This window comes from Amblyomma maculatum, chromosome 5 (genome assembly GCF_055883805.1).
Source record: "Amblyomma maculatum isolate TAMU_Amacu chromosome 5, ASM5588380v1, whole genome shotgun sequence".
Taxonomy (NCBI): domain Eukaryota; kingdom Metazoa; phylum Arthropoda; class Arachnida; order Ixodida; family Ixodidae; genus Amblyomma; species Amblyomma maculatum.
Genome location: NC_139348.1, coordinates 52,631,147 through 52,703,235, shown reverse-complemented (window position 1 = coordinate 52,703,235; position 72,089 = coordinate 52,631,147). Strand labels below are relative to the sequence as shown.

The 72,089-nt window shown below is 46.2% G+C and overlaps 1 long non-coding RNA gene across 3 annotated transcripts; it reads left to right on the top strand.

Moving 5' to 3' along the window:
- The first annotated feature begins 27,781 nt into the window (after positions 1 to 27,781).
- Positions 27,782 to 51,548, top strand: LOC146188309 (uncharacterized). Of its 3 annotated transcripts, XR_014707514.1 has the most exons (6): positions 27,782 to 28,595; positions 28,944 to 29,044; positions 37,902 to 38,013; positions 42,781 to 42,934; positions 48,857 to 49,085; positions 51,295 to 51,548. It is a non-coding gene; the product is annotated as an uncharacterized LOC146188309 (long non-coding RNA). The 3 variants fall into 3 exon arrangements; XR_014707513.1 differs by lacking the exon at positions 48,857 to 49,085; XR_014707515.1 differs by lacking the exons at positions 37,902 to 38,013; positions 48,857 to 49,085.
- The last annotated feature ends 20,541 nt before the right edge of the window (positions 51,549 to 72,089 follow it).

Sequence of the window (72,089 nt, the reverse complement as noted above, 5' to 3'; positions counted from 1 at the left end):
TCTGCAATGGCCCAAGCAAGTCAGTATCAGTTGCTGCTTCAGCAGCATCGCACGCCCCCCAGTTTCAATGGCGGTACTGGGGAAGATGACGACGACTGGATCGACCAGTTCGAGTGAGTGGCGCAATTAAATCAGTGGAGCCCTGCTCAGAAGCTGCGCAATGTATATTTCGCCCTTGAGGACTGCGCAAAAACGTGGTATGAGAATAGGGAAGCCCGTCTTCAAAGCTGAAATTCCTTTCGCTAGCAGCTGTGAGACTTTTTCGCCAGCCACGACCGCCGTGATCGGGCACGCCGCCTCCTAGAAGCTCGTGTGCAACTACCTAAAGAGAGCGTGGCCATGTTCGCTGAGGACGTGACCCGTCTCTGCCGACGGCCTGATCCCGACATGACTGAATCAGCGAAGTTGTGCCACCTGATGCAGGGTGTAAAAGAACCCCTCTTCGCTGGTCTGGTTCACAGTCCACCACAAACCGTCGCGGACTTCATCAATGAAGCTACCCTCATTGAGCGAGCCCTGCAGCAACTATACCGGCGCACGTAGTCTGCCTGTGGTCAGCCCTTCAGCAGTGTGGCCACATTGAACGGGTCCACCCAAGATCACTCGCTGCGTGAGCTGATCCGCGAGGTAGTTCGCGAGGAGCTCCTCAAGTTCAATCTAGGCTCGCCTCACCCGACTGCCGCAGCTGTCACCGAAGCCGTGCGTGAAGAAATCCGTCAAACATTTTCACCGCCTGAGTCACTATCGGAGCCAGGTTCTATGAACTACGCAGCGGCTCTTCGCCGACCAGCAGTGCCTCCTGCTCAACATCTTCGTTTCGAAGCACAGCCACCGCCCACTCTGCAGCCACCGTTGTACCAACCTTCCTGCCAGCCGCCATCCCAGCAGAGCCTCGTCATGCAGTCGTCTGCTCCTCAGCCACTATTCTACCAGCCTCCCTACCAGCCGCCATCCAAGCCGAGCCCCGTCATGCAGCAACCGGTTCGGAAGGCCGACGTCTGGCGCACTCCTCGCCAACGGCCGCAGTGCTACCACTGCGGAGAACCCGGCCACTTGTACCGCCGTTGTCCATACCGCGAACTCGGTCTTCGGGCTTTCGCTAGTGATTCCCCGCGTCCTCAAGTCGGCGAACGCCCTCCAGACATCGAGGAATACCTCGCAACCCGTGAAACCTCTTCGAGCGACCGTACACAGTCTTCTCCCGTGCGCTACTCGTCACCTAGCCGCCGTGATTTTAATGATGCGCCGAGACGCCGGTCGCAAAGCCCACACCCGGGAAAACTGAAGGCGGAGACCTCAAGGGGGGCAGGTTGCTGACGAACGGAATCGATGTCCCGAAGACCCTCCCGTGACGACTCAGCCCGATGCTGTGACTACGATGCCTCGGCCGCCACATGAACCCGAAACTCCCAATCAACTTCACGCCGATCACGTTGTTAGCGCCGACCTTTCCGTTCTCGTCAACGGACACCAATTACCTGCTTTAGTAGACACCGGAGCAGACTTCTCAATAATAAGCAAGAATTTCGCTGATCGGCTCTTGAAGGTGAAAACTGAATGGCTGGGGCCGCAAATTCGTACTGCTGGCGGTCACCTTATGACGCCGATCGGACAATGCACTGCCCGAGTAACCATCGCCGATTTGTTAGCCGTTTTTGTTATCCTCCCGCACTGCTGCAAGGACCTCATAATCGGCATGGACTTTTTACGTGAGCATGGGGCAATTATTAATGGTCCTCGCCGTACAGTAACGTTTTCGATGCCTGCAACGATGACCGCTGTCTCCGAACGACGCTACGCACCTTTACGCATCGTTGACGCGGATGTATCCATGCCGCCACGTTTGTCTGCTCTCGTCAGTCAGGTGCGATGACCAGTCCTGTGCTGCCGGCGTTGCCGAACAGAACACAGAGCTTCTGTTACATCATGGAGTCTGTGTTGCACGCGGTATAGTTCATCTGACTAATGGTATAGCTTACGTGCTGATTACGAACTTCGGGAACGAATGGCAACGCATTGCTAAAGGCACCATGGTTGCCTGCTTTGAAGGTGTCGCAGAAGCAGCCCACGAATGCTTTGTTCTTGAGACCAACACGTCTGCCAGCCAAACGCCCAACTTCGACCCTGACGTGAATCTCGCTCTATCACCAGGAGAAAAGAACAGCCTCGTCGGGCTACTCTTTCAGTTTCAAGACTGCTTCTCATCCGCCTCCGCGGTTAAACAGACGCCCTTGACCAAGCACCGCATAATAATCGACGGCCGCACCCGACCAGTCCGACAGAACCCGTACCGAGTGTCACCGCGGGAACGCGAAGTCATTGCCCGACAGGTAGACGAGATATTAATTGACGGTGTCATACAGCCATCGAGGAGCCCATGGGCTTCGCCTGTCGTCCTCGTTAAGACGAAAGACGGAAGGTTAAGGTTATGTGTGAACTACCGTAAGCTCAATCAGGTCACAAAAAAGACGTATACCCGCTGCCACGCATTGATGACTCATTAGACCGGCTGCGCCACGCGCGCTACTTTTCATCGCGTGATCTTAAGAGCGGTTACTGGCAGATCGAAGTCGATGAACGTGATTGCGAGAAGACAGCGTTTGTCACGCCCGACGGACTTTATGAATTCAAAGTCCTACCTTTCGGATTGTGCTCCGCTTAGCGACATTTCAGCGAATGATGGACGCAGTTCTATCCGGTCTTAAATGGCAGATGTGTCTAGTCTACCTGGACGACGTTGTTGTGTTTTCACCAACGTTCGAGGAACACCTCCAACGTCTCTCCGCTGTGCTACGGGCTATCAGATCTGCCGGCCTCACGTTAAAACCACAAAAGTGTCACTTTGGCTATGAAGAACTCCTGATCTTGGGCCACGTCGTCAGCCATCGAGGAGTTCGTCCCGATCCCGCTAAAACAACAGCCGTCAACAAATTCCCTACTCCATGTAACAAGAAGACAGTTCGCCGTTTCTTGGGCCTCTGCGCCTATTACCGCAGGTTTATTGAAAACTTTTCACGCATTGCCGCTCCGTTGACACGTCTCACCCGGGATGATGTCACCTTCACCTGGACGGACGAACAGCAAAAGGCATTCGACGAGTTACAGCACCGCTTGCAGACAACACCTGTGCTTGCCCATTTCGATGCGAATGCCGAGACTCTGGTCCACACAGATGCCAGCAACGTGGGTCTAGGCACTGTACTCGTCCAGTGGCAAGACAGTGCCGAGCGAGTAATCGCATATGCCAGCCGGACTTTGTCCCGTGCCCAATCGAAATATTCCACCACCGAAAAAGAATACCAGGCTGTTGTATGGGCGGTGATGAAATTTCGACCCTATCTTTATGGCCGGCACTTTCGGGTTGTGAGTGACCACCATTCTCTGTGCTGGTTAACGAACTTGCGAGACCCCTCCGGACGCCTTGCACGATGGAGTTTACGGCTACAGGAGTTGGACATGACCATCGTGTATAAGTCCGGACCTCAGCACAACGACGCCGACTGCTTGTCCCGTTCACCTGTCGAGGCTGCGCGGGAAGATGAAGAACCAGACTTCCCCCTTATCGCAGCCATCGACGCGCTCACTGTTTCGCAGCAGCAACGTGACGACACGGCTCTCGCACCACTTATCGATTTTCTGGAAGCGCTCACTACAGACGTTCCCCGTCTCTTCGCCAGAACGCATTCATCGTTTTGCATGCGAAACAATATTTTACACAAGATCAACTTCGCTCCAACGGGAAGAGATTACCTCCTCGTCGTACCAGAGTCTCTTCGCGCAGACTTCTTACAGGCATGTCATGACGAGCCGACCGCGGGTCACCTGGGGTATGCTCGGACTCTGGCCCGAATTAAAAAGAAGTATTACTGGCCAAACCTTTTGGCCGCAGTACGACATTACGCGAGAACATGCCATGATTGCCAGCGACGGAAAACACCGCCTGTGAAACCGGCCGGTTTACTACATCCTGTTCAAGTGCCAAGATACTCATTCGAACAAGTTGGCATGAACCTGTTGGGTCCTTTTCCAATTTCTGATTCGGGCAACAGGTGGATAATTGTCGCTACAGATTACCTCACGTGTTACACTGAAACGAAGGCTCTCCAGCACGGTACAGCGATCGAGGCAGCGAAATTTTTCATCGAACGCATCGTCCTGAGGCACGGCGCCCCGACAGTTATAATAACGGACCGAGGCACTGCTTTCACTGCCAAACTACTGGAATCTGTCATGCAGCTAAGCGGCACTACCCATCGCAGGTCAACCCCTTACCATCCACAAACTAATGGCTTGACAGAACGTCTGAACAAAACTCTCGCCGACATGATGTCCATGTACGTGGATGTTGAACATCTGTCTTAAGATGACGTCCTCCCGTACGTCACGTTCGCGTACAACACGGCGCAGCAGGAAACAACTCAAATGACGCCGTTCTCCTTATTGTATGGCCGCGGAGTTTCGACATTGCTCGAAGCCATGTTGACCCACGACGGCCGTGACCTCGAAGTTGGCGCCGAAGAGCTCACTCAACGCGCAGAAGAAGCGCTACAGCTGGCGAGGGCACGCATCCGGAAACAGCAAGGTCGAGACGCCCAGCGTTACGATCACCGCCACCGTGTAGTGACTTTCGAACCGGGCGACAGAGTGTGGCTCTGAACTCCGATTCGACGTCGGGGGCTATCCGAAAAACTTCTGAAGCAGTACTTTGACCCCTACAAAGTGCTCCGTCAGCTGAGCGACGTCACGTACGAAGTGCTTCCGGACGGCTTTTCTTCTACTCGCCGCCAGCAGAAATCCGAGGTTGTTCATGTCGTGCGCATGAAGCCGTACTTTTCGCGAGAAAATTAGCGCACCGCCTACCGCATGTTTCTTGCTTTATTTTTTTTCTCTCGGCTTTCGAATCCATCAGTCACATTTATTTTTTTAGACAGGGGGGTAATGTAGCGTGTGCAACCGCAGCCGCTAGGCGGCTGCTCATCGAGAGTCTTGTGCGCGGAATCGAAGAAGTGGCCCCGTGGCGTTCGAGAAGAAGAAGCTGAAGTTAGCGGCGTCTCTCGGTGCTCCGGACCTGCTCTTCTGCGCCTGCTGGGTCAGCCCCCACTTAAAACCCAACCTTCTGGTTACGGGCCTAAAAGGCTACGTGACAATATTTGCTAGGGACCAGTTGTTGCCGCATATCAACACTACGAAAGGGAACTAACTAGGAGAATCAAATTGGGATGGAGGGCGCATTTAGTAAGTACATGCAGATATGCCTTGGCGTTTACCTGTACTCATCAACGGGGTGGAAATCTGGAGGATAACAAAAAGGGTGCTCCTTAAATCAATGAAAACGCAGAGTGGTATGCAACGAAAAATGGCAGCCGTAACGTTCAGAGATGGGAATTGTGCGGAATGGGTCAGATAAAAACTCAGTTTAATAACAGTCTCGTCGAATCCAAGAAGACAGAAGCATGGTGAAACCACGTATCTCGAAGAGAGTATAGTATAATCGACAATCGCGAAGCATAACAAATTGCATTCTAAAGAATAGCAAGGAGAGCATTTGGCGGCAGAACATTTGGTCGGAAGATGGTGGTAAGACATTTGCTGCATTGAGGTGGGTGTAGCACAGAGGCCTTTGCCACGCAGTAAGCATAGTTCGGCTAATGATGAATGATGGCAACACTAACAACTACTATAGATTCCATATGGGGCCGTTCAGAAGACTCGCGCGCTTTTGTTTGCAATCTGTGGCTCCTAAGCTCCGTCTGACTGCCGCCTTTAACTGCCTTATTCAGGGGGTGCATCGTGTTTTAGTGACAGTGCTCCAAGGTGGGCACGCTCACAGACGTAATATAAAAGGAACTAATGTCCTGTTCCTCTTGTTCTGGTCGCATTTTGTAATAAGATTTTCTGAAAGATTTTTCTGGAAGACTTGCGCCTAATCTAGTGCAGGTACCATCGCTTCCAAGAAAAGTACAAAGAAATCAATACGCGCACTGTGATGCCCTCTTCGTCCATATTCGGTGAAATTTTCTCCAAGTTTGCTATATGGTGCCAAATGTATGTTGGGACAAAACTTTCAAAAGAGGCGACGATAATACTATCAACATTGTAGTTCAAATTAACGTTTTTGAACAATTAATACAATTTGGAATAAAATTCAATACATCATTTGCCCAAGTTATTGGCAGGTCAACTATCTCAGTAGACAGGTTGTGCCTTAGCTTTGTGACGCAGAGTTATCAAAATTTAGTTTGCCGAAAACAACCAGAAAACCAGGGGGTGTCTACACCAAAAAATAATATTGTGAATAAAACTCACAAGTCTGAATATTTCTACCATTCAATGCTAGGTACCCACCGAACCTCAACAAGTTAATTACCATATAATAGGTTTTTACAGTTGTTTAACCAGTTACTTCGCGCTGACAGCACTTTTTGCCGTCGCGAAATATCTGTACTGGATATTTTGCAGCTCGGGGACATTATGATTCTTCTGAATATAGTGAGAATTGGACTCATCGAAAATATGGAAGAGAAAATCGCTAGCACATTATATTCTGTGCTATATAGAGGCGCTTCCTAACAACAAAACAGTGGTCGTTACTCTCTGGGGTCTCACAAATTATGCTGTAATATATACTCTTGATGTAAATAATGCCGCAAATAATCCTAATCTGTATCTCTTCTTTTTAGAAAGCCGCCGAGCGCCGGCAAGCTGCCTTATCACTATAACTGTAACACACACATATCAATTCTGTATTCTTTGTTCTTCATGCTCGCTTTCGCTAGAGCCAGCTACATCAGTTTCTTTTCGCGCAAGATCCATCGAGATCAAACATTCCGACCACTCGCGTATATTTCTGCAATTTTCTAGGTGGTTCTAGTCACCATTTGCGGCTTCATCTAGATATTTCTTTGCCGCCTCTAAATTGAACGTTTTTAGGTTTGACAGAGAAGTAGTTCGACATCCACAATTTTGGAGGTGCTAATCCCTCTCAACGCGACCATGCCGCTGAAGACCGAACCAAGCGGGCAGGCACAGCCTTTCGTTTTCGTCCAGCCCCATGAGCTACCAGCTTCTAAGGACGACCGGATTAAGACGCTGAAGACTGTCATGACAATTCCGAGCGCGTGGCATCATTCAACGTTTGGGACAACTAAGCAGAGTTGAGGCAAGTGTATTTCTCTCTCCAGGGATCTGCATGCAGCTGGTTTGAGAACAGTGAAGCTTCTTTGCAGGATTGGGAATTTCAAGATGAAGCTTTCAATGGCCTTTGCAAGTATCGTTAGAAACGAAAGAGCGCAGTACGTCCTTCAATCCAGGATTCAATTTCGAAATGAGACCATCCTTGCCTACGTTTAAGAGATGAAGCATCTCTTCCGCCGCGCCGATCCCGATATGACTGAGGAGAATAAGCTGAACGTCCTGATTCGTGATGTAAACGAGCCACGTTATGCCGGTCTAATACGTCAGCAGCCAAAGACTGAGGTGGAATTCTGCTAGGAAGCAGCAAGTATAGAGAAGACCTTGGAAGCAAGGAACCACCAGCACAATGGATGAATCCAAGTCTTCCCCACAGGCAACTATGACGCCTCAATTAGAAGCGGGGACTGCCTGCAGGACCGTATTCGCGAGGCCGTTGTAAAAGAGCTGCGCGGCTGCTTGCATCATCCCAACAACCCTATGTATAGTAATACGGAAAGTTGAGCTACTTGGTACGTGATACTCTCTCGTTGTTGTTCTCGTAATTTTCACCCAGCGCTCGTAATTTTCACCCATGTATAGACACTTGCGCACTTCGAGGGGAAGACGTTCATCAGGCACTAGGCGTTCTTCAGGCAAAGGCTTCGACTCTACAGCCCAAAGACGAACCGCGCTGCCTCTTTAAGCGATCCTGCGCTGAACGAGAACCTGCAAGCACCCCTCGATGCGGGAAGTTCCCCCTTAAAGCTGCCGCCTGCCCCCCCCCCCCCCCCCTCCCCCCAATTTACGAAAGACCCTAGGCCCCAGGAAATGCGACAACTGGAGAACGTCTAACAACCAACCGACCATTCCAGTTCCACTGCGATGAGGCTCGACACATCTTCCGTCACTGTCTTCAGAGGCGTATCGGCCTTCGTGGTTCCGTCATCGACGCTCCACGACCCCATTCCGGCGAGTGACCACAGGAAATCGACAACTTCAAGCGAAATGGAAAGCACGCCTAACGAAATCATCTAACGAAGCACGCCTAACGAAATCCCCATCATCCTTCAGGTCCCACGTAGCGTTACCACGACAACGCTACGTGCAAGGAAGGGCTCCTAGCCTAAATAGGAGAAATTAGAGAGTGCAACCTTTGGGGGTGACGTGCTTCATGCTTAAAACACAGAGCTCTTCCGCGCCGCTGACGACTGACGACGACGCAGTCATTAAAAGGCAGCTCACATGACTACAACATCGTCGAGAACACGACCAAACTTCAAATTGACCAAGCAAAAACAAAAAATGGAAGTGACAACGGTGTATCTCGGTCGCGGTTTCAGCACACGGAAAATTAGATCAAGTGACCTCGATGTTGCTGTCGACGGTACCTTGGTAACTGTTTGGTGGACTGCAGAACCGACTATTCTCTCATCATAGAGCATTCGGCCCCAGCTAACAAACGTGACGAACAATTGGGATGGCCTTGTAATCCTACCGCTGGTTGTATCATTATTACGCTATCGCAGCGATGCACCGTAATGGTTAAAGTAAATGAACGCATTTATCCAACCACCTTCGTCTTCCAACAGAAATGCTCTCGCGACGTGATTTTGAGTCAGAGTTTCTGAATGAACATCAGGCGATCATCGACCTCGATCTAAGCATATCACGCTCTCGACGGACAAAGCCACATCTGGAAAGAGAACTTCGACGCATCACGTCGCTCTCAATGTCCTCGGCGGAGAATACACCGTACCGCCCCTATCAAACATCATCGTCGCTGTGGAAGCAAATTAAGTCGAAATCGCGGAAGAAGTCTTCGAATGAAATACCCAGCTGTTACTTGACGGAGGACTGGGCATCGCAAAAAGCATCGCTCATTTCTTGAATGGACAAGCTCAGACGCTGGTAACCACAATAACCGGAGAACACCAGCATCTCACCCAGGTTACAACGATCGCCTTCCTCGAAGAATTAGCAGATATCTGCGACGTCTTTTCTCTACCCGTTGAGCCGGCGAAATACCAAACTGGCCAAGACCCCTGCGCCAGGTACGATATCAATCCAGGATTACTTCGAAGCATGCAAGGCCAGATACGGGCCATGTTTCAAAATTACAGCGAATGCTTTTCATCAGCTTCAAAAATGCGCAAACTTCTTTGGCCATCAAGCATCGCATCGCCACGGATAAACAAGACAGACCTCTGCGCCAAAGCCTGCGCCTACCCTTATCCTTCAGAAAAGACCAGGCCAACTGCGATCAATTAGAAGTAATACTTCGGGGCAACGTTATCGAGTCATCAGAGCGCCATGTAGTTTTCGTAAAGGAAAAAGACGACACACTTGTCTTATGCGTAGATTACCGGCGCTTAAGCAGCATACCGAAAAAAGGCATCTACCCCCTCCTCATCCACGACACACTGGGCCGGTTATGCAACGGTAAATATTTCACATCTATAAACTTGAAGAGCGGCTGTTGGTAAATTACAGTCGAAGAAAGAGATCGAAAGAACGCATTCATCACACCTGTGATGCCATTCGGCCTGCGCTCCGCTCCAATGACCTATCAGGGGATAATGGGCCCTGCGGTGGCGGGCTTGAAGTGGCAGATTTGTCTAGTATATTTGAATGATGTCGTTATCTTCTCCTCAAGCTTTGAAGACTACCGAAAAGGCTTCGGACAATGCTCAAAGCATTCACGTCATCAAGCTCAACGTTGAAACAAGAGAAATGGCACGTCGCCTACAAGGAACTGCGGTTCCTAGGTCACATCGGTGCCAAGGATGGTGTTCGCCCAAGGTTGACGCACCTTTTAGATGGGAAGTGTAGCAATATGATGTTTTCAAGGGACTTGAGCGCCGCTTACAGTCCCCTCCTGTATTTGGGCACTTCGACGAAAATGCGGAGACAGAAATTCTTACCGTTTAAAGCGGCGTTGACATAGGCGCCATTCTCGTTCAGAAAATTCGCGGACAGCAAAATATTATCGTGTACGCCAGCCGTTTTCTGTCGAAAGCTGAAGCCTATTCGACGACGCAGAAAGAATCCCTCGCCATCATTTGGGCCTCATCGTAATTTCGCCTTTATTTGTACGGACGACCATTCAGAAGTATAGAAAACTCGAGTTGGATTGGATTCATTAGAAAAAGGAGCTGTGTCATCCAGTCTTGCCACTCATTGCCGGGAGTGTAAAGATTGTTACCCCCATATGGACAGGACCAATATCTTGTTCTGTCACCCTGATCAGATATGCAGAGAGCTGGTCGAGGCGTTTCTGATAAGTAAAGAGTTGTAGGCGTGAGTAGTTGCACCTTCCGTTAATCTTGTAGAAAAAGAGATTCACGGTCTCGGCGAATATTTGGCAACGAGGTGTTAGCGGGTGCTTGTCATGTGGGAGGATGATAGTTTTGTTAGTTGTGTTGACGTGTGCAATCCTCACTTTGCGCACGCGTACTGTTTTTAAAAGGCATCGCGGTTGTTTCACGTGTCTCGTCTTGATTTTATCTGTTTTTGGTTCCTATATAATTATATCTTTCTATGAATAAAAATTCAGTTGTTAGAAAGCGCTTGTGTCGTCTCTTGTTCTGTGGTCCTGTGTTTCGAGCTGCTTTAAGACGACCATTCAGGTTCGTGAGCGATCACCATGCTCTGTGCTGGCAAGCCAATTTAAAAGATCCCACCGGTCGCCTTGTGCTATGGAGTCTGCTTCTTCAAAAATAATACATCACACACGTTTACAAGCCCGGCCGCAATCAATCCGATGTAGGCGGCTTGTCACGAGACCCCATTGACGCACTGCCTAAAGAAGATGAAAATGCTTCTTTGGGATCGGTAAACGCCAGCAACTTTGCAAAGCAGCAGCGCTCGGAACTTTGTGTTGCAAAGCCTAGTTGATTACATCGAAGAAATATTGCTTTTATTCCTGCTGCATTCAGGCGTCAGTTATCATCATTCGTCTTAAACAATAACGTCGTCGTGGAAAAGAACTTCGCAGCTAACAGAACACGAAGCTCTCTTTTGGGGCCAAAAACTTCAGACAGGTGATTCCGCATGGGCGTCGCGATCAGCAGACAGCAGGTCATCTCGGGTGTTCACCATGTTGCACCGGATAAAAGAGACATATTACTGGCCACGGTAAACTGTCGACGTTGCTTATTATGTGAAAAAGTTTCGTGGTTGTCCACAACGCAAGATGCCGCCAATCAGACCAGCTGGTCTTCTGATCCAAGTACCGTCTCGATTAAGCCATTTCATCTAATTGGGAATTTCCTTTTCGTACGCTTACCAACTTCACCAGTAGGGAACAAGTGGATCATTGCTGCAACCGATTACATGACCCGCTGCACCGGAGCAAAAGCCCTGCCCGATGGCAGCGTAGCAGAAGTTGCTACGTTTTTCATCGAACGAAATCTTCTGTGACATGGAGATCCTAAATTGCTCGTCACAAATAGAGGAACTGCATTTACGGTGAAGCGCACGCAGGCCATCATGCACTTGAGTCAAACGAGCTACCGGAGGACAACTGCCTACTTTCCCCAGATGAACTAACGTACAGAGAGCTTCAACAAATCGATGCTAGACTTCATCGCCATATATGTGCGTGAACTTCACGCATAAGATTTCCGTCGACCAGACATCAGAGCGACCTCGTTCCAGCTTGTTTATGGCAGGGAGCCCACAACGACGATCGACGCAGTGCTGCAGTACGTAATCGAAGAATAAAACAGGAGGAGAACGTCTCCGCCTACATTCAGCGTGCAGCGTGCAGCGGGGCTTGCCCGGATGCGCAGGACCAGCAATACACCAATGCTCGACAATACATCTCCCAACGACGCTTTGCAGAGTACAACCCTGGAGACCATGTGCTGGTTTGTACGCGGATACGGCACTGCGGACTGAGTGAAGAGGTTTTGCGACGGTACTTGGGATCATACAGAGTCCTTCCGCGCATCGGACAGCTTGACTACGATATCATCATCGACGGCGCGATCACATCTCTACGGCACTAGGCGCGACCAGAAGTCCATGTATTGTGCCTCAAAACTTATTACGCGTGGTAGTTATATTGATATGTATAGTTTTGTTTACATTTCTCTGTTTATTTTCTAAGCATCCGGTCGGTGTCATTTAGAGGGGGGAGTAATGCCGCGAATCATTCACAGCTTTATTGATTCTTTTTCCAAAGCCGCCGGCAGGCGGCCTTAATCACTCTGATTCTGGCATGCGGATCAATTCTGTATTCCTTTTTGATGCTGCTTGTCACCAAAAGCAGCTTCATCAGTTTCTTTATCGCCCAAGATTCACCTAGCTGTGCCTCGAATATTTCGGCCATTAGCGATTAGCGAAAATTTCGGCATGTTTCTGAAATGTTCCACGTTGTGCCAGTAACTGTTAGCAGCTTTATGTACATGGCTCCTTGCGCCTACAAGTTTGAGGCTCTGTCGATTTGACGGAGTGGTGATTCGAAGTAGAGCGAGCCCGTTTGCTGCTATCGCCGTCGCCCAGTTGTGCAGTTATTTTGAGGGCGCAAGGCAGCCCAATAAAGAGTTAAGTTCAGTGCTTCTACATCTGTGTGTACTTTAGTAATCACGAAACTGCCATCGCCATGTGACAAGATTATTTCGCTAAAGGTCGGCCTAGCAGCACTCTCAGTTGTGCTCTGAGATTCTGGTTTTACTTTCGAAGCAGCAGCATGACAGATACTAAATAAATAGCAAAACACGTTCGTAGGAACACTCTACCGAATGAGTTCTCAACAGTTTAAAAACTATTTGCTGACTATACTGAATGGCCATTAGGTGTTTCTGCAGGTGGGCATTCCAGAAAAGCGAATATCATGTTCAGGGTTGTCCATTTGTAGCTATAACACGGTCACGACATTGAAAACAACATTACGTCAAACCCTAATGCGTATTGAAGAAAAGTGACACACGCACAGAGGTAGCCGAGGTAGGGCTTTATATGGCCTGCAGCTTAGCTTTAGTGCGTAGTCATGTCAGGAGCGATGGCCCTTTGCAAGATAATATTGTAAGGAAAAACAGCGCAAAAGGACGAAGGACAAAGTAACAAGAGCACACAGCGTTCGTCTGTGTGCTCTGGTAACTTTGTCCTTCGGCCTTTTGCGCTGTTTTCCCGCACAAAATGATCTTCGACCAACTCACCCAACTCAGCATCCTACTGCAGTGCTCTTTGCAAGGTATAATCGTGTTAAGACTAGACGTGGACGACCCTGTAGTTAATGGAGCTTGATGATTTCACGATAGACATCAGGCGCCAAACTATTGGCCCACTGGGGCGCGGCATGAGTTGGCTGCCGAATCGCTTTGTTATCGGTAGGTGGGAGTGCCGTCAGAGTATCACCGAAAATAATTAGCGCCTTTATCGTTGACCTCTTGACGAAAGCACTATCTGCTTGCGGTATGATGTCTGCCAGCGAATAGGTTTTCGTGAGATTTTATAATTTAGGGCTGCGGTAGGTTATAACATCCCTCGGTGTTATAATGCGCCACCATTGGGGCTTAGACATGATCGAACCCGGTAACCCTGGTTCAGTATCAGCGTCATAATCACAGATGCCATGCAAGCGTTGAAAGAAATAAAGCACTGAGCGATTTTCCTTACCGCGGCTTGCCAACTAGCAGAATGGAGTGCCCATTAGCGTGACAAGCGTCGAAGCTTCGCGAGGCGAGTATGCCTGAAACACGTTGTGGAAAAGCTCACTAAAGAATATCGCTTTGTGAAACGAAACACGTTGTGTGTGGCAGGTGCGCAGGTCACGTGAGACGTGCTTAGACGTGAGATATGTCTTGCACGTATGAACATATTACTCCGTGGGCCTAAATTCCATTTCTCATGCCTCTGAGGCAAGGATTGGCTCACGGCTGCCTCTCGTTGAGACAACCTTGTTAGCCAAATACAAAAATGCATTGCGCTCTCAGCGGCTTCCGAGACCGGAAAGAAACATTGCATGGTTCTTCACTCCAAACCGGTAATGTTTTCTTTTATTCACTGCCGTATATTTTCCTGCCGGCCTACTCTGCCTGTTGGCTGGGAAGCTGTCATGCGTTGCTGGGTACACGGGCCACAGAGGACAACTACACATAATCGCATGCTTCTTATATAGCTTAGCAGTGTATTTTGTCAAAATATCCTATCGTCTATTTCTATAGTTTACTGTGCGATGGTGACGCGTAAATTACTGCATGGTTCACTCATATGGTGCTCTGTCCCGTTCTTCTTTTCTTGTGTGTGTGAGTGTTGTTTTGGCGCCATTAAGTTATAATGGTTCACTGCGTGAAAATTAGGGCTGCGCTCCAAGGCTAGAAGCAGAAATTGTTTTTTTAGAGAGGGCCTTCTGTTTCTAGTTTTGCTCCTAATGAGAATAATCGACAGCTTTTCCCGTATTAGTTTCTCCTGTTCCCTCTTCAACAACTGGGTACTTGGAGACTGAGACTGTATGACTGCTGCTTATAATTTTCTGATGACCTTCTCATCCTGCAGTTTGTCAGGGTGAGTGCACAAATGAAAAGTTTTACATTTTAAGGTTGTATTCGGACTTTTCTGCGTACAGTTCGTGTTTTTCCATTCAATAAAAAACACATCCGTAAGCTAGAAATTGCAAGCTTTGTAGGATCTAAAAACGACCCCACCTGAAATGTAGAGCCATTGCCAGTCACTCACTGCTCCATACAGCCTGTTACTTACCAGTTTTGTCATTGAATTCTCCGTGGTTTATACTCTGATTTGAATATTGTTCAGTATATTGCCTGCCCCATATGTTCATACAAGCGTTCGACTGTGTAGGAACGTAGGGCGGTACATGTTTTATAGTGTACCACACATTATTCCTTATTACGATATATAAGAAACTAGATTGGCGGACAATATAAGTGTGAGAAGGATGCAGCAGCTAGTGTTAGCGCGACAACACGAGAATTGGCATTGCTGGAGAAAGCCCGCATTGACTAGCAGAGATTTGATTGACTCACGATTAACTCAGAGATCCGATTTTTAAAGGTAGCCTACACTTCGATGTCCTGGCATTACAGGAAACGAGCATACCTGCAGAAACCTTTCGTCTTTCGGGTTACACCGTTCATTTGGGACATTCCTGCTGTGCCCTCGAGACCTACAGCAATGCTTCTGCCTGCATCCAGTAAACCACAGAACCGTGACCTCAAAACCATTTATGTGCGCAACTCCCTCCCGCACTCGGTGCTCATTATTTCGGACAGGCCTGGAGATTTCTGTCGCCGCAGTCAGAGTGAGCAATACGGACTCCTCAGTGGCCCCGGTTTACGTATCACCCTGCGTCCCCTGGGATCCTACAGATCCCATACAGATCCTTATAAAGAGACGTTTCACGACACCATAAAGCTGTCGATGAGTGTGAACGTCACCGTGGACGATTATTCACATCTACCTTTTCATATTCAAGTTAGGAATATTATTGAGCAGTCTTATATTAACTCAGTCCAAGATCCACCTTTCACTCTTGAAGAAATTTAGTCTGTAATTAATTCGATAGATATAACTTCTTCCGCTTGCTCTGATAGTATATCTGTTCGTCTTGTCGTTGCGATCTTTCATATTCATTCCTCCCTCTTTTCCTGTGTTTTTTATTCTTCTCTGTGCTTCGGTCACTTCCTTCAGATATGAAAAATTGGCAGTTATATTTATTCTTAAGCCAAATAGACCACCGGGCCTTCCGAGTTTATACCAGCATTATGCAATAATTCTTCATTTGTTAAAGTTCACGAGCGTTTGCTTTATGGTCGCCTGTGCTACTTTTGGTCACAAATAACTTACTTCGCAGGAATCAGTGTGGCTTCGCTCACGGCAGAAAGTTTGTCCAGGCCTTTTATCAATTGCAGGAATTATTGCAGGATTACAAGCAACAAAAATGCCCTGTGGCTTTAATTTCGCTGGACATTAATAAACTTCATACCGTTTGGCACTATTTAATTTTACGTTTTCTAAGACAGTATTGACCTCCAAAAATATATATATTCCCTTTTAGCTTCCTTTATATAAGATGGCATATAACATATCTATCTCCTTCATGTTCTATTTTGGTTTCTTCTCTTGGTAGTCCACAAGGTTCTCCTCTTTCCCCATTACTTTGGAACATGGTTCTTTCATCATCATCATCATCAGCAGCAGCAGCCTGATTATACCCACTGCAGGGCGAAGGCCTCTCCCATATTTCTCCACTTAACCCGGTTCTGTGCTAGCTGCATCCACTTGACCCCTGCGAACATCTTAATCTCATCCGCCCACCTAACTTTCTGCCGCCCCCTGCTACGCTTTCCTTCCCTTGGAATCCAGTTTGTTACCCTCAGCGACCATCGGTTATCCTCTCTTCGCACTACATGTCCTGCCCATGTCCATTTCTTCTTCTTAATTTCCACTAGAATGTCGTTAACTTGAGTTATTTCTCTGACCCACTCTGCACGCTTTCTATCTCTTAATGTTACCCCTACCATTTTTCGTTCCATAGCCCTCTGGGTTGTCCTCAACTTAAGTAGAACTCTCTTGGTTAGCCTCCACGTTTCAGCCCCATAGGTGAGTACAGGCAAGATGCAACTGTTATATACTTTCCTCTTGAGCGATACCGGTAAGCTGCTAGTCATAATCTGCGAGTGCTTGCCAAATGCGCTCCATCCCAATCTTATTCTTCTTGTTATTTCCTTTTCATGGTCCGGATCTGCGGTTACTACCTGTCCTAAGTAGATATATTCGCCTACTACTTCCAGTATTTCGCTACCTAATGTAAACTCCTGTTCCTTCCCGAGGCTGTTGAACATTACCTTAGTCTTCTGCATATTGATTTTCAAGCCTACCTTTCTACTTTTCCTGTCTAGGTCATCAATCATTATTTGCAGTTCATCTCCCGAGTTGCTTAGCAAGGCAATGTCATCAGCAAATCGCAGATTACTGAGGTATTCTCCATCTACCCTTATCCCTAACTGCTCCCATTCCAAGTCTCTGAATACTTCCTCTAAACAAGCTGTGAATAGTACTGGGGAGATTGTGTCTCCTTGCCTAACACCTTTCTTTATGGGAATTTTGTTGCTTTCTTTATGTAGAACTATGGTTGCTGTGCAGCCACTATATATATCTTCCAGCACTTTCACGTACGGCTCGTCTACCCCCTGATTTCGCAATGCCTGCATCACCGCCGAGGTTTCAACTGAGTCAAATGCTTTTTCGTAATCAATGAATGCTATGTGTAAGGGCTGGTTATATTCGGAGCATTTTTCTATCACCTGATTGATGGTATGGATATGATCGATAGTAGAGTACCGTTTCCGAAACCCTGCTTGATCCTTTGCTTGATTGCAGTCTAAGGTTGTCCTGATTCTATTAGCGATTACCTTAGTAAATACCTTATACGTAACAGACAGTAAGCTGATTGGTCTGTAATTTTTAAGGTCCTTATAGTCCCCTTTCTTGTGAATGAGGATAATGTTCGCATTCTTCCATGCTTCCGGTACCGTCGATGACACCAGGCACTGCGTATACAGGGTGGCCAGTTTTTCTAGCACGATATCCCCCCCGTCCTTCAGCAAATCTGTAGTTATCTGATCCTCTCCAGCTGATTTCCCCCTTTTCATAGTTTCTAGTGCTTTCTTGACCTCGTCCTTCGTCACTGGTGGAACGTCTGACTGTATTTCCCTACCGCCAATCTCATTACGGTCCTGACTACTTTGGCTACTGTAGAGATCTGTATAGAACTCCTCGGCTACTTTGACTATCTTGTCCATATTAGTGATGACGTTGCCCGCCTTGTCCCTTATTGCATACATCTGGTTTTTGCCAATGCCCAATTTCTTCTTTACCCCTTTAAGGCTTCCCCCGTTCTTTACAGCATGCTCAATTTTCTCCATGTTATACTTCCTTATATCGGCCACCTTGCGCTTATTGATTAGCTTTGATATCTCGGCCAATTCTATCTGGTCTGTTGGATTGGAAGCTTTCATACTCTGGCGTTTCTTAATCAAATCTTTCGTCTCCTTAGACAGCTTACCGGTATCCTCTCTAACTATCCTACCGCCTACTTCTACCGCGCACTCAGTAATGATATCTCTGAAATTATTGTTCCTTGCCTCTATGGTAATGTCGCCATCCTCAGTTAGAGCTGAATACCTATTCTGTAGCGAGATCCTGAACTCTTCTGCCCTCCCCCTCACCGCTAATTCGTTGATGGATTTCTTTCTTACTAATCTATTGCGTTCCTTCTTCAGATTTAGACTAATTCGGGACCTCACCATCCTGTGGTCACTACATCGAACTTTCCCGATTACCTCTACATCATGCACAATTGCGGGGGTTGAACACATTATGAAGTCGATTTCATTTTTAGTCTCTCCGTTAGGACTTTTCCATGTCCATTTTCGGTTCTTCCGTTTGCTGAAGAAGGTATTCATGATTCGTAAGTTATTGCGCTCTGCAAACTCGACTAGTAACTCCCCCCTGCTATTCTTGGTTCTTTACGACCTCATAAATATATCTATCCCTTCACCAAACCACATTCAGGCATATGCTGACGATACAATTAGGCTATTACCTGTAAAGACAAATCGCGAGTAATCTACAACGTGATCCATAGTCCTAACTTAAGCCAGCATTGGTACACCAAACATCGTGTTCTGTGAAACGTAAAAAAATATTCTTATGCTTTATTTCGTAATGGAGTCGAAGTATTGCATAAGCGTAAGCCCATCATCCGCCTTAGATCTCAGTCTTATATGCGAACCTAATATTACATTATTAGGGGTTGTTTCTGATTCGTACCTTACCTTCCTTCCCCAAGTGTATTCAGTTGCAAACTAAAACATTGGCCTCTACCAGTAAGGTGCTTAATTGGTTTCGTTCACACTTCCGCATTTCACATTCTCATTTGCGTCAAATTTATTAAGTGATTCTTCTCTTGATTGCATATGCTGGCCCAGCATGGTAGTATCACTGTCCTCTTCCTCGACTAAAAGATCGCGTCCAGTCACTGCAACGAATACCACTCCTCGCTCTTACTGACACCTACTCAACTTCGTGTACAGCTTCACTTCATGTTCTTGGAAATGTCCTTTCATTGCCTAATAATCTAGACCAGTTATGTGCTGAGTTCGAGCTTTTTACGCCCCGGCAACCTATAGCATACAATATCATTGCATGCAACCCTTCTGAAACACAGTCCGTGTTTAATCCCTGGACTTATAATCCGTCCCTGAAGTTTAAATTTAATTTTATTAACCTCACCCATAAGGAAGCAATGTTCTGCTCTTCTCAACGCGCACTGCATATCTATAGGGATGGATCGTTCAGACATCACTAAGTGAGCGCCCCTTCCGTTGTGCTTGACTCAAACCGAAATATATTATTTGTCCATCGCCTTTCTTTGCAGCCGCCTTCCAGTGCGTATAAAGTAAAACTTGTAGCCCTCCATTCTGCTGTTGCATTTGCACTTAATAACCCTCCCACTAAGCCTATTCATTTCTATACAGATTATCTGCAGTCTGCTATTTTTTCAAGTTACCGACATTCTAGTAGAAATTAAGAAGAAATGGACATGGGCAGGACATGTAGTGCGAAGAGAGGATAACCGATGGTCGCTGAGGGTAACAAACTGGATTCCAAGGGAAGGAAAGCTTAGCAGGGGGCGGCAGAAAGTTAGGTGGGCAGATGAGATTAAGAAGTTTGCAGGGGTTAAGTGGATGCAGCTAGCACAGAACCGGGTTAAGTGGAGAAATATGGGAGAGGCCTTCGCCTTGCAGTGGGTATAATCAGGCTGATAATGATGATGATGATTTTTTCAGTAAATTCGTTTAACCCGACAATTAATACCATTAGAAAGAACCCGCCGCGCTTATTATCTGTTCCTCTATTCCTGTATTTCATATCTGGGACCACTCTAGAATTTTTGGTAAGAGGTTAGCCGACCAGCTAGTAACACAGGTTAATCCGGTGGTTTACACTCTTCTACTCTTTCACAAAGCTGGTGTCCGTTCACTCTTGTACCGTTCTTCTCTTATTTTGTGGAGCACATTTTGGCGCGAAAATAATGGTGGAACACAATTATATAATTGAATACCTGATGCTCTTAATATCTTCTAGCACTATATTAAGAGTATAATGTATTCAGTTATATAATTGTGTATAATTGTCTAGTGCTGGAAGATATATATAGTGGCAGCACAGCAATCATAGTTCTGCATAAAGAAAGTAACAAAATTCCCACAAAGAAAGGTGTTAGGCAAGGAAACACTATCTCCCCAGTACTATTCACAGCTTGTTTAGAGGAAGTATTCAGAAACCTGGAGTGGGAGCAGTTAGGTATAAGGGTAGATGGAGAATACCTCAGTAATCTGCGATTTGCTAATGACATTGCCTTGCTAAGCAACTCGGGGGATGAACTGCAAATAATGATTGATGACGTAGACAGGAAAAGTAGAAAGGTAGGCTTGAAAATCAATATGCAGAAGACTAAGGTAATGTTCAACAGCCTAGGGAAGGAACAGCAGTTTACATTAGGTAGCGAAGTACTGGATGTAGTAGGCGAATATGTCTAATTAGGGCAGGTAGTAACCGCAGATCCGGACAACCAGAAGAATAAGATTGGGATGGAGCACATTCGGCAAGCACTCGCAGACTATGACTAGCAGCTTACCGGTATCGCTCAAGAGGAAAGTATACAACAGTTGCTTCTCACCTGTACTCACCTATGGGGCTGAAACGTGGAGGCTAACCAAGAGAGTTCTACTTATGTTGAGGACAACCCATAGGGCTATGGAACGAAAAATGGTAGGGGTAACATTAAAAGATAGGAAACGTGCAGAGGGGGTAAGAGAAATAACTCAAGTTACCGACATTCTAGTGGAAATTAAGAAGAAGAAATGGGCATGGGAAGGACATGTATGGCGAAGAGAGGATAACCTATGGTCGCTTAGGGTAACAAACTGGAATCCAACTGAAGGAGAGAGAGAGAGAGAAAACTTTAATTGTTTAACAGAATAGCGTGGGTGGTTTCCTCAGTCCAGGATACCATTGGCCTGGGCTGTCTCCCGGGCCCTGCTGAGCAAGCTGCGCTGCTCAGAGAGACCAGTGTGAGCCAGCTCTGGCTCCCAGTCCGCTTGGCTGAGCGCTCGAGCTTTATATTTCTCTAATTGCTCTTTGCAGTTGCATATCATGTGAAGAAAGTCTGAGACTTCACCGCATGCAGTGCATGTGTTATTTTTAAATTTTTGGGGCCAGATTTTGTGGTACTTTGCTAGGCTTGGGAATGTCCTAGCCTGTATATTACTCCAAGTTACTGCCTCCTGTCTGCTGAGATCCTTGTGCGGTTCTGCGTATCGTTTTCTTTCTAATTTGAAGTACTGTATTAGTTCCACGCATGTGAGAGGGGTTGAAGGCTCTGGGGCAGCTGATGCAGGTGCCCGGAAAGTATGCCGTAGGGCTATCCTGTCGGCAGCCTCGTTGCCGTCGATTCAATCGTGTGCCGGTATCCATATGATTGTGTGCTTCATGTTGCCCGTCTTTTTTTCCTGCTCCATTATTCGGTGTGCCTGTTTGCATACGCGCCCCAGGAGGAAGGCACGACAGGCCTTTTGGGAATCTCTCAATATTATGTGTTTTGTACCTTTGCTGCTGGCGTGTTTAACTGCAAGGGTAATTGCAACTTCCTCTGCATCTGGAAATTGCAGCAGGGGGCGGCAGAAAGTTAGGTGGGCGGATGAGGTTAAGAAGTTCGCAGGGGTCAAGTGGATGCAGCTAGCACAGATCCGGGTTAAGTGGAGAAATATGGGAGAGGCCTCCGCTCTGCAGTGGGTATAGTCAGGCTGATGATGATGACTATTAATATACCAAGAATTTGTCCGTCCCGTAATCATCTTACAACACGTATTGCAGGACATAAAACATTTCCTTTTTATTTTAAAAACAGTACGTATATCCTCCTATTTCTTCATGCGGCAGGACGTAGAATGACTTCCGTCACTACTTCGAAGACTCTTCCCGTACTGCTCCATTTGTTTCTCGCCTGAAGTCGTTTTGCTCATTTACTCATCGTATATTGTAACGTCTCATAATGCGACTCTTCTTAGGAGCCCTGCCGCTGGTGCAATTTTAATTCAAAATGATCCGACATATAACTAGCACAATATCTGACTATTCTCGATGACTTTCTTTTGGTGTGATCTAGTTCCTGTTACCTTTCCGCTATCTTTAAATTATATGAAGCCAGTTTTATTTCTCTGCATATCTCCTGTGAAAGGTTACATAGGTTTTTCTCTCTATTTCTGCCTTAATCCGTTCTATAATTTGTATTTTTACTAAGCGATCCAATTATTTTCGTAACAATTCAGTCTGATTTCTTTTTCTCTACTGTCTAAAGCTGCAGTGAGATTTTATTTAATCCAGGTATCTTTTATTTCTCTTTTTCCTGGCTGCCTTATTACCTGGGTGCTTTTCTGACCGCTTTCCTGTCGTGGCGGGCACGATGCTGCTGCGAACACTCCATCCTTGTCTTTATAATCACTAGGGGATATCCTTTCGATCTTTTACTTGAGTCTGGCTGTGGTGGGGATGAGGCATCGTCGGAGTTTCCTGCAGACCCTCTACCACTGCACGCTCTGTACAGTGGAGGAATTTTGCTGCTTAATTGAGCTTGTCCGCTTTGGGCACACCCTTCTGCTTGCATGGAGGCGCCTATGTCTGTAGCGCGCACGTCACTCATGCCTACCGGATTACGCTTCTACGTGTCCATTTGTTTGTACTCGTGGCGTGCCTATCATTCCCGCTTACTCTCCAGCTTTGTTCTTACAAGCACCAGCAGATGACTTTCTGGTCTTGTGCTTGAGCCTGATGGTGGGGGCGAGGGTCTCGTCGGAGTGTCCTGCAAACTCGCTGAGGGCTCCTTGCTTCTGTGTTGAGCAGACTGCTTTAGGTATGCCTTTCAGCTTGTCTGGAGGGTCCCGTGCCTGCAGTCACTCTTGCCTATGTTGCCGGGTCCGCAAGGGCACCATGCATATTTGTATAAAATTAGTCGTTTGTTCTACTTCTCTCTGGTATAATTATTGCGTTTTGTGCTCCTGTTGTCCGGCCAGTCCGGTATAGTGATGCAATAGTTATGTTTGACGTATTTATAGCGTTTGTTTTACCGAGCCTTTCCGGAACAGATGACAGGTGATGGAGGGGTAGAGGTTGGCTGTTGGTTGGCGGTCTGAGGCTTTCCTGAGGTGGTAGGCAACGCTAGGCGGCGGGACTCCAGGTTGAGGGTATTGCTGTCACCTCCACCACTTGTAAAAAAAGGTCTTGCACATGACGCTACGCCGTGAACAATCAAGGGAACGTTCAGCGAATAGTCGTAGAGCTTATGTTAGCACACACGCGATCGTCGGAGTGAGCGTTGTCGTCTTTGTCTTTTCTGACCGTCAGGCATTGAACATGTTTGTCGTCCTGTTTCTTCAGCATAAGGCGCTGAACATTTTAGAGCCGAATAATTGCCTTACAATAGATTGGTTTGGTGAGAGATGTATTTTGCATCAGACAAGGTTGTCCAGTTTTTTTTTTTCGTTTTTTTTTTTTTGTTTGCCAAGGCTATACCTTTCTTTCTCTCTTTCTCTCTCTCATGTCTGGTTTATCAGCACTTTTTCCTAATTTTTATTCATCCTTTTGCTTCTCACTCTTTCTGTGGATTTGCGGAACCACAATTATAATTCTGTAGGATGCTGCCAATTCCTATTTTCACTCGATTTATTTATTCTCTCACTGCAGGTTTTTGTCATTTTTTGTATATCCGTTGTTTTGGTGCTCTGGCTTTTCGCTTCTGTGTCCTGTTTCTTTTTTTTTTTTTTTCATTATTTGCATGTCTGGATGCTCTCCTCTGGAGGTTTTTCTTCTTGTTCAGTCTAGCATAGACCACTTAGCGACTCGGATCTCGTTTTGTTCTGTGATTTTTTTTATTGTTCTCATGTTAATTTTTATTACACTCTTTTAAAAAAGGCTTTTTTACTTTTCCGCTTTTACTCTTTTTTATTTATTATTAATTGGCTTTAGGCACGGCAAATCTTTAGCTGGTACGAGCTCCCTCGCCTGTTTATTGTTCTCAGTTTTAAAGAAGACCAATAAATAGGGTCCTACCGGCATCACAGCACTGTGCCGTATGGGTAATGACGCATTATAGTGTGGCGACTTTAATTCCCACGACTGGGCATGGGGCAGTCAATGTTCTACCCCAGAGGCAAGTCTCTTGGATGCCATCTCCGTCGCAGGACTGAGGCTGCTGAAGGCCACAGCCACAACCATCATTGGGCCCGGTTGTTCATTCATCAATGAACTGGCCCTGCTGACAGACGCCTTCCCCCACGCCTGAGAACGAGCAGCCGACTCCTTGCGTTCCGGTCACTTTCCCTTAGACCGATGCACCAAACAGAAGCGGCAGTACACGGCATATGGGTCACGAAGTGGTTGCAGTTCGGTGAGGTAGTTAAAGATATTCCCCATGCAGTTTATATCCTAGCCCTTCTAGGCGAGCACACCAGTTAAGCCTTCTGGAAACGTGTCCTGCCGCGTCCCCAAACAGGACGCGCTGCCGACCTATGGTTCCTGGGCCTTCGAGCAATCAGGCGGAGAGTGGAGGTTGCGGCCAAACGAATTTAGTTTTCCTAAACCTGAACCAACTTTCGCACAACTGATGATTGCTGCGGCTACCAGACCAACTTATGAGACCGGGAGGGCTGGGCGATTATCTCCAAGCCGCAAACCACCAGACAGTCACCTGCAGTCGGCCAACTGTACCGGTCCCTGCTGCAGGTAAATGTCAACCGCCATCCTATATTTGCAGCAGCCATCGCCAGAGGGGAGTCTAGTCGGAAGTGGGCCAAGGAGCTGGCCGACCATCTCTCCAAGGTCGCGCAGACTGCGCCCAGCTCCCAACTCAGTGCTTCCACTGAATCGCACCAAATCCGACGCTTCCCCTACTGCAGTGACAAGCATGTTCGATGCGCAGTGCAGCGAGCGCATCCCCTTCACGAGCTCCCCGGAGTCTCTGGGACTCCAAAAAGAAGTGTGCTTCAGGAGCGAAGAGGAAGCTTCAGACTTTTCGAAACGGGGATTCAGCTAAAAGACCCAGCTTCTGGAATTGTCCAATGCCATCATCGCTCTACCCTAGAGCTAGTCCATAGCTATCGTGGTTCCCATCCTGAAGGCCAAGAAGCCCCAAAGAAATCTCTCGCCTTTCCGACCAGCGTCTTAACTTCAGCTGCCTGCACGGCCTTGGAGGCAGTGCTCTGGAGCATCTCTCCTGGATATCTTGGTAGAACATTTTTTTTCTGAGAGACAGACAGGTATCCTTAGATACCCATGATCTGTGGGCTCCATCGCATACGCGAAGTTCTCCGTAGCAGAGGTCAAACGCCAGGCAGACGTCGCCCTCCTGGACGTCCAGTAGGCCTTTGACAGCCTACCACACCCGTCCATATATCACGCCTGGCCGACCTGGGGGTGACAGTTAAGCTGCGCCTTTGACAGCCAACCACACCATGCCATCCATCAGCCTGGCCGACCTGGTGGTGACAGGTAATCTGCGCCGCTTCATACCGACTTTTGTTTCTGGCCGCTCTATGGAAGCACGGGTTGGACACACACCAAGCTCTCCACACCTAATTAACACCGCAGTAGGTCAGGGATCCGTCCTCTGTCCATTCCTGCTTAACCTGTTCCTGGCTGTTCTCCCTAGCGCCATCAAACGCGGTTGACAACGCAGGGTCCTGAGCTTTGTGCTCGGCGATGACGCGGTCCTCTTGGTTCGGGCCCCAAAAAGGAAAATGGTGCAAGGCAGGCAGGCAGGCCGGCCCTGCAGTGGACGCTAGACTCCGTCAAACAGTTCCCCGTCTCCAAAGTCCTCATCCTTTCGTCCAAATATTCATATATCCTAATGGTGCGCCCCTTAGAAGCACGAGCATACGGTCCGGTCAACCTCCGCTAAGATCGGTGACAGCAAGCTAATCTGAAAGAGCCGGGTGAAATCGGCCTTGTCATTGACCACTGCCTCACATGGATTCTAGTGGACAAGGCCTCTCTGGTTCACTCTAACCAAGAAACTTGATCAGCACAACCCCTGCTGAGTTGGACAACCGCTGTTCCACGCCCTGGGCCATCCAACTTCTTGAGGTTGCGGCCACTTCTAGCATGTTCTCTGCCCTTCGTTCTATCTTCCTCAGGTCAACCATGTAAAATTTCTCGACCGAGCCCACATAAAATGGATCCAATGCCTGCTGCGAGGTACGCAGCATTCTGTGATCCTGGAAACGCTGACAGAAACCATTGTCGAACCACTGACCGTACTGCTGCCCAGAAAGGCCTCGCCATGGCCTGGATTTAGCCGCCCCACCGGCATACCTACGCAGTACTCCCCAGTCTCGGATGCGATACTGACGTCTGTCTGCTTAGACATCATAGGACCTAGGGCTTAGATATCATAGGACCGATCCAGGGTACTCGGTTCTGCTTTCGTGGCCAACACATCCCCTTTGCAGGTCACCGTGGACATAGATGGTGTCCACAAGCTCTGCTCCCCTCTGCCCCCCGCCGCTGCCCTCATGGAGGAGAGCAAAAGCTCCCTCCTCTTCAATGACTACTTGATGCTTTCATCCCCGTGCCGGACTGCAGCTTTGATGAAGGCCCCACAGACACAGGTGTCCAGCTCCTGAAGGTTGCTTTCCTGGGCAGCTCAACTAGAGAAGAACTGGCGCGGCTCCATCTGGTCGCGCACTACCTCGAGTCCAACTCGACGCCAGGCAGTGTTGCCATTCACTGTGACTCATGATCGGCCCTGCAGCTCGTGACCAAGCTACACTGATCGCAGCTCTGGGCTTGTTATCTACGAGCTCACCAAAAGGCCTAGAGGATGCTGGCTTCCAGCTGTCGCTGTAGGATTACTATGACATACCAGCATCCAGGATAATGGTGAGGCCCCAACTCCTGCCAAAGGAACGCACATTAACGAGTCATCTCTAAATAGTTTTGTCTCTCGCTAAGGGTTTTCTAGGTCCCCTCTCAAGAAAGCACTAAATTCCCACTCCGATCGGCGCGTCTGTGAGAGCCGACAGGCGTTTCAATGCCTGTCGGACAAGCTCACCCGTCGGGGATAATTGTCTCCGCACTGGCAGCTCGTGGACTCCCACCCCAAACGTAGGTGCATGGCCTGGTTCCCTCCCCTGCCTGTACCTCATGCGGCGAAACGGAAACATTGCACCACCTTTTCTACTTGTGCCAGAAACCTACCACCTGTCTAGAGGCCGGTAATTTACCCGCGGACTCGCTGCCGACAAAAAGGACCAGCTGGTTTTCCCAGCCAGAAAACACCGCATGGCTACCTAGAACCTGCTGCCCTGTTGGAAGGGACCGGCCACCCCTACCTGCTGTATGTGCGCCACTATATCCGGTCAATTGTGCTGAAGACGATGACAGAAAGGAACCTTTTATTTAGACTGGTAGTTTTGTTGAAGGGGTTACACATGGATACTAGATGGCCAGCAGGTCAAGCCTTATAGTGTCTTACTCTTGTCTAGAAAGAATGCTGGGGGCGCTGCATTCACTCTAAGAACTGGAACTCTTATTTCAAGAGTCAAACAGCCTAATTACTCCTGCAGATCTCACTTTACTCCTGCCATATGCGAGGAAGAGTGAAATGGCCTTTCAATCTTCCAAGAAAAAATGAGTAAAGTGAACATTCTACTCCTGCAGATTTAGATAGCGTTAAAGGTTGTTTTACTCCTGCGATAAAGAAATTATAACTTTCCGTACCACACATGTTTCGATTGTTGCTCTGGCAGCACAAGTGTCCGTATTGGACATTGAAGCAGGCTTCTTTTTCATTTTTTCCTCCTGTCTGCGTGATACCGCATTAAATAGTAGTAATCAGCTATCAAGGGTAAAGGCTTCCAGGCGTGTCGTCTGCTACTGTTTTCAACTACGAAACTGTCAACTGCTCAAACCAAATTTACCTGAAGAAATGAATAACCTACGACCATCTAACTTCACAAATGAACTTTATTATTTGAAAATAATTTATGCATTCACAAATACTTGATAGTTATCAAACTCATGCTCCCTCTTCTTTCTTTTTTTTTTTTTAGCGTTGCGCAACTGTTGCTCTCCTTGTTCAGTTCAAGCGCTGCGTTAGCTGTGCGTTGTTTGTTCTTGCGGCCTGTCAGTTACATCGTATTTCGCTTAGAAATCCTCTATTACCGCCGGCTTGACCTCTTAAACTACCCTGTTATATCATTATGAAATGCATCGCAAGCCTCAAGCCTTCGCAGTGTTCACCATTTGCAGCGCGCACACAGGATATGACCTGCAACTTGCTTTCAATGCTCGCTCGCCAACGGCATCAACGGTCTCCGGACAATAATGGAGTCATTCAGGTAAGGTTCGCTTCTATTTTTTTTTTCCGCAACTGCAAGTTTAAAACGCGCAAAAGCGTGTAGACTTCTGTTCATTAGCACATATTTTGAAGCCTCAGTTTTACCAAGCGCTATTTTCTTGTACTGGGAGCAGCGGCATTGTCGCTTGTTCGAACATGGGAGGCGCGTAGGCGCTATTTGTTTTGGCAGTGCTGTAACCGCTAATTTTCTTCCGTAGACACAGAAGTATGTGTTCTTGTGCATACATACTTTAATAACTTCCATTTTTTATCATCACAAATATGCATCGGCAGTCACGTTTATGTCCGGTTGAGTGAGGCATTACAATTTTGTTCCTTGCACTTCCAGGTGTACACTGTTTTTGAAAATGTTCTCCTGGAAAACAGCTGCTTGCTCAGGGTGGATGCTTGCTTGGTTGCTAAAAGCGTCCCGTGAACAGCATTAAGCTCGTAAGTGTGTTCTTCCGTCACATGATTCTCAAAAGGCACTACCATGATTAATGGTGATAAATGCTTTATTTGCCTACCTATGCTGTACAAGTGGAGGAACCGCGGCCTTAGGCTAAGCACATGCCCACAAAGTGCGGTAAGCTGTTGCCATGGTCTCCTAGGCTGTTCTGTCTGAGGACGTCATTGCATATTAGGGCACTTCAGATGGGCAAGCAGCTTGAGTATGCGAATGTGTTTGCTTGCACTTTATGTTCTGAAGATTAGTGTCGTGTGTAGCAGCCAATCAAGGAAGTAATCGTGAGTTAATCCGAAGAAAATGAATTGTTCATTTTTCACTTCCTGGCATACTTTTTTCTTCTGTAGAAAAGTCACTTATAAACAGTATGCATACTTTTTTTATAGCTGCAGCATGGACATGCTGTTATAAAGCCACTTTGAAACCTCAAAGAAGTAAAGTTGCTATTTAGGTCATGCTCATAAGAAAGAGAAGCTGCTAAGAATGGCTCACGAATTAATTGTCGAGTCATAAAGAATATTCTTTGTTGCTGTGCAAAATAATGCAAAATGTCCTACATCTAAAAAAAAAATCTGGAAACATTTCAGTGACCTGCTGCGTGCTTGCTGAAACACACACACAAAAAAAAAAGAAAATGAGGGTGGGGACCAATGTTGAGTGCACACAGGAAGTTGAGTAGCGGAGGAAGTCATCACCGAGCTCTATGACAGCAGACTTGGCATGGCAAGGAGTCATAGAGCACTGGCACGACAGTGTTGCATCGGCTTCAGCTCTTTCCACGCACTTTTGATGGCCTTCCATACCTCATCAGAATTTGCAGTGTGCAGGACCCTTTTTTGCAAAATGGCTTTTAATGCCTGAAATGTTTTCAGTGACTTTCATATCAGCGACCTTAGGAAGCCAAGCTAGTGTAATGGGCTACAAAGCTTTTCAAGGTGCACTTTCACAATGTGCGCCGTGAGGATAGGGAAAGAATGCTGCGGCAAAAAATGCCCATTCTTGTAAGCCATGATTGACAGCTCTTAACCACACGGCCAGAGTAAAGAGCACATAAATGACGAACACAGGTGCTGAACTTCAATTTTATTCTGTAACCACTAATATTCTGCTTATATACCCATAAAGGCACAGACAAGTGGCGATTTTTGACACTTGTGGCAACAAAAACTAATGTGACAAATAAAAACCAAAAAAAGTACCGAAAGGGCAAACCCGAACGAGGAGAGAACGAGATAGGCAAGTTATCTTTTAAGCCGCCAACACATGGAAAGTGGACTAATAAGTACAAAAAAATTACAAATGCGGAAGGAGAGCAGAAAATGGGTAGCAGAGGTAAAGGTAACAATTAGCACAGCAAAATGCATGAGATGAAGTGCACTAAAACTGAAAAAAAAAAGCGTCATGAACAACGACAATGAAGCCAACAATTGACATTGCCAAATGCAGAACACAAGCAGTACTAAATAGCTAAACCAAAGCAAATGAACGAAACGCGCATGATCAACAAGGGTGAAGTCAACAATTAACATAGCGAAAGGATGAAGATGAGGTGCATAAAACCAAACAAGAAAGATAAAATGTCAAGAAATGAATTCAACAAATGTAACAAAGCTAAAACCAGGCTAGATTACAGAATTCCATAAAGAAAGGCAATCTCTTTTTCCAAAAGTGAAATGGAGGGGGTGCTAACACAATCATCCTTGAGCCTCAAAATCTTGGCAGCTTCGACTATTTCATGTGTCAGCTTTACCAATGTGTTTTTAACACTGTTTTTTTTTTTTTTTTTTTTTCAAAGATTGGGTGGCATGGCTTCTTTGAATCGGTTCCTGCAGTGGACGGGCAGATTCCTGGGGGATTACCTGAGAAGTCATTTTAATGCTCCATTAGCCTTTCATTGATGCATCAAAAAGGCTTGTTTGTCCATGTATACCTTACGGCAAGTGAAAGGCTTAGAGTGAGCGCCTTCTGTACACTGCTCCTAAGGGTTTTCTGTGCTTCTTGGTGCGGCATCTTTTCTTTTTCATTAACGATCCACGAAAGCTGCAATAGTTGCTCAGGGGCAGAAAAGAACGTCAACTCCTGCTTTCTTTTCACTCATTGTAAGGTTGTGGGAAATTTGGTGCATGCAACGAATCACTGCAACCTTTTTGCGTGGCCTGTGCACTTCAGCCAGTGGTTGTGTTTTTGCACTTGGTGTTTTTCAGCACTTTTTCTGCGACAGTGGAAAGGACTTGTAACGGGTACCCTGATTGCGTGAGCCTGCATACCTTTTTCAAGAAGCTTTCTTGCAATTTGTGCTCGCATGACTTGTTCAAGGCGTTGACAAGGGCAGACTGGATGATGTTTCTTTTGACCAGCTTTGGAACGAGCGGAGCTGCATGTTAGGAAGGGATTGTTTCCCCTTGGTCCAATCCGCCTTTTGCGCGAGTTTTCTGCGCATGCGCGAAGCCCCAGCGGCGACTGATGAAAACACACTGAGAGACGTCGACGGCGCTTCTCGTCGCCGCACTCATAGCCAACGCACGGGGGCTGGAGGCGCGGTACGTTCACAGCCTCGGTAAAACGATGCCAACCACCTGTGCCGCTTACGTCTGCCACTCTCGAGGCGTGCCGGGATGCAAGACTCGTTTTGTTAGGTTTCCTTCGGCAAGCCGCGACCTGCAACGGCGTGAAGCTTGGATTAGGGCAACCAAGCGTCAAGACGTGAATGGGCGACCTTGGCAGCCGACTGCGTGCTCTCGACTGTGCGAAAAACACTTCGTTACAGGTATGTATGCATCTAAAGGAAATGTGCATGATGAAAAGTATCTACCGGAGTTTGCACCAAGCCTGTAACCCACCAGTGATAGCCGCAATGAGCATTTGTTCGGCGCGTCTGATGGCGATGTAGTTTGTCGTTTGTTGCGAAGGGGCCGGGTAGCGCAGATATCAAAGGTGGTTGTGTGCGCTAGACCGTAATATTTAGCATGTTTTATTGCGACTGCCGCCTGACTAAAAAGAAGAAAAAAAAAAGGTGTTGTGATGCACCGCCGTCAGCGAGCCGAGTGGTTGAGCTGGTCATGAGGCTCGCGAATGGCAGTGCATTAAAACGCCGTATTTTTTTTTTCTTGTTAGTGAGGTGGCGGTCACGATAAAACATGCTAAATATTACGGCCTAGCGCACACAGCCGCCTGTGATATCTAAGCTACCTAGCTCTTTCGCACATAAAGATAAGAAGGGACAAAATACATCGCCTTCAGGCCCCGGTGCAACTGAAGCAATCACGCACCGAAGAAATCCTCATTGCAGCTATCACTGGTGCGCTACAGCCTGGGTGAAAACCAGTAGGTACTTTTCATCATGCCTATTTCGCTTAGATGCATACATACCTGTAGTATCTGTGTTTTTGCCGCTCGGAGCATATGACGCACTTGCACGACGCACAGTATTTTTTTTTTTTTTTTAATTAAAGGCTCGCCTTCGTGCTCGCCAAAGCATCCGGACTTTGTTCCTTTAATGTACGCAATCAGATGCACTTCGTTAGGGAGCTTGATAATCGTCGTCTTCGTCCAACCGTTCGGAACGGCAAGGAAACCGCCCGGCACAATAAATGAGTCTCCTGGAGGGTTCATGCTCGTTCACTTGCAGAGTGGATCGCTCTGGACGTAAAACAGGGTTGGTTCCTGACCGAGATGCGCATCCGATATGTAGGAGATTCACATATGTGTCACCAAGTTGTTGATTCCGCAGAAATCGCGGCGGAGGCAGAAATGAACGTTGGAGATCCTTTCACAACAGAATGAACATTCTCTGCGCACCGAGAACCTTTTCACCACTGCGACCACATCCGTTCCGACTCCTGAGGCCAGAAACCGGCTACAGCTCTGAATCATCCATTGCCAGAAAAATGCAGCGCTTTTCCTGCAGGTGTGCATTTCGGCCGGGACAATGCCCTTTTCACGGGGTGTGTATATGTGACTCTCTGCCGATCTTCGTGGATGAAATCCTATAGCTGCACGGTTGTAGATGGCGTGAGGAGGAAGCGACGCCCATTGCACCATGCCGGCGCCGCGGTGACCGCATTGTGCTCGGTAACTCAAGACACCCCGCGCATATGCGCCGCTCAAAGTCACAGGATACGATTCCACCTAGCTCTGCAGCATCAACAAACCCCTGGCTGCTTTGCCCTTTGAGATCCCTCTCTCTCTCTGCCCCCACGCTCTCCTGTCTGCTGAAAACCTGCACGCGTCGAACACGGCCCGCGCTACACGCTCTTACAATACGAAGATAGTATATGCGTACGTGCGTTATGAGTGGATTGTGAAAACGCTCTACCTTCCCCCATACTGCGTGAACATGATATGCTGCAATCACTGTCACTACTTTCCGCTCCGAGGCCAAAAAAGGGGGGAAGCTTTCGCTTTCTACCAGCGTTGGCGTGGCCATTTCGTATGGTGCGCTCTCGCGTCGTCTGCTACACTGCCACTCAATGTGTTTCCCGCCCGCTCCCGCATGATGGTGCCACATCCTCGCGCAAAAGGCGGATTGCCCGGCACACATAACTGGGTGTAAAGAAGATTCTTAGTTCCAGGATGTGCATGGAATCATTGTCCGGCATTTCGTGCATAAATTTAAGGGGAGCCAGGGCACTCTTAAGGACACTAAAAATTTCAGGTACTTCATGAAAAAAAAAGGCTTCCTTGTCACAGTCGAAAAGAACTAAGAAATCATCCACAAAGCAGAAAATATTTTGAACTTGTTAGTGTTTGAAATGGTTCCTGAGACTTTTGTCATGCATAGCTAAGAACAGATCACTGATAACGGGGCAATACATGATCCAATGCAGATCCTGTGACTTTGGATAAAGTGTAAACCATTCCATTTTAGAAATGTTGATTTTAGGTACACAGAAAGCATAACCAAGAAACCATCTACAGAGACACCACACTCATTCTGGAAGGATACTGCTCCAGGTTTGTCGATAGCTTCACGAACGCATTTCATGAGGTCCCCCATCTTGAGGTATAGAATAAAATAATTTTAACATCTGTAGAAAAACACGGTAGGCTTTCTTTCTATTCCAGTTCAAAGACCTAATGATTTCATCTGCATTCTTTACCAGAAAGGTGTCATCGATAGAAAGCAATTTCTGGTTGCCTTGCAAATACATAGAGACGTCTTTCTGCCAGGTATCCTCCGAAACAATAACGCACAGAGGGCACGAGAGGTATATCTGGCAGAAAGACGTCACTATGTATTTGCATGGCAACCTGAAATTACTTTTTATCGATGATCCCTTTCTGGTAAAGAATGCAGATGTAGTCATTAGGTTTTTGAACGGGAAAAGAAACAAAGCCTATCATGCCTTTTCTATAAATGCAAAAGGCTTGTTTTATTCTATACCTCAAGATGGACCTCATGAAATGCGTTCGCAAAGCTATTGACCAACATGGAACCATATCCTCCCAGAGTGAGTGTGGTGTCTCTGTAGATGGTCTCTTAGAATTGTTTTCTGTGTATCTAAAACAAACATTTGCAGAAAGGAATGATTCACACCTTATCCAAAAGCACGGGATCTGCATCATATCATGTATTACTTACTCCCTTGCTCAGTGATCTGTTCTTAGTTATGCATGACAGTAGTCTCAGGAATCACTTTGAAAACTCACGAATTCAAAAAATTTTCTACTTTGGGGACGACTTCTTAGTTAATTTAGACCGTGACGTAGAAACCTTTTTTCATGAAGTACCTGAAGTTTTGAGTGTCTTTAAGAGTATCCTGGCTCCCCTTGAATTAAAGCAAGAAATGCCAGACAATGATTCCATGTGCTTCTTGGAACTAAGCATCTTCACATCCAGTCACGTGAGCTGGGCATTTGAACCAAGGGGCAACTAGCCCTTCCTATAATATGACTCCGCTCGTTCAAAGCTGGTTAGAAGAAATATCATCCAGTCTGCCCTTGTCAATGCCCTGAACAAGTCATGCGAGCACAAATTACAAGAAAGCTTCTTGAAAAAGGTATGCAGGCTCACGCAATCAGGGTACCCGTTACAAGTCCTTTCCACTGTCTCAGAAAAAGTGCTGAAGCACATAGGCAACACGATAATGTTCCAGGGATTCCTTACATGCACCAAATTTCCCACAACTTTACGACGAGTGAAAAGAAAGCAGGAGTTGACGTTGTTTTCTGCCCTCGAGCAACTATTGCAGCTTTGATGAATCGTTAATGAAGAAGAAAAGCAAAAAAAAATAAATAAAAAAGAGGCCGCACTAAGAAGCACAGAAAACCCTTAGCAGCACATGCGGAAGGCGCTCACTCTAAGCCTTTCACTTGCCGTAAGCTATACATGGACCAAACTGGCCGATGAAGGCTAATGGAGCATTAAAATGACTTATCAGGTATATCCCCCAGGAATCTGCCCGTCCACTGCAGGAACCGACTTAAAGAAGCCATGCCACCCAATCTTCGAAAAAAAACTGTGTTAAAAACTCATCGTTATAAGCTGACACATGAAATAGTTAAAGCTGCCAAGATTTTCAGGCTCAAGGATGATTGTGTTAGTACCCCCTCCATTTCACTCTTGGAAAAAAAGATTGCCTTTCTTTATGGACTTCTCTAATCTAGCCTGGTTTTAGCTTTATAACATTTGTTGAATTCATTTCTTGACATTTTATCTTTATTGTTTCGTTTTATGCACCTCATCTTCATCCTTTCGCGATGTAATTGTAGACTTCACCCTTGTTGTTGCTCATGAGCATTTCCTTCATTTGCTTTGTTTTAGCTATTTAGTGCTCATCTTCTGCATTTAGCGGTCAATTGTTGGCTTCATCTTTCTTGTCATGCACTTTTTCTTTCAGTTTTAGTGTACTTCATCTCGTGCGTTTTGCTGTGTAATTGTTAGCTTACGTCTGTTACCCATTTTCTGTTACCATTGCATTTTTTTTTTCTGTTATTAGTCCGTTGTTCCACGTGTTGGCGGCTTAAAAAATGATTTGCCTATTTTGTTCTCCCCTTGTTCGGGTTTGCTCTTACGGTACTTCTTTTTGTTTTTATTTGTCACAAGTGTCGAAAATCACCACTAGTCGGTGCCTTTATGGGTATATAAGCAGAGTATCAGTGGTTCCAGAATAAGGTTAAAGTTCAGAGCCTGTGTTCGTCTTTTATGTGTTTACTCTGTCCGTGTGGTTAATTAAGCACTGTCAACCATGAATCAACACCATTAGCCCGACAACTTTTTCTATCCTTGCAAGGTCCTTTTAGTAGGTGAGAAAGGAGCTGGTGGCAATGATTACAAAATAAGCTTGGGAGCTCAGCTGACCATCAATGCAGGGAAGAGGTGAGAGGCTGTCTTTGTGGCAACCTCCCCCCCTCCCCCCCCCCCCCCCCCCTTCACATGTTTAAGGATTTTTGAGTGCTTGGCCTGAGGCCATTGACATAAAGGGGATCATACCTTAAAATAGCAGTATTTAATAAAAGTTACAGCCTTGGCAGCAAAACAAACATGGTATATAAGAAAGCAAGCCACATGTCAAAAGACAAAAGTATAATCATCTACTTTTTAGCAACTAGGCAGCACTCTTTTTGTTTCTAGGCCCACCCAGTACAGGCCCACCCAGTAATGCCTTAAAGTTAGGGCTTTTGTGTAGCCATCCTATCTGAATCCTGCTTTGTCACGCCTTTGCCTAATAAATTTATCTGACACATTAAGGCCCTTATCTCACCCCCTGTTACGAACAGGCTGTCACTAACTGAGGCAACAATTTGTAAATTCTTTTTGGTTGCTTTTTGGTGAGATAGTGGGAAGCATCTTTGATTTGGTCTTCATCCCGGTAAGTATGTATGATTATGCCCTCTGAAGCCTCAGCCACTCCAGTTGCTTTTCTGTAGTGCGCTGTCCAGTGATGTCCCTCTAATTCAGAATCTTTTCGCTTGAGGTATCGCGGCAGCCTTATAGGTCCGTAGCCATGCTGAAGCTCTAAGCAATGCATGTTGATAACTGTCCATTTTACAGATTGAAAAAGCGTTCACATCAGAAAGTGAGAAATGAACGATCCATAAATGGGTGTGTTTGGCCAGTGTTTAAATTGCATTTCTTGAATTGTTTGCTGTATAGGACAGTCTTCAGAACATAAAATATGAGCAAGGCCGTTTGTCTGCTCATGCTGCCTGTTCATCTGAAGTGTGCTTATGTGGAGTAACATCCTTAAAGAACAGTATAGCAGATGTGGGCATGCTATTCAACCCATGTACAACCTCTTGACCAATCACTTTGTGGCTAAGTGCAGTTACTACAGGCCTACTATTACCTTCCATGCTATGTGTGTGTTAATTGTTGCACTCCTTATTTAATCTAAAGAGAATGATCTGTGTAGGTAATTGCATAAAATGGATCACTACCTTATTTTGACAACTGATTTATTGCTATTGCTGCCATGCAGCATGTGACACTGATTGAGTGTATTGTTCTCAAGCACTTCCTTCAGCCAATGCTTGGTTTAATAATTTTGTTGTCATTGTCTTGTGTTAAGTAATGGCAATAATTAGTGAACTGGTTGATCTTGTGCCCTTCCAGCAGGTGTGCTTCTGCTTGGCAGCACATGAGAATCAGTGATTCTTGTTTATAAGTCACTGTATCTGTTCTGTTCCCAAACATGTAATTGTACTCAAGGGGACTCAATCACAGTTCTTCAATGCTGTTTTTTTTGTAATACACTAGTTGACTTTGCTTTATATTGGATGATATGTATTCTTTCCTTGACTATCATTGTGTATATCAGTGGGCCTCTTAGATTATCCACTGTCCGCAGGTCGCCTGAGTACAGCCCAGCCATTTGTTTACTAGGGTTGCTCTGGCGTTAGTCTTTCTCCAGATGGACAGTTCCGGGCTACCTGCTGGCTGCTAGACTTGCCAGGATGATTTTATGTTGGCTACTCGCATCCAACTAGCAAACAACGGAGAGGTGATGGGGAGGTGAGGAATGTCTGCGGCTGTTTTTATTGACTAGGACCGCAGAGCTTCGGGTGAAATTATCTTTTGTTTTTAGGGTGTCTTTAATAACGTGCAGGCAGGTGCTCATTTCAGCTGATCTGCAGTGCTCATTTATTACATCTTTAACTGTCGCCGCATACATATTTTGTATGTGTGTGACATTGTCTCCCATCACATAATTTACAAGATCAGATGTTCGTTCCATATTGAGCTTAATGAGTTCGGATTTGCAAATTATATTTGATCTGTCAAGTTCTAGCATCAACTTATTTTACAGCATTGTTCGAGAACCTTCTCGAGCGTGAGAGCAGACCTCAATTCCCTGTGCACTCAGGCATGCGCATTCATGCAAGTATATCGTCAGCATGCGATACACGGCCCGAGTGTTCGGTATTTACTTTTGTAGCGCAGTGGAAAGGAAGGACATACTTTGGTAATTGCTCAGAAATATTTTAAGATGTAACGCATGCATGCACTATCACGTTTCACTTGATTCATTAAGATGGTCACGACAGCTAACAACTGAGCATAAACTAGTTACTGCATTTCACTCCTCACACGTTAAATTATAAATCCTCGAAATTTGAGCTCATTCGGTGCAGCAGATAGTTTTAAAAATAATTTTTATTATTATTGAAATTGGCTTTCTGGTCTGGCAACCATTGGCCGCTGACGTCATGAGATATCATTCCCATGTCGTCTGCTATTCGCGATGTAGTCTATGTAGGCTGCACTTTTGCATTCATGCTTGGATGGTGGCCACAGATTTTTTTTTTTCAGCAAAAATATTTTATTCGCATATTCTCTTTTCCTTGAAAAGCCTTTACTATAATATGCGACTTTAGTGATCCTCGGACTTGTTTTGGGCTTCGTCTAGAGATTGCCGAGGAGGCTGAAATGGACGGGCTCATGCTGTATAATTCAGCATACAATCAGAAGCATCTTATTCTTACACTATGAGATTTAGCTTGTTTTAGCAACAAGCACTCACGCATATAAAAAGGTACTTGTCCGTTTCTTCCCGCCGTGTACCCGCGCCACGAAAGTGGGGAGGGGTTAGCATTATGTTCCTGATTGCTGAGGTATTGCAATTGCTCTTTCGGTCCAAAAACTAAGAGTAAGCAAGCATTACCTTGAGGCGAGAGCATACCTTGCAACATTAAAGGAGCAGACAAAACTTTTAAACAAAGCAGTACCTCTTGACGACCTTCCATTGATCAGTTCCGTCGGTGTCGCGGGGCCGAAAACCTCACACTACGGTGATAGGTGCTGGTCGTGCTGGCGTCGTCGCCAGTGTAATGCGAAAAATCATGCGTCGATAAGCTAAAGCTGATAAGCTGACTGACCGTGCCTTATGCTGAAGGAAACATGCCTTATTCTATATTGCTTTTGTGCAGTAGCATCTTCATCAAGCGCTTTCGTCTGAGGGTCGGCCACTGAGTCAATCAACTCCCTCCCCCCTCCCTGCAAAGAAAAAAAAAGTGTCCTTTGATATTGCAGCCTGCATTTCAGACGACGCTCCACCGTGCATAATCTCCTGTCCGCAGTGATAAGAATGTTTTTAATATGAAAGCGCCTCTACTTTAATAAAACTTTAGCAGCACACCTCTGATTTGAATTCATTATGCAATTGGGGCTGGTACAAAAGCAGCCAATGGTGTGTGCTGTGCCTTCACTGTGGGGAACAACTGCTAGCATGACCAGCGTGGCAGTACGGCCTTGCATGTTGTTTTTCATGCATGATGGCTCACACGGGGAAGATTGGGAAAAAATAAGGCGATAGACAGTGCATGCATTTGGCATTTCTCAAATATTTCTGAGTGCTTCCGAAAACACATTCTTTTTTCACTGTGCAGAAAAATGAAATGAAGACGTGAAAAATTAATGCACTCATGATACTGATGTACTGTCTTTGCCAGAAGTAACCAGGCTGCGTGTTCCGCTTCTCAGTCGGTTAGCAGACAATTCATAAAACTTCTGATGCTGTAAATTGGTGCAACATAAATGAGAGCTCCTGTCTTCACTTGCCAAAAAGTTATGATCCTCAGGGGATCCATGTTAGCTTCAGAATACAAGCAAGAAGCAAAACATGCAGCCTGGTTACTTTTGGCAAAGACGGTACATGCACTTATTAATGTGCCTTCTCGAGTACGTACTGGGAGCTGCAACCCACGGCAATGCTCGAGAAGGTCCTCAAACAGCAAGTCAAGTAAAATAAGCTGAGTACGGACTTGAGAGATGAAACATATTTTGCAAATAAATCGATTTAATGAGCATAGTATGATGCAAACATCTGCACTTGTAAATGGTGAGAAGAGATATGTTGCCCCACATACACAAAATAAGTAAGCAATGGCAATGGAAAGACACACAAGATGTCCACCACGACTGGCAGAAATAAGCACTATCCTTGAGATTGTACGAAATGTCTTGTTCACTAAAGTACCGCACATGCTCACCACTTCCATATAACCTCTGTTGTCTGCTAGCCGCCCAAGCGCAACCCACACTAAATCATCCTTGTGAGAGTGTGGCATTCAGTGGCATATCATCAGAGAAAAAATGACCCCCCCCCCCCCCATACACACAGAAAAATGTAAGAGCTGGCTCCACGCTCGGGCGCCCCTTAGGCTAATAACTTAAGCCCAGTGACAAGGTGGCACGTATGCGGAAACTAACGATAAAAAAGAGTAAGCGTGACAAATGTCTCTTAAATGTAATTTATGTTCATTATTTTACCTGTGTTTGCTGTGTTTTTGGTCATTTATTTTTAATGTGACAGTATTGAAGGCCCCGTTTCCCCAAAATCTTGCATTGTTGGTGGCAACGTCGTGAGCAAAAAAGTAATGAGCAGGGTTCTAGCATTTGGTAATAAGCAGGTGACATTTTTGTGAGTCAGGCATTGATTTTTGGTGTTAGTTTGTGTGGCATCATGAGGCCGCATGAGATGCCGAATTGCCTGGAGCTCCTTACGATTGAAGGGTGAGATGGGCCCTTCCGAGTCGCACTTTTGTGCAATGTTGCTAAAGCAGGTATATATATATCTATGTCAGGTTGTCTTTCAGATAATGTGGTAGCTTATCACTGTATGCTAATGAATATTTGAGATAAATGGATCAGTGACGAAGCGAACAGCAGTACGCAGATACGAAAAGGTAGGTCACCTTGTAGAAATGCAGACTGAAGACAGTCAAACTACCACATTATACCCTTAAAGGCAGACTTTAAGTATCCCTCCAGGTCTTAATTTTAATTTATTTATCCGAGGGCTGTTTTTAGCACCTGTTTTCCTTCCGGATTTGGTTTTCATTTATAATTGTGTGAATTTAAGGTAGTCTCATTTCTCGCAAGGGTGGAAGAACGGGCTAGTTGCTGGTTCATATTGGGAAAGGAAAAAATGATTGCACACTCGACAAAGTGCTGTGTTGTCATTTTTTGTTCATGTCTCAAAAATGCGCTGTTATTTTTTCTCAAGCTCTCTGTTCTTACTGAGCTTTTTCATTTCACCTCAGATGCATGACCTACAGTAATGAAGAAGGACATGCCTCTTTGTTTATGCCTTATCACTTAATGTTGTAGTATTATATTTTTTTTCTTATGTCTATAGCCCTGTGTTTTAGATAAAAAAACGACCGAGGTTGCCCTGCTTTGTTATATTGAACAACAATGCACCATAAAGTCATCCCGCTGTCAAAACATGCATGAACATCGGAGCATATCCTACCTTCCGTTATCACTCTCAAAGAAAGTGTCTAGCATGCAGAAACACTAAGGCGGTAGGCATTGCTAGTGAAGTTAACTGCCGCCTGACCACATGCCCACAGGCTACGAGGTCAGCCACTCAGTGTGTATGTGTGTAAGGGCTGATGTGTTAGCAGAATTAGTGTAGCAGCAGCTTCTCTACACTGCCAGGAAATGAACCACTGACAGGGTTTTAATTAGTTTGAATACTTGTCACGCAGTATGCTGTGTTGGTCCAACTGGTCACATTGCAATGCATCACCTTCTTAGTTGGATCTCTGCCTTCTCCACCACTGCAGAGTGTAGGTAGCAGTGTGTTATTAGTCTGTGCAGACGTAATTGAGCAGAAAGGTTGCTTTGTGGTCCAAGCAACAGCGATCCGATATCACCTTTCTTAAAGGTTGTTGGGCTGGTGGAGTGCATTACACAAATATTACATGTATAATGTATGTTCTGCATGCACATGTGCTTGGTAGCATTGCCGCAGTATCTTTGACTATTCAGGATCGATGACAAGAATGCCAGCCTACCTACCACCAGCTGTTGTGAACTCCTCGATTACTATATTATTGCGTTGCTATAGTGGCTTATCCACAACCAATGACTCGGTCAAAAGAACATAAGCACTCCAGAGAGCTTAGACGTTAGCTTGACAGGGTCAGGGTGCTTACTGAATTTGGTATGGCAAGCATCATGCAAAAAAGGAAGTGGTGGCAGTCCTAAAACTTTTACACTCTGCTAGATATAACTTCTGTGTGGATCTTGCATGAAAGTAGCAATTATCAGTCAATTTTGCAAATATATTCAGTGGAATCAGCTGTGCAATACAGTATGATGCTATATCTGGCTAATTGCACATACATTTAGGTTTTTTTTTTATTCTGCAAGCTCGCCATAAGGCATATTATAAAAACCCATCTAAATTGTTTTCCATAAGTAACCGAAGAAGGCTCTTGCTCTTATCGTTGTCGGTGAGCCATTTGGAGAAGTCCGCTTGCCTTGTTGCAGTTAGTCCTACTTCCTGCTGAATCTGTCCTTGATGGTCCCTGCACAAGTGCACAGCAGGTGGCGAACATCCACTTCTGCAGCTGGTGTGCAACACTTCGGGCATGTGGCGGGTCCGATGTCTTCTTGAGATTCCCATCAGCATGTTACAGATAGGGTAAGGGCCGCCCCAGCTCTTATTCTTGTTTCTTGCTATTGTTGTCTGCAGTACAAAAACCTGGCTCCTCATCTCCCTGGTATATGAAGTAATCAATTACAGGCTCTGCATCTCAAATACCCATATATTTGAACCTTTGAACAACAACAGCATCTGGGGACATCACATGCAAAGATTTGAAAATACGCAAACAGACAGGCTAAAGTGACACTCCAAGCTAACCTCATGGTGTCATTACGTGGTTGACTGCTGCCATGCGCAAAGTACAGATGTGTCTGAATTGTTCTTTATATGCCACAGAGCTAGACGATGATAATGATGGCAGCAGGCAGGGGCAGTACCTCGGGGTGTATGCAGGGCCACTGTACTATGCAGATTCCATTTCCTTCCAAATAACAGGTTCCAAATTTACAAGGAGTGGCTCATACATAAATGTAGCCCTTAGTCGAGTGTAAAAGGCACTCTATATTTCCTTGGTATGGATGATCAGGTCGTTTAGGCTTTTTGAGAAAATGTATTGCATAAAAGGGTTGCCCTTTCTCAGTATTATTTACACTTGGCAAAGTGCTAGACTGCATTATGCAAAGATAGTCTGCAGTCTACCTCTCCCTTCTTGCCACCCTGCTGAAAGATATCTGTTGTATGTCTGTAGCAATGCATCCGTCTGTTGTTTCAGGCTACTAGGAAAAGTGACACTATGCACAGGCAACCGTAATAAGCATACTTATTGCGTCCCCACTAGCAACGTAAAGCAATTTGCCTTTACAGTGGTCTTGTTTATGCTCTTTCAGCTAATTGCTTGCCTTTTCATGATGCTATTTCCTTACACCTTCAGTTAAGATCACTGCAAAATTGCCATATATGTGCCCTGGGGGTGAAACCGCAGCCATCTGCTGGGAAATAAATCACATGACTGCATTAATTTTGTAAGAACTGAATCTGCAGTTTTTACCACACATTAACGGTGCATTAGAAAGACACCAGTATCAGTTCTGAATGAAAAATGTAACCCTTACTAAATTTTATGGACATAAACACGTGAAAAAGTGCTGGCCTTTACACATTCTTTAAACTGACCACTGAAAGTCAGCAACAGAGCTATCTATAGATACATACACCTTCACATTGTCTTTTTGTTTACTGTTAAATACAAATAAAGTCAGATATCCAAGCATTCAGGCGCCTGATGCAGTCATTGGTTGTGGGTGTGCTGCTTTAGGAATGCAATAATAAAGCAGTTGAGGTGTTCACGACAGCTGGTGGTTAGGTGGGTCGGTGTTTTTGTCATCAACCCTCAACAGTTAAAGGCTAACCAGGCAGATGTGCATGCAGAACATCAATTGTACGCATAGTTTTTGTTTAAAGCATTCTAGCTGCGCATCGAGCTTTAAATAAACTGATACCCAGTCGCCGTTGCTCTACTTTTGAAGCAACCTTTCTGCACAAGTAGATCTGCACATACCAACAAGCCTGGTAGGAAGTGGCTCTTTAGCATAACACCATCGGCTGCTGTCTAGTTTCAATTGATGAGTGTGCACTGCTCTACCTACAAAGGAGGGGTGCAGATTATTTGCTCTGTGTGCTATCTGCACGCTCCAGTAATTGAGAAGGTGCAGATCCAGTTGGGCAGGTGACACATTGTCATGTGACCAGTTCGGCTAACAAAGCATACTTCGTGGCTTGTATTCAAACTTCTCAAAGCCCTGTTAGTGGTTGATCACTGCCAGTGTAGAATAGCATTAGTGAAGCTGCTGCTACCCTGACCCTGCTCACACTTCAGAAGTTTTGCCTAGCCGGCACACTGACGGACCAACTGATCGACCTTGTAGCCTGTAAGCATGTGCTCGGGCAGTGGTTAACTTTACTAGTGCTTCTGATTTATAGTTTCTTGCACTGTTTTTTACATGCTCGACACTTTCTTTGAGGATGATAATGGGAGTTAGGATATACTCTGATCTTCATGCATGTTTTGACAGTAGGGTGACTTTATGGTGCATTGTTGTTCGTTATAACAAAGCAGGGTGACCTCGGTAGTTCTTTTTGTCTCAAACTCAAGGCTATAAACACATATTTTGACAGTAGCTCCACCCTCGTTCACAATAAGCATTTGTGATAGCTGAGGCCATTATAGGTGGGCTCTACTTCAGAGCTAGAAAAAAGTAGTGAAACCAGTACCAACAAGTTCCATAAGTACTCACTGGTACCAAGCTGTCGAGGATTTTCTCTTTAGTCTGACATATCGAATACACACACATGTGGCAGCGGTTAAATTAGGTTTAAAAAAAATAAAAACAACAGTAGGTGATAATGCGTAAACAAATTCATCTTCTTCATTGCTGTAGGCAATGCATCTGGGGTGGAATGAAAAAACTCAGTAAGAATAGAGAGCTTGGGAAAAAAATAAACCGCACTCCTAAGACATTGAAAAAGAAAGAGATGACAACACAGCGCTTTGTCCTTGTCTCAAGAGAGTGCTGTTTTTTTTTCCCAGAGATGAACTACCAGCTAGCTCATTTTTCCACCCTTGCAGGAACAGAGACCACCTTAAATCGACGCGGTGCTACAAATGGAAACCAAGTCCGGAAGGAAAGCAGGTGTTAAAAATCTCGGAAAAATAAATTAAACCTAACTTTAAAACCTGCAGGGATACCTAAAGTCTGCCTTTAAGGGTATGCTGCTAGTTGCTTCGTCACCGATCCATTTATTTCAAACATTTATTAACATACAGTGATAAGCTACCACATTATCTGAAAGACAACCTGACATATATATACTTGCTTTAACAATTGTATAAAAGTGCGACTCGGAGGGGCTTGATTGCCATCTCACTCTTCAATCACAAGGAGCTCCTAGCAATTCGGCATCTCATGCGGCCTCATGATGCCACACAAACTAACACCAAAACTCAATGCCTGACCCACAAAAATGTCACCTGCTTATTACCAAATGCTAGAACCCTGCTTATGACTTTTTGCTCACGACATTGTCAACAATAATGCAAGATTTTGGGGAGAATGGGGCCTTCAATACTGTCACATTAAAAATAAATGACCAAAAGCACAGCAAAAACAGGTAAAATAATGAATATAAATTACGTTTGAGACATTTGTCACACTTACTCTTCTTTTTTATTTTAGTTTCTGCATACGTGCTGCCTTTTGAGTGCACTTAAGTTATCTCATTAGCCTACGGGGCGCCCGAGCGTGGAGCCAGCTCTTGCATTTTTCTGTGTGTAGGGGGAGGGGGGCTACTTTTGGTTGCTCCAGAATGCGTTCATTTTTTCTCGACGATATGCTGCTGGATGCCAGACTTTCACAAGGATGATTTAGTGCGGGCTGCGCTTGGGTAGCTAGCAGACAACAGAGGTGATATGGAAGTGGTGAGCATGTGCGGTACTTCATTGAACACGACATATCGTACAATCTCAAGGATAGTGCTTATTTCTGCCACTCGTGATGGACATAATGTGTGTCTTTCCATTGCCATTGTTTACTTATTTTGTGTATGTGGGGCAACATATCTCTTCTCACCATTTAAAAGTGCAGATGTTTGCGTCATACTATGCGCATTAAGCCGATTGATTTGTAAAATGCATTTCATCTCAAGTCCATACTCGGTTTACTTTACATGGCTTGCTATTTGAGGGCTTTCTCGGGCATTAGCGCGGATTGCAGCTCCCTGTGCTTAGTCAGGAAGGCACATTAATTCGTACATGTACAGGGTCCTTCAAAATATGTGCGAACACGGCGAAGCGTGCCCGCGCTCCGTGAGCGTCAGCGCATCCGGCGCGGTCGCGCATCGAAACAATGTGGCGCATGCGAACGCTTCGAATATGTGCGAATATGCGAATATGTGCGAACGCTTCGCCGTGTTCGCACATATTTTGAAGGACCCTGTACATCAGTATCATGAGTGCACTCATTTTTCACATGTTCATTTCATTTTTCTGCAAAGTGGAAAAAGGACGTGTTTTGGAAAACACTCAAATATTTGAGAAATGACCAATGCATGCACTATCTATCACTTTATTCGTTCCCAATCTTCCGCGTCATGCATCATGCATGGACACCAACATGCAAGGACTGTCACGTTGGTCATGCTAGCGGTTTCTCCACAGTGACGGCACAGCACACACCATTGGCTGCTTTTGTACCAGCCCCAATTGCATAAAGAATTCAAACCTGCGGTGTGCAGCTTAAATTTTATTTATGGTAGAGGCGCTTGCATATTAAAAACATTCTTATCGACGTTATGCATGGATGACGGCATGCAACAGACACACTGTCGTGTCAGCTCTACCACATAGTGTCCTCTTTTCCCCTGATAGATTCCTAAGACTGCACTGCATTCCCATCCAGCAATGGAGCCAAAGTTCGAGCGTCACCGATGCTGGCATCGACAAATCCCATTGATGCTCTCTCTCTCATGCTCCCTGTTTCCGCACTCCTTTATGTTGAGTTTTGAGAAACTAAAATCAGCTTTAAACCTGTGCCCTTTTAGCCATTTAAAGCTGTGTCTAGCTGGGTCAAAGCTATTGCATGACCTTTCAATTTTTTTTTATCATATGTTTTTGGACTCCTAAAATCGTGACTCCCATTTGAGAAACATTGCTTTTTGATGGCTGAAGTGAAACATGATAGTGCATGCATGTGGTACATCTCAAATATATCTGAGCTATTACCAGAGCATGTCCTCATTTCCACTGCATTGTAAAATAAAATACCATGCACCCAGATTGTGTTTCACACACTGGCGATATGCTTGCATGAATGCGCATGCCTGAGCATGTACTGAGGGCTATGATCTGATGTCACACTCGAGAAGGTCATTAAATGATACCATAAAATAAGCTGAGGCTATGCACTTGACAGATGAAAGATATATAGAGAATCCGAGTTCAGTGAGTTCATTATGAAATAGAAATCTGCAATTGTCAGTTGCCTGGTGGGAAAGAGTGCCGCATGCATATTATACGTATATAAGCAGCGACAGCTGACAAAGAAAAAGATACCATAGGTGGGCACCATGGATCAGCTAAGAGCACCTATGATGCCCTCGGATAAAAGAAATGTCGCATGATACTCCTGTCCTTCTAGTCAGTTTAAAAATAGTGCATAAATTTCTCACTTCTATATCACCTCTCCATTGTCTGCTAGTTGGAGGGCTGCAGCGAGCATAAAATAATCCTGCCATGTCTGGCTGCCAGTAGGTACAAACAAGACAAATATGAATAAAAATTGAAAACGTTGCTTATGCTTTCTCTAGTTTCGCTGGCTGCTAGCTTCCCTATGTAATTTGTCATTTGATAGATTTCATTACTACAAAAGCAGCGTCACTTCAAAATTTACATTGTCATGGTCTTGCCTGAGTGGCAGTATTAACTTAAAATTGTATAGACACCATAATAATGCCACAGCATTCATGGCTTTATTCTGGATATAGTCTGATATAGGCATTTTGAGCAAAAATCATAAATCATGGGCATACCTCTAGCAGGTGGTGGTTGGCTGGTGACATGGCTGGACACTGCTCAGTGGTTGTGCATGTCACGAGTCTACATGACACGGCTAAAGGCCCGTTCACACTTGCGACTAGCAGCGGTCGCGTGACCGTTTTGGTCGAAAAGCGACAGTCGCAAATGGTCGCATCGGTCGAAAAGCGACTGCCGCGGGCCGATCGGGCACTGCTCGAATTTTCAGTCACGCGACTACTAGTCGCAAACCATTTCACCAATCAGCGAGGTCCCGGAGTACTTGATCGAGCACCTTCTCAATGCAATTAAAGAATACCCCTACCTTTTCAACAAACGGCACCCGGAATTCAAAGGCAGGGAGATAGGATATCGCCTGGGAGGAGATTGGAAAGATATTTGGACTATCTGGTAAATACCATGAACTTTTAAGAAATGGATTTTTCACGCAGGTGCAACATTTTATATTGACACCACGGTGATTGACATTGTCTATTCGTCGTCGGCGTTTTCCTGGAAACACGAGAGCGCGGCATGCGTACCGGCTCGCCTGAAAAAGCTGAAGTGTCTGGCAGGCGGCAGCTACCGACGTTCACTGTCATCGCCCAGCAGCTCTCCTACTCCCAACTCGTTCGGAACGAGAACAGAACGAGAAGGCGACTGTCGCAAGTGTGAACATTGGTAGTGGCGAGCTCCTCTCCTCTGGTCGCGCGACTGGTAGTCGCAAGTGTGAATAGACCTTAAGTTGGCAGATAGGAATTCTGGCTTTAACCAAGCCATTAAATGTGCCCGAGTGACCTAGGGGTAGCATGTCTTTGTCTGGATCCAAGGTTCTTTGGATCCAGTCAACCAGGCATCCCCAGGTGACTCAGGTAGGTTCAGATCTCTTGGTTAAAGCAGGTCTCTATATCTTTATGTGGTCTAACATAATGTGATGGCTTACAACTGCGTTAATGAGTATGCACAACATAATAGAATAAATTGTGGGGTTACTCAATTACCCTGTAGTGAAGTGTCTGTACATGAATGAGAATCCACACGGAAGCCCCAATGTGCTCCATCACACACTTAAGGTAGAGTTTAAAGGACCCCCGATTTTTTTGCGTGTTGTCTTTGTAACAGTGTGCATGACTATACATGGATTACCACATAGTATTTGTTTATGGCTGCTAAATAATACAATCTCTCCCATCATCTGTTTCAATTTCAATGCCATAGCAATGGCTGTGTCAGAAATCAGTATAGGTCATGGAAGGCATGAAAAACAAACTGCAATATCTGCTTCATGATTTTATTCACTATATCGCATAAGCTAGCCTGGTTCAGGAGCAGTCATCACACCGAACGTGCCTTTATGACCTTCTTGATATTTGACACAAAAGCCTTCTTCTCCTGGATTCTAAATATAACTAAACTCAAGGATTCATTCAAGTTATTAACACGAAAGCGTTACTTCGCTATGTTCACAGATTTCTGTCCGTAGACCGCACCCGCAAAATCGTGTCCGCAGCAGTTGCGAGTAATTAAGAAACGTGAGAGGTTAATGAGTGGTGTCAATCGATAGAGGCTGACATAATGTTGCTGCCGAAAAATAGGCCAGTAAGCTAGTTAGGTAATTAATTACAGGCAAAAAATGTAAAAGTTCTCTGCAGCAGTTGTGAGTAATTGAGAAGTGGTAGAGGTTAATGAGTCCAATTGATAGAGGGTGACGTAGTGTTGTGTGCGAAATAATAATTACGCCAATAAGGTAATTAGGTAATTAATTAGAGGCAAAACATGCAAAATCATGTCCGTAGCAGTTGTGAGTGATTGAGAAATCGTAGAGGTTAATGAGTGGTGTTAATTGATAGAGGGTGATGTAATGTGTGCAAAGAATTAGGCCATTAAGGTAATTAGGTAATTAATAAGAGGCAAAAAATGAAACAGTAAAGGCAAAAATGGTCTCATTAGCTAATGGCTTGGTGCCACATTTGAATGTATCAAATACTAAAATAATTAAACCAGTGAATTAAGGTGACTTCAAGTATGTGACATTACACAACCTGAAGTCGAGCTAAAAAAGGGCATATGAAGGGATTAGCATGCAATTTCAAAGTACCAAAGACTAAAGTAGTTAAGGCAGTCAATTAGAGTGGCGTCAAAGGTGTGACGTCACGCAACTGGAAATAGAGCTGAAAAGGGGCATAGGAAGGGATTGTGCAATTTGAAAGTACCAAAGACTAAAATGAATAAACAAGAAGTGGATAATGTGAGCTAGAGGCTGTGACGTCGCACTACCAACCGGAAGTCTAGCTGAAGAAGGGCATAGGAAGGGATTGGTGCACAATTTGAAAGTACCAAAGAAAATGGGTAAACAATAAGTGAATTAAGCAAACAGAAGCAACCAACAGCAGATTCCGTGCTTTTGCATTACTCCAATTCAGATTCTGCAGCGCTGTTTTTAGTTGTAGATGGATGCCACTCTGCAGAAGCGGCCTCAGTAAACTCCAGAGGGAGTGGAGGTTCGCCAGTACAGCTGCATGTGTTCTACATCCAAAGCCAATTCTCGAGCAACAAACGGTCCAGTGCCGGCCAGGCTTGTGTTTAGCCTCTGAGGGACTAGCATAGTGGTATTCCCACTTGAGGTATAGCAAATTGGCAGTCAGAATAAACGAAGTATGTGGATTTCTAGATCACTAGCTTTGTTTAATGATTTGGAATGAAAAGTCTACACTTGGTCATGATGTGCCACTGCTAGGGCATACCTAGGTGGCGACCCCAAGCGTTCACACCAAGTTTTGTTTTGTTGCATTAGCTGTAGGTTAAAATGAAAACTTGAAATTAGGAGTATGTTTAGTTGCTTATAATGGTTTGCTTTAACCTCCCTTGCATTGTTTTTATTTATATGCAGGCACCTGGAAAATGCAAGGATATCTTGAGCGGCTTCACTCGGCTCGGCAAGCTGCGATGTGGTCGAGCGGCAGGATCACTTGGTTAAAACTTTGCTCACAGGATCACTTGGCTTGTAGCAGTGTTCTGGGCATCTAATGCCAATTAGACTGTGGTGTCGAAAACACTGATGGGCCTAGACCTCACAGAGCACATCCCAAATGTATTGCTGGCATGCACAGCAATTGTGAGAAAATAAAAGCTGTCATCAGCGTGCTTTTGCATCCCTATTTATTGAAGCACCGATTTCACATCACAGACTGTTGTGTGTATGGTGCAAGAAGTGTGGAAAAAATTTGTACATTCACCATTGAACAGTGTGTAGTGGAAATACTATGCACCGTTTTGCAGAGGAAGGTATGGCCAAAGTGAGTCCTACAAAACATATGGCTGGAACTGGTTTAAAAAATGGTAGGATATGTAAAACAGGCCATGAAATTCCATCAGGAGGAGTAAAATAAAACTCCTTGAAGGAGTACAGGCACTCCTATCAGTGGAGTCCTTGAACTCCTCCTGGAAGAGTTGTAGGACGCTACTACAGTGTGTAGTTTTACTCCTTTCGGAGGAGTACCTTTACTCTATTCACAGGAGTAGCGCAGTACTCCATCAGTGGAGTCCGATTACTCTATGGCTAGAGAGAGTTCTTTTACTCTGGAAAAAGGAGTCGTATATGGGACAAGCGAAAACTCCTCCAAATGGAGTTCTAGTACTCCTTCTGTTTTTAGAGTGTTTCAGCCACGAAGGCACTCTAAGAATTATGGGCCGGTGTGCTACTTGGCGCGAGACAATGTAATTTTTTGCGAACACAGAATGGGCTTTATTAAGTTGTCTCCTTATCATTATCTCGAGACGTGAACGGAGAGTGCAAACGCCATAGTAGCCAAGGCGCAAATGCAGACGGATAAAAGGTTTTCCTTTTCCGAAATGCCAGTAAAGCTTCCTAATGTGATAGAGGAACCATATGTATTGTCAAAATATTGTTAAGGTTTATTTATAGAGTGCTTCTTCACCTTAGCCTTTTGTGCTAACCAACAGATGGTGGACTTTCTCTTCCTAAACCATTTTTCTGGCAAGCTTTCTTGCACACTTCCTTAGTCTCTCCTGTGCGCATGTCTGGTATTTCCCCCTTCGAAGATGAAGCCCCTGGGCTGCCACTCACGGTGCCGACAGTGGCAGCGCTTCATTCTTTCGACATGGACTACTTGTGTTTTCTGAGAGGGGTGGCGTTGGGAACATTGGCGAGACATCATGTAATTCAACTCATTGATGTGTGTGCGCACAATAAATGGGTCTGTGTAGTGCGACAACAGCTTCTGGGGCACACCGCGTTTGCAGAGAGGTGTCCAGAGCCAAGCTATTTCGCCGGAAAGGTAGGAGACTTCCCGATGCCGACGATCGTAGCGCTACTTAGAGCGCTCCTGCGAGACCAGATTGCATAATCCGATGACCCGACGAGCCTCTTCAATGTGGCAAGGGGTGCAGAAGACACTGGTGTCGCGAAAGAGCGACAAAATGGTGTCAAGAGAATGTCGAGGCAGACGGGCATAGAGAAGAACACATAGACTATGAGCATTTGTCTCATGCTACGAGGTGTAATAGACACATGTAATGAATGCAAGCACGTAATCCCAGCTCTCGTGCTGCGATTCGACATGCATCATAAACATGGTCGTCAGTGTCAGGTTTGTACGTTTAACGAAGCCATTTTGTTTGTGGTTGGTACGGTGTAGAGTGACGCAACTGGCAAGTGCAATAGCGCAGGATCAATTCCACAATATCTGCCATAAACTGGCGGCCTTAGGAACTGATAATGACAAGAGGAGGCGCATGATGGAGGACTAGTGTGAAGAATAAAAGAAGACACGTCAGCGGCGGTGGCGGAAGGGGTGGTGGCAGTTTCACAGTAGCGCGGGAGATGATCAACGCACACGATGACCCAACGATTGCCTTTGGATAAGCGAGAAGATGGGCCTATAAGGGCAACGCCCACTTGCTCATATGGTGTAGTCGTTGGTGTCACTCGATGTAAGCGGCCCGGCGGAGAAGTGTGAAACTTGAGCCTCTGGTACTGTACTAAGGAGTTCATGTAACGCTGAGTCGTTTGACGCATATTTGGCCATTAGAACGTTCCTTAATGCGGGTAAGGATCCTGGCAAACCCCAAGTGCCCTGCTGTGACATCATTGTGCATAGCGTGTAGAACACAGGAGAAGAGGCTGGCCGCAACGGCTAGCAGAAAGCACGCATCGCCAGACGAGTCATTGTTTCGATAGAGCTAACCATCGGTCAAGTAGAAAGGGCTCACAGATGCCGGATTACGAGCTTTTCCAAAACGTGGTACCCAGTCTTGATCTTTTTGTTGTTCACGCTGGAAAGTGACAAGACCCGGAAATTGTGCGGAAACGGCGGTTAGATAGTCGTACAAGTTGTAATCGCAAACGGTAGTTGCGAGATGCAGCCGCGAGAAGCACTCTACGTGAGTTTGTTGGCTTCCACTTTTGTAGGGCACTGTACAGTTGAACTCCTGAAGGCGTAGTGCCCAGCGGGCTAACCGACCGCAGAGGTCGCGTAGATTCATCAGCCAGCAAAGCGAATGATGATCGGTGATGACCATAAAGGCGTAGCCATAAAGGTACGAGCGAAACCACTGCACGCCAAAAACCATGGCAAGACACACTTGTTCCGTCACGGTATAGTTGCGTTCAGACTTGGTAAAGGTGCAACTTGCGTAAGCGACAACATGTTGATTTCCGCCATGCCATTGTATGATCACGGCACCTCAACGAAGCCACTTGCATCAGTGCGGAGTTCAGTGGGAGCTGTTGGGCTGAAATGACGCAGTATGAGTCGCGAGGTAGGAAGAAACCTCAGCTGCCAAAACGCATAATCACATTCAGGAGTCCGTTTGAAAGGAATATCTTTCTGCAAGAGGCATGTGAGCGGGTAGGCTACGTCATCGAACTTGGGTATGAAGCGTCGAAAGTAAGGGCAAAGTCCCAGGAAGCTCCTGAGTTCTTTCGCAAACTTGGGCTCTATAACACAGCTGACAGCTTCAATCTTTTGTGGGGCAGGCCTCACACCACGTTTATGAACCAAATGCCCAAGCACAACGATCTGGCTATCATCGAAGCGGCACTTCTTAGAGTTCAGCCTGAGACCGGCTTTATCCATGCAGTTAAGATGCAGCTTTATCCATGCAGAGTTATGCTCGGCGAAGTCTCTCACGAAACTCACTACGTCCTCTAGTAACACATGCAAATTTTCCATTTCAGGCCATGCAAAATAGTATCCATAAACATTTCAGATGTTGCCGGAGCGTTTCATGGGCCGAACCCATCTGGAGTCACGAATGCCGTCGTCTCATTGTCTTTCGGATGCATTGGTATTTGCCAGTGTCAGGACCGTAAATCAACAGAGGAAATGCAGGAAGTTGAATGGAGGTAGTCAATGGCATCATCAACGGCCAGGAGCGGGTAAACATTCTTCTTTGGGACAGTAGTGAGGCGATAATAGTACACAAAAAATCGTCGTGTGCCATCTTTCTTTTTCACGAGAATCACAGGGGCGGCCCATGGGCTAGATGATTCCTGAATAATTCCTTTTTGCATCATATCACGGACCTCTTCATAAATTATCTTACCTTCTCAAGGTGAGACACGGTATGGCATATGTCAATCGGGTGTGCAGGCAGTGTCGATCATGTGATGGAAGCGGGAAAATTGAATCGGTGGTGGCTGATCTCGAGCAAAGTCGAACACGTCCGCACGTTTCATAAAACGTTTTATCAATATTCAGCGGTCATTTGTGGGTAGCGATTCGTTTATTATGGAATGAAGTCCATGATAAACCATGATGAAGTTCATGAGAAGTCCATAATGATAAAGTAAGATGTAGTAAACTCTTCTTCTGACAGGCTCAGATTCAGCGCTTTGCAGTGTTTTAGGACCTCTTCAGTGTATGTTGTTCATGTTTTTACAGGCACTTGGGCTCACTGGAGTAAGGCCTACTCAGTGTATTTCCGTTCTGCGGCGGTGTTCCCGAAACAATTGCGAATATCCTCTTCAAAACGGTCCCAGCTCGTTGGAGACGCTTCATGGTTCTCAAACCAAGTTCTCTTGTGTACGCAGGACCGAGAATATTTATTTGTTCTTAAAGTGCGCCTGTCGGATGCGATATGTGGCTTTCCGTGCTGTTCAATACTGAGGCAATAGGAGACAGAGCCATCGCTTATTTTGGTACTGCTTTGCTCGATTTTGCAATTTATCCCCAAACCGTTGAAAGTTGGGACATTTTTATTGCAGTACAACATTTACATTTGCAATAATTCTGGCCAAATGTTGTAGTTCTGCACTGGTAGCTCTCCTCCCCATGATAAATTTGGGGTCCAAGGTGGCTGAAGTTGTCATCAGGAAGCTACATACAAACTCCTAGGTATCGGCACAGTGTTCTTTCTTGGTAAAAGTAAGAAATGGTAATGGTCAAGTGAACTGGTGACCTCTTTGGCGCACTTGTTCATCTGGTCTTGTATGTTCGGGTCAGAGCTGTGCAGCAGGGTCTCCCAGTCATCTGGAAGCAGTAGTTGCGCTTCCCTAGTTCTGGAGGTGTTCTTCCCTACATCCCCAGCATATGTGGTCTAGGGTAGCTCTCATCGCACAGGATGCAACCGGGATAAAACTGGCTTCGAAACATATGGGAGAGAACTACCGAGTTATGCTAGACGTTTAGTCACTTCAGATAGATGATCCGGGCTCTTTACTGTTTCTTGTTCAGAGGCGGAAACTTCCTTTATATAAGGCCAAAGTAGTTGGTTAGTCATGAAATCAGATAAGGATATTTCCGCCTGTGCCCAGAGCAGAGGTTGTCATTTTCCGGACGACTAATCATTCGGCTCCATGGTGGGCCTCCTCATTTCCATGTTTGCCAAAGTATTCCGGCACCAACATAAAGTCAATGTCCCTATCGCTGAACGGAATCTTATTAACGACTTTGAGAGTGGATTGTGCAATCCTAGGCTGGGCGAAATTCTTTGACAGTCATAGAGTCGCTGATGATAAATCTGTCTGTGAGTTGTAATTGCTAAACCGATGGCCGTCTCCTCAGCCACTGCCTGTGTGTGAGCACAGATGGATGGTGAGAGCGTTGTGGCATGTGGTCTCGTAACTGTTGCACTAGAAATTTTTTCTTTGGAGCTGGATACTCAGCCGAATCGACGTAGATGACGCCTTGTTTTTTTCTTATATTTGTGATGGAGAGCCAGTTCTCTGGCTGTCCCCCTACACTTGTAGCGTACAGGGTGCATATATTTGGGAAGGAGTTTTATGATTAGCTGTTTCCTGATTGCTGTGTGTTGTTATTTTAGTTAACCTATTTTAGGCTCTTTTTGGATCTAGTGTGCAAAGAACACTTCTGCCTGTTTGTTTTCGTGTGCCGCGCCATCTGTGTGGCGATGTGGTCCCCGCAGAGTTCCTCGAGCGTGTTTTGACTGCTGAGTTGGAAAAACATTTCGGCTTATGTGTACTGAGGAAGCCCTAGTGCTGCTTTGAGTGCTTGTCTGATAAGGCAATCTAGCCTTGTCCTCTCTGCGGTATAGAGCTGTAGTTAATGCACTGAGTAGGTGAAGCGGCTCAGAACAATTGCTTGCACTTGTCTGCACAGTGTTACGATTCGCCACCGTCATGTGTGACAGCCCACAAGGCCGCAGCGTAGCATCAGTCAAAGCAGCGAGCATTTCGTTCATTTCGGCGCTGTACATTCGGCCGCCCAACGCTTCCTCCCGCGGACATGATCCGACGAGTTGAATGTACACGGGCTGTAATGTGCGTGCGTGCGTGTGAAGCTGCTGACCAAGCCCGGCGCTAGTGGAAGAGAGCGTCAACCTCGCCCGTTATTGGGAGGTTGAGGAGGTTCTGTCGCGTCACTATGACTGAGTCATCAGAGCTTGCTCTGGCATGACTTCTCCCTTTCCATCTGAACTGACGAGCGAATAAAAATCAGCGGCTGTTTTCGCTGCGAAAGCGACTTCGCAGAGAGGACGCCAGAAACCTGCTTTGCGACCATGTCAGTTTTCTCTACAGGCCTGCTTCTCTGCCCGTTCCTACGTGACGCTGTATTAAACGTTGCTTTTGTTAGTCGACGTCTCCTCTTTGCCGGGACAACTGATGCCTTCCGCTGAGCTACAGCGCCACGTGCCAACGTCACCGATGGGGCCTCGAGCCACATCTAACAGGTCCTTCTCCCCATGCCCCTTGTCCTGTTGGGGTTAATTAGACAGGTTGTCTGATGAGTAGTGGCGAAAGCTTGTTGATGGCCCCGACATTTTTCCACTGCTCTGATGAAGAGGCCTAACATCCTCCTCGTCTGGACTCCTGGTATTAGCCGTCCATAAAGAATGGCAATATTGGGAATGGAGTTTTGTTGTGCCCGCTTACCCCTCACCTTACCTCCAATTACAAGGAGTTCAGATTTAGGCTGCGAGCAAGTTAGTCATGCTTGTGTTGCGTATTGTTCCACCTGGTCAACTGCGAATTGAGAGTTTCCTCCATTTCGCCGTCAATATTTTCATTATTTTTATATTAATAATTTCTAGAATATTAAAGGTTTTAGAAAAGCCCAATCAGTGGTGATATGTCACAATTACAGATACAATGTAAAATGAAGATTCTGCACAAGCAATGAAAAACAAAAATATTAAAATAGATGCGACAGGCAAGCGAGAAAAGTCATTGGTCAAATATTGTTTCAATTGCCGCAAAAATATTATCGGATGTAAACACATGCAGGGGTAGATTGTTCCACTCGGCTATTGTCTTGGGAAAGAATAAATTTTTGAATTTTTGGTGGGAGCGAACAATGGAGATAATTTGTGATGGTGGTAACGCATTGAGGCTCCAGATGATAAGGGTAGTACATAGTCGGAAGGGTAATGACCTCCCTTCAAATGGCAATTGACACTGCACAGGCCTTTGGCCAAGCCAATGGTGTTTCTTGCTCGGCCCCGAAATCATTATTACTGATAATCAGAGAGAGGAGGGTGCGCCGGCTCATCCAAGACTTACCTGAACCGATCGCGCTCCACCTGGATAAGATTCCCATACCTTCAGTCCCGACCATCCGTGTCCTCGGTATGATGATGCAGAATAACATCCCAAACACGGAGGCTATCAAACGTCTCCGGGTTACTGCCCATCAGGTTAATGGCCTCATTTGGCGCATTGCCACTCGCCGCCGAGGCATGAAAGAGGAGGAACTTTGTAGGAAAACCCAGGCTTTTTTAATTAGCCTTATTGTTTATGCATTCCCTTACTACCACCTACGCCAGAAGGATGTGGAAGCAGTGGACCGCTTAATCCTTTCCGCGTATAAGGCAGGGCTAGGACTGCCCCACTATGCTAGTACACAGCGACTGCTGTACCTGGGTGTCTACAACACTCTTGCAGAACTCATCGAAGCACATACAATCGCCCAAATTCTCCGCCTCTCACCCACCAGGTATGGCCGCCTTATACTTGACCGCCTACACGTAACTCCTATCGGGGATACATATCACGCAGCTCCCCTTCCTATACGGGTCTACAGCCGCCTCAAGGTTAAATCCATTCGCAAGAATATGTTGGCTGGGCGCCACGACGCACGCCGTCGAATCAAGGCCGAGACACTTGACACCACTTAACTTACAGAGGACCACGCATGCTACGTGGATGTAGCGAGACAAGGTGACGATATCTATGTCGCATGCGTAGCCACGCCGCACTCCACACTTGTTACTGCTGCCACGGTTAGCGCTCCCTCTCCCACCGCGGCGGAGGCAACTGCGATATGTTGGCCATCGCCGACCCAAGAACGCACACAGTCCTTAGTGACTCTAAATGTGCGATTCAAAATTATTCGAAAGGCCTTATCTGCCCAACCACCGCACGCATACTGCGCGGCCGCACTCCGGATCATAAAAACGACTTATTCTGGGTACCCGCTGACGCGGGTAAATCTGGGAACGAAGCGGTCGACCGACTATCCCGAGGTCTAACAAACCGGGCGGGTGGCTCCGCGGATCCAGAGGTCTTCGCCGAGGCCCCCTTGACGTTTGCCGAAATCACCAACCTACACAGAGAGACTCGACAACGCTTTCCGCCTGCCAATCCTGACCTTGACAGAGCGCAGGCCACCATGCTGCGTAAACTTCAAACAAATTCTATTCTGAGCTATTCGAGATTGGCAACAATTACGAACGGGGACTACGACCCCATTTGCCCCAATTGCGACTGTCCAGTAATGGCCACATTGACACACACCCTTTGGGGATGTAGGCGAAGACCACCCCCTCGTACTTTACTGCCAGCTCCCTCCGAGGAGAGCTGGGACCAACTTCTTACGCGCTCAGACAAGAAGACGCAGCTGGCGCTTGTCTCGTGGGCCCAGTGCGTCGCCCCCACCTGGGGACCAGGCCAGGCCGACATGCCCTAATTATTACTCTATTGGCATTAAAAGTTGTTTCCCTCTCTCTCTTCGTCTCCGCGACGCACACGTAGCTCGGGCCCTTAGCAACGCTGTTGCTAGTGGCCCGAGTTTTCTAGCAACAGCGATGCCGTTGCTAACGGCCCGACTTGTCAAACCCTAAAATTTGATGCCACTTGCGCCAAACTTTCTCTAATGCATTGGGAATGGCAAGGGCCTCTCGTAAGCTTTTCTTTCCTCCATGATTTTGTAGAGCGCGATGAGGCGTTTTAGGCGAATATGTCTACTTTGGACAGCTAGTAACTGCAGATCCGGACCATGAAAAGGAAATAACAAGAAGAATACGATTGGGATGGAGCGCATTTGGCAAGCATTCGCAGATTATGACTAGCAGCTTACCGGTATCGCTCAAGAGGAAAGTATACAACAGTTGCATCTTGCCTGTACTCAGCTATGGGGCTGAAACGTGGAGGCTAACCAAGATAGTTCTACTTAAGTTGTGGACAACCCAGAGGGCTATGGAACGAAAACTGGTAGGGGTAACATTAGGAGATAGAAAGCGTGCAGAGTGGGTCAGAGAAATAACTCAAGTTACCGACATTCTAGTGGAAATTAAGAAGAAGAACTGGAAATTGACATGGGCAGGACATGTAGTGCGAAGAGAGGATAACCGATGGTCGCTGAGGGTAACAAACTGGATTCCAAGGGAAGGAAAGCGTAGCAGGGGGCGGCATAAAGTTAGGTGGGTGGATGAGATTAAGAATTTCGCAGGGGTCAAGCGGATGCAGCTAGCACAGAACCGTGTTAAGTGGAGAAATGTGGGAGAGGCCTTCACCTTGCAGTGGGTATAATCAGGCTGCTGCTGCTGCTGCTGCTGCTGCTGCTGCTGCTGCTGCTGCTGCTGCTGCTGCTGCTGCTGCTGCTGCTGCTGCTGCTGCTGCTGCTGCTGCTGCTGCTGCTGCTGCCGCTGCCGCCGCCGCCGCCGCCGCCGCCGCCGCCGCCGCCGCCGCCGCCGCCGCCGCCGCCGCCGCCGCTGCCGCTGCCGCTGCCGCTGCCGCTGCCGCTGCCGCCGCTGCCGCCGCTGCTGCCGCTGCTGCCGCTGCTGCTGCTGCTGCTGCTGCTGCTGCTGCTGCTGCTGCTGCTGCTGCTGCTGCTGCTGCTGATGATGATGATGATGATGATGATGATGATGATGATGGTGGTGGTGGTGGTGGTGGTGGTGGTGGTGGTGGTGGTGGTGGTGGTGGTGGTGGTGGTGATGATGATGATGATGATGAGGCGTTTTAGAGCAAAAATGGCGGCGGCGTCCGCGGAGGAGTGGTGGCTGCGGTATAGCTGCGGCGCTGAAGTTGCAACGCCTGCGCGAGAGCAACGACGAAGGGCGGCGTGTGAGAATGTGTTCTACTTGTTCGGCGAGTTGTTCCGACGCATATTTCGGTTTGAAAATGCGAAAGCGGAATGGTGGTGCGACGAATGCGCCGATGAACTATGATGAAGCTCGCAGTCGACCGCTCTGTCGGTGCGGCTGTGATGCGTGCAGCAATCTATTTTTTTTTTTGCCTCCTGCGGATTTCAAGTCTTTGCAGGTAGTCGGCCTCTCATAACCGACAGTGAGCAAGTGCGTGCATCAAATGGCTGAACTAAACTGCAGCAAAGTTAGCGCTGAAGGGTGGTTGGGCTCCGCAGTGCACACAAAGCAAAAGGCGGAGGCGAAGGCGAAATACAGTGCGAAACGAATGAAAGCGAGCGAGGTTGGTAGTGTACGCTCAACCGCGTTGCTTTTCCCCGTGTTTGTTCTAACTGACGTATTTGTGTGTGAGACGTTCGTGTGGATATAAACTTTTTTGCCCAATGGAGCGTGCTACGTTGTCGATCTTTGTTTTCTTTCTGTTTCTTAAAGAAAAAGAAACAAATATGCGATTACATTGCTTTTGATATTATTTCTCCGCGCATTTAGGACCATCATACAGTACCTTGACTTCAGACAATGCGCAAAAGCCAGCACTAGCCGTGGAATCAGCTGTTTTACTGAAGGGCGCCATTTGCGCAGTTTGTTTATCTCTGCCAGCGCACCCTCACGGTAACAGAAGTTATCCACGAGAGCGTTTAATTGCAAAACTGTAGCTGCTTCTTGATTTTTTAATGACGTTGAACTTGAAATGCGGCTTCTTGATCTTGAAAAAATAAAGCCTTAGTTGTTTACTCACACAATTTTTGTAAAACAAGGTGCGCAAACGGCTCCTTGACGTGTGAACAAATCATTTGCTGTGAAAAAAAGTGGCCCGGGGCCGCACCCTCACGATCATTGGTTGATGCCAATTCTCGTCATGCGTTGAAGTTTCGCCGATGCGTCACGGCGTCGTAATTTTGATGTCACGCTCTAAACCTTTAGAGCGAGTCCCGTAATTCGGCCCCTGGTGATCACCTCCATTATTAAAACTTTTTTTGTGCTGGCTGTCTTGCTGTCTGGGCTTCTGAGTGACCAGTCGTGTACACTTCACAGCAAAGTATAATCGCCGTAAATCAGCTTCGCATAACCGCTAAACTGCAAGCCGTTCTGCAAACTCCTAATGGCCTCAAATGTCAGCTTGAGCCTTGATGCTCGATGTTGTCCTTTTTTATGTTTCGAACCGATGCCTTGAGAAGCACTTTGCACAGTTCAGGAAAAACTGGAAAGCAGCACCTTGTCGTGCAGTATTTTCAATTAGCTCTAACTCCATACCGCATGCTTTACACTCAAAGCTTTCTTCGATGGCACACGAGAAAGGTCAATCAGGCCATAGCCGCAGTCCTTAACACTTGCCCTTATGGTCTCCAAGCGTTCTCGGGAGCGTGAAATATATCACTCCGACACGTGTGGTGACCGCGGCATCCGCCACTGGATTGTTTCGCGTAGCTTCGGCACCGTTACAGACTGTATGATGTCGGTAACAGTAAAAGCGTCGTTTTTAAATTACTTCTTCCACTTCGTCATTGGATGCGTTCTAAATATCCAGCGTAAAATTACAGCAATATTGGCTATCCGTGAAAACACCACAAAGAACGAGCAACATACCGCGCGTCAAGATAATGCGGCTGCGTGTGCAAAATTCTTTATCTAAAAAAAATCGTAGCTTTCTTTTGTAATTGTATTCTGAGTGACCGACATCCCAGCGATGAAAAAAAAGTTTCTTTTTCTTGTTAGGAAAGGAGCAGATTCGAAGCAGGTGTCAAGGTGGCGTGGCTGGATGCAGCCTAGTTCTCGAAAAAGTTCGATTTCAGGGTAGATATTTCCCATTGGCGCAAAGAAAACACAGGACTATGTTAATAATAGAACTTGGATTTTAAACCGCAGAATGACAAAATCAATGTTTTTTCTGGATATCTGCCTACCCTGTTTCCTTAGAAGAGCCGGTTTCACATATCGAGGTTTGCTTGATAGAGTAGTTGTAAGTAAAAGGAGTCTTCGTGATGTGCATGAAAACAGTTTTGTCAAGGTTCAGTTTCATATCCCAGTGATCACTTATATTAGAAACAGCAATCAGACTTTAATTCACTAAGCACGAGTTGATCGTTACTATTATCTGCCTTGAATAGCAATCAGTCATCTACATATAAATGGATAATCACAGTTTCGTCAATGCAGGAGGTTAAGTCATTCATGTAGGGTAGGAAAAGAAGAGGGCCTATGACACCACCCTTTGGGACACCGAATTAACAGAGAGAACGTCACAGTAATGCCCTTACAGATCAACGAATTTGCTCGCGCGTGTCCAGATATGTCGATATCCTATCAATTCAATTGCAGACATGAATTTGAAGCATTATCAAACGCCCTGCTAAACTCCAGGAATATGATGTCAACTTCATCTGAACTATTGAGGACAAAAGAAAGCGAATAAATTGTAGAAACTAGTTGCATGACTGTTGACAAGCCAGTTCAAAAACCGTGCTGGAAAGCAATGGAGAGAGAATGCTTTTTCGATCTAGTCCAGAGGGCGATATCAACAGCGCACAAGGTGTGGTGCAGTAAGACTTTCAGCTAGCATAGACGATTTTAGTTTCGATGCCTGGACGCAGCCATCTTAGTTTGATGGTGGCGCCCCGTATCAGCCAAACTGTGAAAGTTCGCTCCTGCTCCTCTTTACGCCATTTTGGGCTGTGCTGTGCGTGCTGATACTGCGAAGCGACAGTGTAAAAATGCTGTTTCGCGGTGCTCGTGAAAGCTATATAACACCTTGGCGCTATTTTGTGCTTTGTTTAACCTCTCGATATGGCGGCAGCCTTTGGAAACAGCCCTAGCGGTCGGGGCGACTGCGAAGAACTGCGGTCTGCTTCCGCAAGACGAACTCGTCAGAGTAAACTGTGAGGATGTATCTGTTGTATCTTTCACGATACATGTATTTTAAATTATATTTTATAATCGCAATGGTAACTGTACACACAAACATATAGCGAATAAACCGTACGGGCAGCTACCAAAAGATGCTTTCCGGTCATCGCCGCATTGATTTTACGTGATGTGCGACCCATTTCGATATACGATCGAGCTGTCCTGCTTCACCAATGTATACTTTCAAATTCAACCACGGCTTCAGAATCGCACATAAAGACGTAGTCTCTAAAGTACCGTCCGGTCAACATTTTTATGCAGCCTTGGTGTTTGTCCTGCGGCCCAACATCATATCCCCGTCCCGTACTTCGTAGCAGCATTGTTTGCACGACGTATTGTTGAGCAAAACATCGAAAAACGTGTGCTCTGAGCTGCACCATGAACGAAGACAACAAATTCGCAGCATATACAGCAGCGCTTACGAAAGTGGCTCCGCCCACTGTCGCGGCGGACGACGGCATTCTCGCCGAGCGGTACTCCCTAGTCGTCGATAGGCCTAAATTATTTCGCATCGAAGGCACATCCTACGGCGCTTTGTAATTGCTCAGCGTTAGAGTAAATGGTTTCTGATGAAACTGCCTTACTGCCGATCCCATTGTATCCGTAAAAGAAATATGTAATTTTCGGCGACGCCTTAGCATTGAAGCCAGCATGCAGACGATGAGCCGCGCGCCACACCAGCGACAATGTGTTGCGAAACTTGTTTGTATTGCATTTATAAATAAAACTGTATGGGTCAGAAATTAGCAAGATATATATATATATATATATATATATATATATATATATATATATATATATATATATTTGCTTTTTTTTGCTCTCGGCTTATTGCTTAAGTGAAGAAGAGATTTTAGCATGCTCTTTTTGCGCTGGCGGAAGAGATCCACTGTATCGTTGGCACGGAGGGCTTGCGTTAGGCGCGCCTTGCCCGGCGAGCGTGTTTACTACGGCAGTGGAAGTAAAATGGGCATCATATTCGTGAGTCCGTCATTGGTACTAAGTCTGCCTGGCTTTAGGAAGATAGTGAGAGACCAGAAAGCATGGCGTGACATGGTCCATAGGGTCACGAAAAGTCGGACACGACTGAAGGACTGAACTGAACTGAACTGCCTGGCTCGCACAAAACGTTCATAGGCGAATTAAATCCGGATGGACTGGAAAGCGGTGAAGCAGAAACATATCACAGGTGCACTTGGACTGTCGTTGCATGCTTCCCGCGTATGCTCTCGGCAATCATCTTGCGATTTTTTTGATAGTTTGTGCAGTCCACGAACACTCATTGTTGTCCTGATGACATTACCACTACAATGGGCGCCAATAAATGTATTTAAGGCTGTCAAGCAACAATATACCGACGTGCAAGGCCGCTTGCTATGCATAAAGCGTGTGAATGCACAGCCCACTCGGTACTGGAATGGGCCGGCACGAGGATTCTGGTTAGAGAGTATTTTCCTCCTCTCATGCTTGCTCTCAATACAACGGTGGATGAGCGCCAAAATGAAGAGGATTGGTGAGAGAACCGAACCTTGGGCGTACCTTCTGTGCCTAATTAAATTTTAGCTGATGTTATATTTAACAAAAATGATCGGATGTAGTTATAGGGTCTGCTACCTGGGCTAATACAAAGATTTTCAAAAGGTTTTACATGTGATACATTGTCAAAGGTACTGTTTAACTCAATGCCCAGGATGGCACAAGTATTTTTGTCGGAGCCTCTGTCAATAATGCCCCTTTTGAGATGGATCACGACATCCATGGGTGGATCAGTTTGCTCTGAAACCATTCTGTCCAGGATGAATGCATTGTCCTCAACGTAGTCGTGAAGCCCAGTAAGGATATATGTGCTCCCGTAACATGTTCAGGCAAAAGGCCCGGGATATGGGCCTGAAATTTATTAGCGCTACCTTTTTGCCGTGTTTAGGAATGCTAAGTTTCCCATCCTTCCAGGTTTGTGGGAGGGTGCTGATTGCTAATGGTGATAGATGAATGTTTAGGGAAAGGATCAATTTAGAGGTAGATGTCGGAGAGCTCTATTGGTTATTCCATCCGCTCCAAGTAATGTACAGAGTTGGCCCAGCGCATGGCACAGTTCTGCATCCTTCATATGTCTGTCGAGGTACGCCCTGTCCAATCCAGTTTGACTGGGCAGCGGTCCATTGTATGTGGCGTTTACGTATCGTCGTTGGAGGTAATTGATAAGTACGCTTTGTGTGCCGGAAACTAGTGTTCAAGACGAATTAATTAAATCGTTTCGGGCCGATTTAATTATACTGGGGTCTGCGAGTGCCTAAGTAGGAGACACGCCTTTTGGATGCCGAATTTTCGATTTATACAACCGCAAATTTGGCCCCACGCCTGCTTTATAATTATAAATACTGTTGCACCTCACTTTGTAAGCGAGTAATTTTTACTCGGAATGTCCTTTGAAGCGCTGTGTTTTCCAGCGCTTAAGAGGAGTACCGACTTCCCTCATGTGGAGTAATCTATTGTTCGTAGTATTTCGCTCTACAGACGCAGAGCCCATTGTGATGGCATATTCTACATCCGAGGCAAGATCGGAGATTCATTTGTCAATGTTAGAGATGATGGTTGCGAACTTTCGGAAATTTGTCCCCATACCTAATTTTGGTAATTGTATTGGAGGGCGGCTTGGCTGGAATTTAGAAAATGTTTCACACAATATAATGATCCATGCCAAGGGGGACAGTCGAGTTCATCTATGGAATGTCCTGAATGACTTAAGACAGCATGGGGTCTGGAAATATCTCAAACCTGATACTATTGCATATTCAGGTGGCACTTTGCACGCCATTGAGAAAAGTGTGGCTAAAATTTTGTGCTGAAATCCTAAAATAGTTACATCCTGACCGTCCTCCCTCTTTCCGTTCTCCCAGGACGCCAAGAATGACGCCGCCATTCAGGCAGGTCTAGCCCGCGTACAAATCTCCCTATAATATCCTAGTGTTTACATTGTTACGGATGTGATGCATTTATTCACAGAAGATTTCAAGAGTTGATGAACAATGGACTGGAGGTAGAGCCTGCAGCCAGCCAATGTCCTTCGCACTTCGTCGGCCTCCTCGTCTAATTATATTATGACTTCCACTGCTTTATATCAGTCGCTAAGTAGCGCGTGACAATTCCTCTGTTTGCAGACAAAGCACGTACTTGAGCAAGACAGGTCGTATGACCCACGCAGCGCTTAAGAATAATGGCATGGGCTACTTGGGTGGAGCCGGAGCAATAGCTGTCAGCGGTAACTTTGGCGATCAGTTAGTTCACCTCGCTTCACTGATAAGCTAGTGTACGTGAACAAACACTTCTGGTACAAGCCTCGTTTGCGTAAAGGTGTCAAAGGCAGCACGAAATTTCCAGGAGCATATGAGGCTGAACTTGTTTCTTGTCGTAGCGATCTTTAGCGTGGAGCTGTGAGGACAAGGTGCGCAAGCGGGCCAAGAAACAAGCTTCCTCCGCACGACGTACCACATCAGCATAGGTCGACTCACTCACTCATGAGTCCTCTCGGACTAACTCAGGCTCACACTCAGATCATGACCTGAGTCGTGACTGAGTCCGTACTCACATTCAGATCATTATCCGAGTTGTGAGTCCGGACTCACACTCAGATCGCGATCTAAGCCGCGATTTAGGACTCACACTCAGAATATGCTCTGAGTCGTGAGTCCGGACTCGCACAAATTATGATGTGAGTGTGAGTGAGTCCGGACTCGCACACAGATGTGACTTGACGAATCAGTTTTGTCAATCAGAGCGACGGCACGTGCGTGCACACACACACGCACACTCACGCACCCGTGCGCGCACACAAACACCCGCACACAGAGAAAAATAGGCAAGATTCTTGCTCCGTACTACGAAGGGGTGATCTTTAGTGCGCTCAAAATGAAATATACCTTGAAGTTAACATACGTATACGTATCACCACACATGTCAATGCTGATCTATGATATTTAATATAGGGTGGCTCCAAATTGTTAGTAATTTTAAGAAAGGTGTCGTAATAGTCTCCTCTCAACTGTTCCTTTAGTCACAGCTAGAACTTGGACCGTTGGATGAAAACGCGATTCAGCAGTCCGTCGCGTGTAAAAAGCATCTAACGTTACAGTAGCCATGAATTTAAGATGGACAAATTAATCCGATTGAGACGAAATGGATGAGAAAGTGCAGGCGAGTCCAAATGATGGTTTGTATGTGTTGTGAGTGGAAATAACTGAGTCGATATGTGTGATGAATCGAAGTGAGTGAGCTGAGATCAGTCGAGAGTAGAAATGAGTGAGTCCATGATGAGTGATTCCCGATGAGTCAAAATGAGTGAGCTCAAATGGGTCGTGAGTTGAAATGAGTGCGCCCAGATGAGTCTGAGTTCATATGAGCTGTGAGTCAAAGTGAGTGAGCGCAGAAGAGTCGTGAGTCAAAAATGAGTGAGCCGAGATGAGCGAATTTAGATGAGTCGTGAGTTAAATAAAATGAATGCGTTCATGATGAGTTTGAGTTCAGATGAGTCTTGAGTCGAAATGAGTGAGTGCAGATGAGTCGCGAGTCAAAGAGGATTGAGTCGAGATGAGTGAGTTCAAATGAGTCGTGAGTTGAAATGAGTGAGTGAGCCCAGATTAATTATGAGTCTGAGTGAGTCGTCATCATGCGTGAGTTTGAGTTCATGTGTCTGAGTCATCCCGAGTGAGTCGCCAGCTTGCGTGAGCTTGAGTTCATGAGTCTGAGTCAGTCCGGGCTTTGTGAGTCTGAGTGAGAGTGAGGCCGCAGATGGACCAACTTTTTCTGATTGAGCCTGAGTGAGCACACGTGATTTTGCCGACCTATGTACCTCAGACAGAAAGCTCATCGCGAGGTGAGAAGGAGAACATTCGGGGCATACTGACAGAGCATATTGTCGCGTGGTGGTAACCAGGGTCGATGGCTCAAATGAAGAGTCGATGATTGCACTGAAGAAACTTTATTGGGCTGACTTGCGCCAGCAAAAGAACTAAGCAACTCGGCGGCGGCGATAGCAACAAACTGGCTCGTCGATCGTCGAACTAAGAATGTCCGTCGCACTCGTCAACGCTCAATTTAAAGGCTGCTCAGAACAATCTAGATAACGTCGCAACCAGCTACCAGCACAGGCTGGATTATTGTGGAAAGACACACAAGTGGCCGGAATCTTCGAGACAGATCTCGCTGCATCTTGCGCTACAACAAAACTGATAAAGGTGTGACTCGCGACATCGAGCGTTAACAAGCAAAGATTACGGAACTTATACGCGATCCAGAATCAGAGTGATAAGGCTGTATGCTGACGGCTGTTAAAAACCAACAAATACAGTTTTGAAGGTTTCGCGGCATTACTCCCCCCTTAAAAAAACCATCGCCTCGATGTTCCCGAACAAAGCAACTTAAACATAAACACTGCAAAGTGTAAACACCACAGCTTCTTAAACGCGCGTAATATGGCTTCAGTCGTACAACTTTACAATTTCTGGGACTGCGCGTCGCCGTTGTGATGTTGACGTTCCGTCGGGAATGACTTCATAGCCCAGTGGGTCGACGTGGCGAATGATTTTGTACGGCCCAAAGTATCGACACAACTTTTCTCTTAGTCCGCGAAGGCGAATTGGTATCCAAACCCACACTTGGTCTCCTGGATTGTGCTCTGCGTGGCGTCGTGGTAATTTGTATTGTCGGCTGTCGGTGCGCTGTTGGTCTTTAATACGCAGCCGTGCGAGTTGACGGGCTTCCTCTGCACGCTGCAGGTAAGCGGCGACGTCAAGGTTGTCCTCGTTGGTTACGTGCGGCAGCATTGCGTCGAGCGTCGTCGTCGGCTCCGTGCCGTACACAAGTTTAAACGGGGTTGCCCTGGTCGCCTCCTGGACTGCCGTGTTATACGCAAAGATCACCTACGGCAAGATGGCGTCCCAGGTCTTGTGTTCAGCGTCGGCGTACATGGAGATCATGTCCGCTATCGTTTTGTTCAGGCGCTCCGTAAGGTCATTGGTCTGGGGATGCTACGCAGTTGTTCGTCGATGGCTTGTATGACTGTATTCCAGGATGGCTTAGGTCAACGCTGCCGTAAACGCCGTTCCCCTGTCCGTGATGAGCACTTCTGGGCCGCCGTGTCGCAAAAGAATTTGTTCGACGAAAACTTTGGCCACTTCTGCCGCGGTACCATTTGGTCGCGCTTTTGCTTCGGCATAACGGGTAAGGTAGTTCAGTGGCCACAATGATCCACTTGTTACCCATAGACGAAGCTGGAAAGGGGCCGAGTAGATCCATGTCAATTTGTTGAAAGGGCAGGTCTGGGGGCGGAATTGGGTTTAGTAGTCCTGCTGGTCTGATAGGCGGCGTCCTGCGTCGTTGGCAATGGCGACATGTCTTCGTGTAGTGAGCAACTTCAGCAGGCAGTCGCAGCCAGTAGTACGTCTCCTGGATTCGACGCAACGTGCGTGCAAATCCGAGATGCCCTACTGTGGGCTGATCATGCAACGCCTGCAGAATGTCCTGCCGGAGGTGTTTAGGCGTTACAAGTTGCCCAGTCCCACTGTTTGAATTAAGAAAAAAATGCGGATGTTTGTCATATTTCAACTAGCTTTCAGTAATATTTGTTAGCATGGCAACGCTTCAGTCTGAAGCCTGCGCCGAAGAGTCGGCGGACTAGGGTCGGCGGTCACCTCAGCAATCGGCTCGCAACCATGCATACGCGAATACAGTTGTTGCTAAACCCCCGCCATGGTGACGAGGTTACTGCATATTAAAGAACCACTAGTTAATCTAAATTTCCAAAGCCCTACACTCAGCCGCTCTTTTAACTAAGTGAAACGGGCAGGTGAATGTCCGGGAACAGTTGGCTGTCTCACTCGTTTCATGGTAAAATTTCGGTTGCCACATGTCCTTGGAGCTCAGACATATCCTGAGAAGCAAAATAGCATACATTCTTCTGAGCCAATCATGATGTGCCCTATGTACGATTGTGTAACGCTATTTATTTGCTTCTCTTGCTTGATCGTCACACTTTGGACAAATAAAGAAGAGAACCATGAACTGTTTAACAGTTCATAGTCCTCCTCAGTGCAAGTTTCGGATCTTTGTTTCGCATACACCTCTCCTTTTCTAGAATAATGAAAAGTACCACATTCGACCTATCTAAATTCAAAGTGTCTCTCCGAAGCAAAAAGAGATGGATCTGAGAAAGAGCGCTGATGACAATGGAATTAGAAAATCTAGTTTTTTGCGCCCACTACCCGGTCACTAAAGTGAAGGGTTCCGATTACGCCAGGCGGAAAAAACATGGAACACAAATGTCTAGAAAGTAAATGAGTAATAAAATTTTGTTAGGGACAAGTACAATATTCTCAGTAGTGATGAAAGCTGCCGGACTCGCGAAAGTTACGAGAGCACGTCTTTTGACCGTATATAGGTTACCTTCGACTGTGCGTGACACGCGTTGCCAGAATGCAGCTACATTGGAAGAAACGCATGTGGGCGCTCAACTTTCATACATGGAAAAGCAGGAGATGGCTCGCTGTAAAATGTTAAAAACAAAGTAGTGAAGTAGATTTAAATGGTAAAATTATGAAATACTTAAACATTTACCGAATAGACTTCAGAAGGGCGCCAGGAGCCACTGACCCAAAGGCAAGCATGGGGGATCCTTGTAGAAGCATAATCTTTTACTACTCCGCTCTGTAGCTTCTTCGCCATGGGCCCTATGTGCGCCTGTTTGGCCTTGAACCACGCAGAGGAAGTGACAGCTATGATATCACTCAACTGCTGCCAAAACCGATGTAACCCCGCACTCGCCTCTTCGTAATCACGTGGCAACCATGACGTCCCTCAACCGAAGCTACGCTGGAGCCGTGGTTCTCACTTTATCTGGGCAGCCTCCACTACTGTTGAAAATAAAGACGAACCGTGCCTTGG